This window comes from Setaria italica, chromosome I, assembly GCF_000263155.2.
Source record: "Setaria italica strain Yugu1 chromosome I, Setaria_italica_v2.0, whole genome shotgun sequence".
Classification (NCBI taxonomy): Eukaryota; Viridiplantae; Streptophyta; class Magnoliopsida; order Poales; family Poaceae; genus Setaria; species Setaria italica.
The window spans coordinates 28,020,506-28,089,660 of record NC_028450.1 but is presented as its reverse complement, the minus strand read 5'-3'; the positions used below and the strand labels follow the sequence as shown (position 1 = coordinate 28,089,660).

The window sequence follows — 69,155 nt, the reverse complement described above, 5'->3', positions numbered from 1 at the left end:
CTGAACATGCTACCGGCACGGGGTTCAAGCACCAGATATGTAGGCATGGTTACTGCCATGGCAAGCCACCGTTCACTCCGCGGCTGTGGAAACTCGTGCCCGCTGCCCACGCCTATATGATTGATTGACGAGATGATTCCAAGTGCTATCGATCAATCCTGCACACATCCTGGTCCAAGGCGTTGGCTATAGCACACTTGTGCGGGCTACGTAGGGTACAGTACAACGGAACGTGTAGCGACCTGTCGAGGAGTAGTACACCGGTTTGTGCCCATGACCACGAGCATTCCAACTTGGTCTGCATGGATGCAATGCAGCCATGCAGGGACGAGCAACGACTCTGACATCGCATCGCAATCCTGTCCCGCGAAGACTTTGGTCTCTGCAGCTATACTGTTTTGACTCCAATCATGCAGCAAGTTGGCTTTATCGGGCCTGTCTGTCTTTCTGGTACCGCAGGCGCCATCGCATATAAATGCCTGAATGCCACGTGACAGCGTCGTTTCACCAAAGCATACTACTACGAAATATAAGCTAGCAGCTTGCGTGATTTCGCGGCAAGCACACTATATGTCTATATCCAATTCAATTCGTTTCATTTCCGTTCCAAATTGCAGGTAGTTTTAATTTTTCTAGATTTTTATTTTTTTTTGAACGATTCATGGATGTTATTTAGATATTATTATGTACCTAGATATCCTAGGTGCATAATAATATCTATAAATTAAAAAATTAAAACGACTTACAATTTAGAATGAAGGGAACAGAAAGGGACACTTGGACGCACAGCCAACAACTCGCTCTCGAAAGCAAGCTCATGTACCTCGGCATATGGGAACTTCCCTCTTTATTTACTAAGGCCAGGACTGATCAGGACTCAGGAGATAGACAGTACCCAGACCGTGCAACAACACCAGTCCGCACAGTAGCAGTGCAGACAGGGTTGTGATGATCATATAGTCTCAACACACTAGTCAAGTTCACAAACATGTACAGATGTACTGCAGGTGACACGATCATATATATGATGGAATCGTCAAATGTTCAGAAATGGGTCTGAGACTGCAATCAGGAATCGATCCGTTAATTCTTTCTATAACCGAATTATTACAGAAGAATTCATCGGGTCATTGACGCTTTTGGAACATGGCGCTATGGAATAGTTTTCTGGTTCTACGTACCTGAAGCCGCCAAATAAAAACTTGCGGCTTCTGCCGGAACAGCTACCGGTCAATGGGACGCCAATCGAAGTCTGAGGAACTCCATTCCTTTTCCTCATTGAGCCCTTAAGTTCTCTCGCATCCCTTTCTGCTTTCTCAGCCTATGTGGACTAAGGAATAAGATGTTCAGCACGAAATCCAAGTGTTGGAAAAGGGCAACATCAAGCTCAGGCATATGGCATAATATGAAATAATGTACACAATGAACATTGCATCTGGTACATAACTAACTGTATAGAATAGATAATGAGGACCAAGGAAAGGACATCTTCTATCCTTACATTTGTCGTAAACTTAACAAAAAAGGTCATATACAGGCACTCAAAGCGCTAATAAATGTAGAATTTTCTCTTTGGGTAACAGATTAAGAAGCACATTTCAGAACGGTGATTAAAAACATTGTTTCTTAAGAAAAAAAGATGATTAAACAACCTATTATCAAGGATAGATGTTATTTGGTGCAAAGAAGAATTAGTAATTGAGAAAAATCAACTCAGCCTATAGCCCTTCCAGTGTACAGCTAGCTCAAAGGAATTGTAATAGATAACATCACAGGTCTACAGTGAGAAGATAAGACCAACCCAGCACAATTAATGCGTCAAAGGTCATTTCTATCAGATTGCCAATCTATCAACTAACTTCCTATGCCGTGATTTCCTTTTTTCCAAACCATCAATGGACGATTAAGGGCATGTTTGGCTGCCAGGGCTAAACTTTAACCCCAGTCACATCGGATGTTTGATACTAATTAGAAGTATTAATTATAGGTTAATTATAAAATTAATTGCACAGATGGAAGCTAATTCGCGAGACAAATCTATTACGCCTAATTAGTCCATGATTTGACAATGTTGTGCTACAGTAACCATTTGCTAATGATGGATTGATTAGGCTTAATAGATTCGTTTCGCGAATTAGACCAAGACTGCAATTAGTTTTATAATTAGCTCATATTTTTCCTCAGCATTCGAACATTCGATATGACAAGTGTTAAACTTTAGCCCCTAGTATCCAAACAGCTCCTAATAAATTGCTATACCTAATTAATATGCATCCTAAGTATACCACAATGGTAGCATCATAATTCGACAGCTTTTAACATCCTTGTAGATCAACCACTAAGCCAGTAAGTGAAATACTGAAGATAAACCAGTGAGAACCATACAGAGCATGGAACATTAGAAAGAGGGAAATAACTGGACAGAGCAAGTGATTAGCAAAAACATTGAAGAGAACAATAATAGGGAACATTTATATCTTTCAAGAACAAGCGTAACGATAGAAGCACTTGCCTTTCTTATTTCTGCCTCTGAAACACGCGACTTGAGCAGAGAGTTCATCCTTTTTGCAGTCTTGCTCGATTCCATACCAAAATCAAGCCATGGACACTGATATATTAATCCTGTCAGTGTTATCTACTTTGTCAAAGTGATGATCTCATTTTTCAGGCTCTTGTAGTACTGTTGCTGTAGCCCAGACATGACACTAATGTCCAATTGTCCATAGATATAATTCTCTCTTCATCAAACATTCTCTTCAAAACAAATTCTTTGCTCTTCATCTCAAGAATTTTCGACTCAGTTGCAACCCTCTTTTGTTCTAGTTCATATAATCATCTCTCTTTTGTTCTAGTTCATATGATTGTTTAAATCTCTCATCTTTCTTGAGCTCTTTAATCACATCCGCCTCTTTCTTCTCTGCCCACAAATCATCTAATGCATCCAAGAAATTCTTCGTTCTTTTTTGGTTTCGCCTCATGGTGGAGGAGTAACTTCAATTGGCGAATATTGCTCCTCAGGTGAGCTTGTCAGTACGTTGTCATCAATTCGGCATCCCGATTTAAAAATTGGCTTAGTGGATTGTTTCCCTCTGCCAACAAATTAATTTAAAAATCTGTTTCCGTCCGTAAGCCAAGTGCACAAGGGAAAATCTATCCTACATTAAGACTTTTACCGGCACATATTCAGAATACCAAAGTATAAATTGACAAAGGAATGGAGATAGCAAGAGTTTCAAGTAAGTCAAATCATATTTTAAACCTTCAGTTGTGTCCATTTTGAAGAGCATATTTACAGTTTATAATTTTACAAGTACTGAAACCCAACAAACTATCGTGTCTTGACTGATATAGCAGGGAGGATATGCATTCGTCACACAGATTGCGAAAATAATGAACCCACCACATTGCACGATGGTACTGTCGAAGGGAATCACCTGCAAGGCGTGTGGGAGTGTCGGGGCTTCAGCGGCTGGGGTTGACCTCACCTTGCGCGTCAGTAGGGGCCGGGGCGGCGACCTTCGGATGGCCTTGGGCAGGCGGATGCGCGGGAATGTGGGCTCGATTTGGGTCCCCAAAGAAAGTAGCGAGGACGTGGCCTTGTTTTGGAGCTTGGTAAATTTTGTGATAAAAGTTTTTGTTTCAATTCAATTTTCAGTTCAATTCAGTTTTTGTTCAATTCAAGTTTTTGGATAAATAACGATATGAAACACTGGAAACTCCATTCGCTGCTCTGAAATTGAATTGAAGCATTACTGGATAAATTCATTTCTTTTTGACAAATTTTGAGCCCGATTTTGCACGTTTCCAAATACAATTTCAAGCATTGCTGGATAAAAAACGATATGAACAAGGCATCCAAGTATTGCACGTTTCCAAATGCTAGTCTGCCTGTTTTTGCGTTGAAGTGGTTATTTGCACTGTAAATTACTTGTGACTTTAACTAGTTCTCCTGTCAGGCTGTCACATAGGATCAGTACCGCTGCTGCACATAGGATCACTTGCTTGAACGGCCGAAATCGTGCAGCAAAATTCCATCAAGAAATTAAACAGAATCGACAAAAAAAATTATCGGGCTGCACTCACTAAGCTTCTTGGATGTTGCAAGTTACAACGTTGTGCGTGCACGCAAACACAGATACTACTATGGATAATTACATTAGAACGAATTCCTGATCCTTAAGAGTCTGCTGTTCGACAAATTGGCAATTCCCTTCTCCCAATTTCATGGACCCTATGCATCTAAAGTTGAATTCTCTCAGATTGATAGGGCAATCCATTTGTGACAGTTTCTGGTAAACCAGTATCAATTCTAAGATCTATTTGTGTCCAGTACAGTCAAATATATGTTTCATCTTAACACAACAATTACTTGTGGAGAGTAATGGTTAAGTAAAAGTTTTAGCTTGGTAACCCTCAACCATCCTAGTCTTCAGTATATGAAGCTACCAAGTCAAGAATTATAATGTGGAGTCCAGAGTAGCCTCATCTGACTCAAGTTGTTATCAACTAAGAGTTCAAAGGAGACATATCAAGTTTCAATTTACTGCCTTGACTGATACTAGTTAGTGTCTAAAGCTCATCATGTTCCACAGTTTCTGCAGGGACAAGCATCAAGGTCAGAAATTTTATGGTGTGATATTCAGATTTATGAAACAAGGAGTAAAGAAACCAACCTAAACCATCTCCAAAGAAAAATGAAATCTCTCTGGCTGCAGATTCCGGTGAATCTGAACCATGCACGCAGTTCTTCTCTGAATCCAACCCACACATTGCTCTAATGCTGAAATGAAAAGGAATGCCGTTGGTGACTGGAAAAAATAAAAAGTGAACATAGTAATGCAACAAAAAATGACAGAAAAATTTCCAAGCGCATCACTCTCATAAAAGATGGAGTATTGATTAGTGGAAAAGTGCATCCTTGATAACAACTGCTAATAATTGTTACCATATCCATCAATGACCATATAGGTTATATGAGCAGTGTTTTCAACTAGAAAAAGAAAGAAAGAAAGAAGTGTAGGGTTGAACCTGTTTGGATGAGAAGTTTTAGCCTTTCTTGCATCAGTTGGCCCAATCAAAGCTCGCCATTGTGCAATGGCATCAGGCCTTTCCAGAACCATAGCAAGAACTGGACCACTGAAGATTGCCAACACAAAAGATCATGTTACAAACTGTTAGCATTGATATTAGCATCAGAGGGCAAAAAGCAAATGTGCAAGTAAATTGAACAAAATTTGCAATGTGTGAATAAAAAAGTCCATGCTGATTCAGATGTAACGTGCTTGCTAGTCCATCAAGGACAAGTTTAAAACATCCCACTTCCCTGTTAAAGGCTCAAAACCTGAAGACTGCACCTTCACTGCGTAAGTACTCATGGCCATGGGGCTTCCAAATAGAACAACAAGCAGCTGAATGTGTTCATCTTTCAGAAATGGCTACTTGATTTTTTTTAATAAAGTAGGGCTACTAAAGACCTATTTAGCTCAGGGTTTAGGGTCAGGAGTAGTGGTAGAAGTTAGTATTTTGCCTCAAGTGATATCATCACACTGAATGAAGAACAAATTAGACGACACAAACAATAGAGTAGATGTTCTAGACGACTGGAGGCTGCATCATGCCAGCATAATCAAGAATTATGCAAGAAACAAACAAGACACAAGTCTTCAAACAACATTAATACCTCGTTATATACTTGATTAGGCTGCCAAAGAAGCTTCTCCCAGAATGCTCCGCATAGAAGAGAGATGCCCTCTCATCATCAAGCTGGACCTCGGTCTCTTTGACAATATGAAATCCATAATCCAAGATGGCCACCTTGATCTTTTCCGTGTAGTTGCCTGACAAACCATCCGGCTTGATCATCGCAAGGGTTCTCTCAGTCTCGACAGCACAACAGCTGCAGCACCTAAATTGATAATAAACCAAAATCCCACATCAGTAGCAAGCATACATCAAAGATGCAGCAGAGTTTCAGCTACACAAACACAAGCTTTTTTAACATTATACATCCACTTCCTTTCTACAGACTAAAATCCGCAGACAAAAGAGCAGTAAAATAAAGGCTACTTCGATTGATCTGGATTGGTTCTATCCTCAATCCAAGACTCACGATGCATAGTTGGGTTCACGAACATGTAGGCATTGTTTGGCATCGATATGACCAAAGGGTCCAAATTAAGGCTGGCCACAGCTTGATTAGGCCGAAACTTTCCCGGATCTCTCGAAGCAAGCATGTTATTGTATCAAATCTAACATTTTTAGGGCAAGGAAAGGTTGAGCAGCTACTTTCTGCAGCCTCGACTGGATGCTTGGAGCAATATTAAACCACCCAAAGGCTCAGCACTCAGCAGAGGAGAAGTGGTACAAGCAAGCTTACCCAAAGATGAAGATGAGGAGGAGTTGAGGCAGCCAGCGGTTGACGAGGGCGCGCGCTGCCGGCGAGGTGCCCCCCGCCATCTGCGGCGGCGCGGAAGAGCGGAGGCAGGGAGCCGGCGGTGGCGCTCCCTCGGTCTGAAGCCTTGCTCGATGGTTCAGCCGACACAGAGATGTTCTGGGCCGAGCCCGGAGTTGATCGAAGTGACGAAGGCCCGTATCAACATCTCCGTCCGGCCCGGTCCATTACGGCCCAACAAGGAAGGCACCAGCCAGCCAGCCATCCTGCTCCGTCCAGGCGAGTAGGCGACGACTCGCTCCCATCGCCGCCGGACGCGACGGCCACAACACCGGAGCAAATAATCGGAACAATTCCGCGTTCCCCCATCCCGGAAATATCCCCAAACCCTGGCCTCCCTGCCCCCGCCGCCGCCGGCCGCCAGATCTCCGGCCATGGACGACGACGGCGCGGCTTCCCCGTCGCCCTCGCCCTCGCCCTCCCCGTCGCGCTCCCCGTCCCCGCTCCCCGTCGCCGACCCCGTCACGGTGGCCGCCGCGCCGCCCGGCCACGTCGCCGTCGCCATCCCGCTCCGCAAGCCCTCGCCCTCCTCCGGCGGCGGCGGCGGGGGCGGGCGGGAGGACGCGTGGAGCGACGGCGCCACCTCCACGCTGATCGACGCCTGGGGGGAGCGCTTCGTGGCGCTGGGCCGGGGCAGCCTCCGCCACCCGCAGTGGCAGGAGGTCGCCGAGGTCGTCTCCTCCCGCGACGGCTACTCCAAGCCGCCCAAGTCCGACGTCCAGTGCAAGAACCGCATCGATACGCTCAAGAAGAAGTACAAGATCGAGAAGTCCAAGCGCGGCTCCTCCTGGCCCTACTTCGACCGCCTCGACGACCTGCTCGCCCCCGTGCATAAGCCCAATTCTTCCTCCTCCTCGGCGGCCGCGGCCGCCCGGAGCGCCCCGCCCATGGTGCCGCCGCGCATCAACTTCCCGCAGCGCACCCGGACGCCGCTCCAGCCCTCGGCGGGGTCCAAGCGGAGGATGCCGTCGCCGCCGCCCCAGGCGTCCGCGTCGTCCGAATCCTCCGACGGCTTCCCGCCGGAGACGCGGTCCGCGTTGCCGAACGGGAAGAGGCAGCGCGTGGAGGAGCACACCCCAGCCGCGGCCGCGAACGGCGCGGAGAGCAGCGACAGCCGCGCGCAGGGCCTGCGCGACCTGGCGCAGGCGATCCGGCGGCTCGGGGAGGTGTACGAGCGCGTGGAGAACGCCAAGAGGGAGCAGGAGTTCCGGATGGAGCGGGAGCGCCTGGACGCCGCGCGGGAGCTGGAGGACCAGCGCGCGCAGTTCTTCCTCAAGATGCAGATGGAGCTCACCAAGGCCACCGGCGGCGGCGCCAGTGCCGCTGCCGCACCTGTGGCCGTCCCCATCCCTGCCGATGGCAACGGCACGCGGAGAACGGGTATGGCCGCAGAGGTCGCCACCAGCAGCAATCATCGCGTCCGGTACCGCATCAAAGGTAGTATCCACCAGCACGCTGCGCAGCAGCCACATTACCAGAACAATGCCACTGGCAATGGCAGTGACTCGGACAACAAGGAAGCCGAGGAGGATGCAGAAGACGAAGAGGAAGAGAGCCAGTAATGGCTCTCCTCTCTATTCCTCTCTAGCAACGGTAATTCAACAACAATTTGCATTGTTAGTAAATGTTACATTGCTCTGGTAGAATTTGCTCCCAGTCCCAGATAGGCTGATCTGGGTCGGGAGCCAAGAAAGGGATAGTGAGCTCAACTAGGTGGTAGTGGCGGTGTTAGCAACAAGCAAGGATTAGCAATTTGAGTTGTGGTAAGTACCTGATAGTGTGGGGGTGAGTGTGTAACTAGTACCTGCCTGTTGTGCTCGTGATTTTCATCTGTCGTTAACAAATTACCATGTCATTAAATGTAACATGCTTATTTTCGTTGCAAGAATAGCTGTAACTGTGCTTATTCTTTGGAATGGGTATATCGGTGTCCTGTGGAGAATATGTTCGGTGTTCACTTGCTTGAGCTGTGCTTTGTTGCCATCATGTGATGGAGGTTATCAGGCATTATTGAGTGCATTATTGAGCTCGTTGTCTGCGATTTCTGTAGCCCTCGGTGTAAGATCCAGGACCCAAGCGTCTGTTGGTAGAGCTCCATCTAATTCTGATTTTTCTGTGGGAGTTGATTCTCTAAGAGAAATGATTTTGTGGCTGAAAATGATCTCTTTGATTCTTTAACATAAATTCTTAAAATTAGGATGGAGAATCAATTCACAGGATCAGGAGAAACTATTTTTTTCCAGCTCCCAATCTCTTAGTTCATTTCAGAGAATCACTTCGTAGAATCAGCATAGAATCACTTATCTCTGAAAAACTGTTTGGCAGAGCTCTTGCTTGATTTAGCAAAGAATCAGCTCTAAGAGCTCTGTGAAACGCACCCTAAGCTGAGGTTCCTGTAACGGTAGACTGGGGTGTACTTCTTTCAGCTGATGACAAACGAAACAATTGTGCACATGACGAAATGAAAATGAATGACGAAACACTAGCTACTGTATGCAGTGACGGTCACTACTACTATCGAAACACCACTTCCGCCACTTTCCAGCCAGTGTAATATTGAATGGAAAGTTTCCATCTCCTCAACTGCATCTGAAGAAGTGACCTTACTTGGTACACGGTAAGCTGCAGCTGCTGCAGGCATCGATTTCCTTCAGCAAAGCGCGCGACTTCTCAACGAAATTTGCCATGCCATTCGTGGCAATGGCTGGCAGAACCGAGCCACTTCACAGATTCACAGCTGAGAGCAGGGCCCAGAATCTCCCAGCCCGTTGTCAAACAAAAGTTAAGCTCGGGAACCACGGCCCATGATTGCCGAGTGGCGCGTCAGCCACTCAGCCGGCACGGTCGGCGTCGGCCACGGCGCCGGCCGTGAGCCGTGCTCAAGGAATTAGGACACCGACAGGGCTCGACGCCTCGACCGGACGGGAAGGTCGGCAACCGATTTTTTCGTCAACTATACTCTGCCGGCAAACTAGCTATTCCAGTATTCCTGCTAGCCCACCAGAGCTACTCTGCCGTATGCACACACGTTGTTGCACAAATTCATGATCCAAACAAATCTTGGCTCACGAATCACAGCACCAGATTACAGACATCTAAACAAGATCAAAAACTTGGAAACTGACTACTAGTACCATAGATCATTCTTGACAACAAACTGAGCTTCCGTCGTTATTAGAATTAAACTAACATTACTGTACTGAACTAACTAATCCACATGATACACTTAGCCTAAGCATGACCGCTACATCAGTAAAACTAGTAAGGTGACCCGCACAAATAGCGTGGGTAACTAGCTTTTTTATACAAATATTTGGATGTTTTGTTTCAAAATAAATGAATGCAAATACTTGTGTTTAGTCATGTCATTGTAACATATCAGGATACCATATATGTATTTTTCTTGTGGCATATCTTCGAATTCATGAGAAAATGAAATAGCTTATACAAATATATTTTTTTGGTATTTACTGAAGCAATACAAAGGTTTATACATTTTTATCAAGAATATCTTTTGTATTTTTATTGGCAAAGTATTTTTTGTGAGGTTTTGTTACCTTGATAAATTATCCTTAAATTGTAGTAAAATGTCTAGTTTAGTGGCTCAATGTACAATGACAAAATTAATAATTAGAATTTAGTATTTGAGTTTGAATCGAAATACTAATGAGTAGTTTCCTCATTATTTTATTTGTTCTCCAATCACCGGCTGCTACAACCCCGTACATGCATGATCCCTTGTTGACTTAAGGTTGTTGCTCTTTTTTTAATCGTGAACCCTGCTGGGATGGGATCAATAAATTTGTTGATGCAGCTACAATGGATCCCCTCCACCCCCATGGTCATGAAAGATGCACCATTGACCACCAGTCCTCATCCTCGGGGGCTGGGTGCCTATTTCAAGTCGGCATGCCTCCGCGACCCCGCCAGTCCTCACGCTCGGGTTCTGGGCACCTCTTTCAGGTTGGCGTGCCTCTGTGGCTCCGCCAGTCCTCGTCCTTGGGGGTTGGGTGCCTAGTTTAGGTCAGCGTGCCTCCTCGACTCCGCCAGTGCTCGTCGTCGAGGGCTGGGTGCTTATTTCAGTTCGGTGCGCCTTCGTGGCTCCGCTAGTCCTCGCGTTCACGCTTGGGGGCTAGACGCCTATTTTAGGTCAGCGTGCCTCCGCGACTCCGCCAGTCGTCGTCCTCAGGGGCTGGGTGCCTATTTCATGTCGGCGTGCCTTCGCGGCTCCGCCAGACCTCATCCCCGGGGGCTAGGCGCCTACTTGTGGTCCGCGGATCCGCCAGTCCTCGTTCTCAGGGGTTGGGTGCCTAAATTTGATCAGCATGGCTTTGCGGCTTTGCCTATCCTTGTGCTCAGACACTTGGACCTGCTATTGGGAATAACTTTTTCTTCTTTTTTGACCATTGGACTGATTATACTAATCCCTTCAATGCTCGGGGGCTACTCCTATGAAGTGCATCTTGCGACACCCTCCATGTCCTTCGCTTCGACCTGCTGGATGTCCAACATCCATCAACTCGACACTTGACTTCGCTCTGCGCTTGCTCGGATTTTCTTCTTTTTTGAGCACTATGTAGCCTCTCCATCATCATGACACCATCGCAGCTTCAGCCGACCACATTCCAAGCTTCGCTGTGATGTCCTCAGGTTCCTGTTCGCCTACACATCGCTCGGGGGCTTGAGAGATATGAGTACCCTAGGGTCCCCACCGTCCAGGATACTGGTTGATCCTGACAAGTGAGCCCGCCCGACCAGAACATGCGGGCCAAGGACACAAAGATACTTGGAGTACAATTCAAGGAGGCTGGGCGATTCAAATCAGCCCGGATATTGCGGGATACATATTGCAATCCAATTCAGATTACCTTCCATGTAACAACCGAGCAGATTAGATTTAGAACGACTTGTAACCCTAGGTTGTCAGTCTATATAAGGCGGCCAAGGGCACCTCCCGAGGGCAATCCAATCCCAAAAAATCCATGCATACACGCAAAGCAATACAATCCAGTATACAGGATGTAGGGTATTACTTTCTCGAGGTCCGAACCTGTCTAAAACTCTCGTGTCCCTTATGTTCTCACGATCACCTTCGAGTTCTTGGTTTTGCATTCGGTTCCACCTACAAATCAACCACTTGGGTAACCCCCTAGTGGACTACCGGGCTTATAAATCCGATAGTTATAAATGAATCGATTCGCCACCGCTCTCAGTTAAGAGAACCTTGATCACCATGTCACATCATAGTAAGAAGTGGAATGGAAGGAAATGTGAAATGATGATGATATTGTTATCTAATAAATTATTTTTCCATAGTGAAAAGTTTTGAAAATGTTGCTCATGTAGAATGGTTAGCTCAACTTTAATTTGGATGCTAAAACTTGAAAGTAAGGATCCACTCTTAGTTACTTTTTAGCAAAACAAATCCCTCAGCCAAAAGTCTTTCATACTAGGAGTCAGCTAAGTATATACCATAGTCAGGTAAATCTTGCTGAGTATAAGTATACTCAGCCTTGCTTTGCTGTTTACTTTTAGGTCTTATTGAAGAAATGATGGAGTTGGTTGCTGGTCAACCTTAGGATGGCTGTTCTTTACCTGAAAGGTGGTCGGTTGAGTGGTCTCAGGCCTCGCATCGAGGTGGTTTCGTGTTGGATGACATGTTGGTGGGCTACTCTTGTTGTCATGTATCTTTGTTCGTGCTTTACCATTTAGACTTTCGTTGTGTTTTATTTAAGAACTCTGGCTTATAATCTTTTATAAATTTCGTACTTGGTTTGTAAATTAAGCTGGGAACTCTATGCTTGTAAACTGAAATGCCATGTTGAATCATTTGTGCTCACCTTCGTATGAGACTTGTTGCATATTGTTTCGATCGAGATATTCAGTGGTTGAATCGGGCTTGACCCGACGGACTATCGGATTACACCGTTTTAAGTGGATGTGACCAGATTAACCATTAAGATGATAGTTAGCACACTTAAGCTGGTTTAATTTGGGTGGTTTCGCCACAACAATCCTTCTCATTTTTGCAAATTCGGCATGTACAACAAATGAAACCATACAACGGTTTGTTGTACTTTGCCAGATCGAGAAAACCCCAAAAGCCATTAATGTACTCCATGGAGCATTTGTCCGCGTTGTACATCCATTGCCATTCATCTACAAAGTATTACCGAACCAAAGATATTCTGATCATCCATAGAATTATACAGGGAACATAACAAGCATGATACAAATTTCATTAAACTCAAATATTGTTCAAAATTTAGATAGAAATACACAAATTTAAATTTTAAACCTAAACAACATGATACACTACGACAAACTCAAATGTTGCTGAAAATTTAGATAGAAATACACAAATTTAATTTTCAGACCTAAACAACATGGTACACTACGACAAACCATCCACTGAGTACTATCTAGGAGGATTTTAAGCATCCTTGGGCGGCGAAGATGAAGGTTTCGCTAACCCAGCCTCATCCTGTGGTTTATTTGTACCTCCTACGATGGTAGTACTCAGTGGACCTGAAACCGTCAGGACTGACAGTGGAGCATAATGATCACCAAAAGGAGATACCTGACCTGCCGCAACAGCATCTTCATGACATCTTTCCAAATCACGAAGCATTGCCCTCTACCACGTACTTATTTTCTTCGGCTTATCACGACGACCAACTATGGTTTCCCCTTGTCGCGAGAGGAACAACGATCGCTCCCACCATCGTCACTACCTCCAGCAGCAGTAGCCATCCCTATGTACCATAATTTATTTAGCTCATATTCGCAAATGACTAAACTATGAACAAACTATATTTTTTCCCCACAATTTATTTAGCTCAAACATAACATATAAATAAAATTTTTATTTATTGTAGGTTATTCTAAAAATGACTAATTACATACCTCTATTTTATCTTATTATCTCTATGTACCACAATTTATCTCGCTCATATTTTCAAATGACTAAAATATGGATAAATTATATTTTTTCCCATAATTTATTTAGCTCATATTTATTAAAGACTAAACTATGAAATTATTCCTCTAACCTCCTATCAATTTTTTTGACTAATACAAATAGCATCCAAAAAAATTGTAACTTATTCTAAAAATCACAAATATGAGCTCTAAACAACACATGCATATAAATGAAAAATTTCTCCATTGTACCTTATTCTAAAAATCATAAATTACTCTACCTCTAAAGTATAAAACTTAGTAAACTAACCATGTATCAAGGAAGGGATGAAGTTTCTAACCTTTAAAACACTTAAAAGAGTGAAATCCCTATGAAATGGTAAAAAATCTGGCAGCACCTCCCCTATTTCGCCATGAATGGATGAAGTCCGAGTTGGAGGAAATGGTCGGGCAGGAGAAAGAAGACGCCTGATTTATATAAGGGAAGTTAGTACTGGTTGGGAGCTCAAATCGGTATTAAAGTTCACCCATTAGTACCGAGTGGAGCCTCTACCCGGTACGCCCTCAGGCACATTAGTACCGGGTGGAGGCTCCATCCGATACTAATAGGTGACCTTTAGTTGCTTCTGGATTAAAAATCGATACTAAGGACTATAACCAATGTCAATTTTTCAGCAGTGAGTCGACGAACATGTAGGCCGTGGGCCTGCTCACGCGACCCGGCTTAGGTTGATCGACGGTAAAAACTGAGGTACCGTACACGCGTCACGTATGCATACGTTGGGAGAGTTACTCTGGTGCCTCCGAATTTTCTTCTAGTCTACCATGAGTGTACATATTACTCCCTCCATTTATTTTTATAAGGTGTGATATTACATGGCACGATCTTTCAAATTACATTTTGATCATTAATTTATCTTATATTATATTATTTATGGTTATAAATTTATAATCGTTGGGAATACATTTGATTACAAATCCAACCAATTCAATTTACATTATAAAAATAAAATTTATTGGTTAAATTATTGGTAAAAATAACAAAGTTTGAATCTTAATACGCACGTACGTCTTATAAAGATAACGGAGGGAGTATTACGTCTACACGGTAACCTTGCTAACGCAGGCTTAATCTACTATGTCGTTGTCTGAACTCTGAAAGTCTGAATCCTGGATCAGACTCCTGATATGGTGATACGCCAAATATTGCTGTCAGTATTCGATCATTATGTTCCAAGTCGCATGTACCAAAAAAACATGCATCATTCCACACTTGAAGAATTGTTTCGTTAATAAAACTCCTGGAATTACTTTTCATATTAGAAAATTGGCCACCGTTTAGGCCCTTTAATGACTAATGTACAGTATTAGTACAGTGTACGGTGCACACATTTAGCAAATCGACCATTTCAAAATAATTGGCAAGGTGACAAGGCATCATCATTTACAAATTACAACAACACAAAACTGAGTTCCAACAATCCATCTAGTACGAACATTACAAATCGACACAAAAAAAATGAAAGTGAGGTTGAGGAATTCACTGCCTTAAAATCCAGATGTACATATGGACATTACAACTCCTAAGCTGCCGTACTTAGCCAGGGTCTTCTAAAACCTTTGTACAGTACTCCTACTATTTTGCAGCAGCAGCACATATGTTCCACAGGTCAATGCATGGCGGTCAGCATGGTCGATGGAGGCAAGTAGTATCTGAGCTGAGTAGTGAGCTCCCAGTCCTCCATCATCTGGGCGCAACCTGGCCACACCTGCAGGTTCTCGTGCATGCCGTAGATCGCCTCCATGCATTCTCTCAGGTCCTCCAGCGCGTACCCAGCCACCAAGCACGGCGCCTCCAGCGAGTAGTAGCCCAGGACCAGCCTGGCCAGCACGATCGCCGACGCCGCCACGGCCGACGGCAGGGACGCGACGCACCGGTAGTCCAGCAGCGCCATGTCGGCCAGGTGGTGCGCCAGGGCCCTGGTGATCACCACCTCCTCCTCCTGGGAGTCCTGGCCGCTGTGCCTCATCAAGTGGTCGACGAACGTGTAGGCCGTGGGCCCGCTCAGGCGGTACCCGAGCGCCGCCACCAGCTCGCGCTCCGCGGCGAGGACCTCGCGCCGTGAGCACCCGGCGTACGCGGCGACGGCGTCGGCGTCGATCCTCTGCACGGTGTTCCTGTCCTCGTACTTTGCCGCGGCGAAGACGGCCACGGCTCCAAGGAGGAGGAGCTGATGCTTCTGGTCGCCGCCGGTGATCTTCTTGATCGACAGGAAGCGGTCGACGTAGGAGACGGCACGGTGCAGGGCGCCCGAGGCAAGGTCGTAGTACCTGGAGAAGCGGTGCATCTTCTCGATGAGCTCGGCGCGGTCGGTCATCATCATGCCCCCCGCCTGCGTGTCGCTGAGGTAGTCCTCCGAGGGCCGCTCCGCCGGGTCGGTCTCCATCACCCGGAACGTAGCGTCGATGTCGGCGTCGTACTCGCCGCCGCACTGCTGCCGCGGCTGCTTCTTGTTGGGCGGTGGCGTCTTCATGTTGGTGACCGTGTCGTCGCCGTAGCTGCGCGGCGCTTGCAGCACCGCTACGGGCGTCGTCGGGGCGTCGTCGTGATGAGCGTCCATGGGGAGGGAAGCCATCAGGCCGGCGGCCGGAACGCGGACGCTCTGGATACCGCGGAGCATGGCGTTGAAGCCGGCGTCGTGGTTGCCGTGCCGGCGAGACAGCGCGAGAAAGTCCTTGGATGGCATCGGAAGGTCGGCGGGCTTGGGAGGGCGCACGACGGCGTCGATGCCCCGGAGCAACGCGCCGATGTCGGCGCCATCGTCGTAGTAGCCGTACCCGCCCCACGCGGCAGGAGGGCCCTCCGCGTACGTCGTGGCCATCGTCGGCCGCACGTCGGCGCGAGGAGCGGCGCGGGCTAGTCCGGGAAGAAGGAAGGGAGCGACGGAGCACATGGCTCGCTGGCCGCCCAAGAAGCAAGGAGCCCCTGTCGGAGGAGCGATCGATCAAGTCGATCGCCGGCGCCGCAGGGGGGGAAGAGAAGTTGTGGACCGGTGGATCGAGCGTGGAATTCAGCCAGAAACTCCGACGACGGGTAATGATGGCGACCTCCCAATTTATCGCCCGCGCTTAATCCTAGTTGATCACCGAGCGAGGTTAATTAGTTGCGCAGTATGTACGCTAGCTGCTGTGATGGACTGATCGAGTCGGAGTCGGAGAAGAACGATCGCCGCCTTGAATTGGTGTGTCTGATTGGTTTTCATATAGGTACTCTAGAATGCGCACGCGATCGAGTAACCATGCAACGGAAATTATCTACCGATTGGACGGCACTTCGTAAAATACAAAGAGCTGTGGAAGCCTTGTTCATTCGGACTGAGAAATCAGTTCAAGCTCGGCTTCTGACATTCTTTTTTTGAGAGAAAAAAGGTATTCTGGCCTATGACAGCATCTAAATGTGTACACAACCGTTAAACTCATGGACATGTAGATTAAATGGACACCAAGTTTAAACTAGTACACGTATCGCAAGGTAGCGATAAAAGATCCATGTACCCATTCGTCTCAAGTTCGCTTGGCACGAGCAACCAGCACTGTTATGGTTGGTTGGTGGCAGATCCTTGCTTATTGTTGTGAAACACTTTAATTAGTGATTAATTAATATTAGAGTTAATTATAGAGGATCTTTCATGAAAAGGTGTGGAACTTTGGGCCAACTCCATCCAAGGAATATGATGCCCTTTGGGCATGTCCTTTCCCCTTTATAAATATGTAATCACACCATTCATTCAATTAATAGAGAGACTCCTTAGATTCATTCTTTCAATCTCTCTTTCTACTCTCAACACTTATATTTTAGAAAGATGAAAATAAAGGTGGAACATTCATGTAGCGCCACAACAACAATATATGAAAAAGTGAAGCAAGTGTCCCTCTTGATAAAAAATTTCATCTCCGTGAACAAAAAGGTGAAGAACTCCTAAAATACGGCTATCTAGATTTGGAAAGAAAACATCCAAAGGCCACACCCTCATATGCAACGACACCGGAGTAAGGTGGAAGTGAGAGTTGCTGCAAAGGCGAAGAGGTAGGATGAACTTCTTACACATCGACGCCACCGATTAAAAAACAAAATCTAGACAACACAGAACCTAATAGAGAACCGTGTTTTTTTTTTGCCACCCAAGGGCAGAACAAACCGTGCATGGACATGGAGGCAAGGGGCTTGCAGCAGGCACTCCGACAAATGCAAAAGGTAACACAGTTAATTGAGCATGTGCGTATCTCGTTATATGGCACAAGCACAACTGCACAAGAGGATATAGTAGTGATGGTTAAAATGATTATTTGGTTCAGAATAAGTTTAGTTTGACAAAATTAGGGAAAAAACAATGATACCTTTTTGAACATCATGTTGCAACTTGCAAACGTACGGAACAGAGAATAACTTTTTTCGAACGAACGGGCACGAGACTGTGCACCATGTCTATTAGTAAAGAACGAGTTTACCAGGCGACCCGAACGGGCCGCCGACCGGGGAAGAGCTTACAAGAAAAAAATTACACTCCAGTTACAAGTTGCGCTAAAAACTTCGCACCAGCCAAATCCAGGCACGGACCTCCTATTTAATCTTACCTAGCAATCCTAAAGTGGTTAACTCCTTTCCTTGAAAGATTCTCGCATTTCGCTCTTTCTAGATTTCCGAGACGACAAGCAAAATTAGGGAATGAAGGCCCTTCCTCGGTACGCCAGGACGTGCCCCTAGCATTTTCCACCACTTTGCTACACTATCGCTTGGCTCCCACTTTGTTCGGGTTCAGTTGGGGGCACTGGATCCATGCAGCGATTAGTTACCAAATCCATCTAGAGTAACGGCAACCGGCCAGCAGGTGCAGCGCTGTCTCTTGGATCCGGTGGCACAATGGACAGGACTCACATCTCGGCCATCCTCGTGTCGCCAAACAGTCCGATGTCCACACCCTGTTCCGGATGGTGAGCCACGCGAAAAACTTGCATTTTGGTGGTGCCCATGGCTTCCATATTAGCGGTATTGGGTTAGCTCCTGCATTTCCAATTAATTGGGCACGGTACGCCAATGAAGCAGTGTACTTCCCTGATTGTGTGAACTTTCGGGAGATTTTATCCTCCTCTCCTTGTGTGAGATTGACCACCAGAACATAGCCTCAAAGTTCCACAATTTGTTGGAGGTGTGTTACTGTAAGGTTTGTGGCGATGTTGAGATCATGCACCTAGGTGTTATTTGTTCTAGCCTCGCGTAGCTTCCTGTTATTTTCCTGGAAATTCGAAAGATCGCAGCGGCGATGTCCTTAGGTCTGCATCCTTGCACCCAAGCTGAATGCCAGAAGGAAGTTTTTGTTCCGTCACCTATCTAGATCGTTGTGGCAGCTGTGAGGAGCAGTTTGTCGTTCTTGTTGCAAAGTGTTCCCAAACCCACCCGCGGTTTTTCTAGCTCCGCCCACTCCTACCATAGCCAACAAATGCGCAACGCCCTCGCAAACCTTTCCAGATCGAGCACCCCAAGTCCCCCGTATCCTTGGATCTATTGACCGTTGGCCAATTGACTTTACACTTTCCTCCCATGAGCGCCTCATCTCCCACCGAGAGGAAACGTTTCTTGAATCTATCCAGCTCGTCGAGCACCTCTTGTGTGGGATTAAGGGATGTGAGAAGATACACCGACTGTGATGAGAGGACCGATTTGACCAGGGTAACACAACCTGCTTGAGTGAGATTGCGCCTCCACCACCCCGTTAGGGACGCAGTCGCCTTGTCGGCGAGGGGTTGAAAATCTACCCTTCGAAGGCGCGTCATTGCTAGTGGCAGCCTGAGATATTTGATTGAGAAGCTAGCCCGTTTTGCTAGTAAATCACTAAGGATGTCATCAAGATCCAAGTTCTCACATTAGATTGGCACAACCGATGATTTTTGCAGGTTTGTTTTGAGGCCAGTCACCTCACCGAAAAGTTGGAGTAGTCTTTTTAAGGCTGCGACCTCTTCTTTGATTGGCTTGATGAAGATAACTGCATCATCTGCATACATGGACGTATGCAGCCTGGAGCAATTTGTTCCCACTTTACTGAGGATGCCAGCCTCCGTTGCGAGATGTAGTAAGCGAGTCAATAGCCACAATGAAGAGCAAGGGGGACAATGGAACCCCTGCCGCAGTCCTCTGCCGTGCGCGATCGGTTAGCTCGAAATGCTGTTTAGTAGGACTTGTGAAGAGGAAGTAGAGAGAATCGCTATCACCCAATCTCTCCACCTTGCTGGAAAACCTAAGTGTTGAAGCAGGGCAAGCAGATAATCCCAACGAAGTGAGTTGAAGGCCTTGGATTATATCGAGTTTGATTAGAAGCATAGGCGTTTGTTACGGTAAAATCGTCTTGTCGAACTACGAACATATTGGAAGTTATCGTGGATACTACAGCCTCAGATAAACACGCTTTGGCTGTTCGAAATTATCTCCTGCATAGTCGGTGCTAGCCTTAGTGCCAGCAGCTTTGAAAGGAGCTTTGCGACACTATGAATGAGACTAATTGGTCGATAGTCAGTGATATGAATGAGGCTAATCAGTCGATATGGAATTTTTTTCTTTCCTAAAAGAGTTTCGGAGGTGGTGATTTTGTCCGCTCCATCCTTCTTCGGCAACAGGATTATGTTCGCTGAGTTTAGAAGGTCTAGGTTAATGCATGGCTGAAAATAACTTGTAGAATGGAAAGAAGATTTAAAGCAGTATAAATACAAAGTGAGCCAGTAGTTTTGCCATCAAAGACAAAACCGTCGTACGCCTTGTGCTTCAAAGAGAATTCTAAAAAATATACGTGCTTGAAACAGAAATGAACTAGATATCGGAAAGGATTATCTGAAAGCAAAAAAAAATTAACAAAATGGAGACGCGGGGAATCGAACCCCGTGCCTCTCGCATGCGAAGCGAGCGCTCTACCATATGAGCTACGTCCCCATTCGTTTTCCTACTTAGATCATAAGCATCAAGTATCATAAAACATGATTATGCTGCGAGCCTATGTTGCAAGCCGTTTCAGATGTGTCACTGGTTGACATGCTCTTGGGCTCTCGGTGCGGAGTTTAGCTTATCATCAGCTTCTCTTCTGACTTTAGCCCATACCTTGCAATGCTCCTCCTACGTCGTCCGAGCACAGCATGCTGGCCCCTCTCACCTCTTCTTTGGTAATCTTGTTTGTGTCTGTTTTTTTTTATAAGGTGTTTAATTTGTGTTGATTTGGTCGCTCTCGCCTCTTCTGTACCAACAGAATTGATGAAGTGATCTTCACTTACATGGATAGATGCATGCCGATCAATCCCTCGTCCAAGCACTACATACGTATACGTGCATCTTGTCGAGCAAATTGGATGGTGGGGGTCAGTAACGTACTAAAGTTCAGTTCGCCTTAGACAATGTCAGTCGATCAGAGTCATAGCAATGGCCATCATCGACAAGCACTCCTTCCATCCCAAATTACTATTCGTTTTGGCTTTTCTAATTACATATCTTTTGCTATGCATCTAGATATAGTATATGTCTAGATACGTAGCAAAAGGTACGTATCTACAAAAGTCAAAACGAATATTAATTTGGAATGGATGGAGTATGTTCTAAAATCTGAATGCTGCATCTCAATGATCAGCCCTACCTAGCAGGCTGCAGGCCATTCGTTGGTATGTGCCATCAGGTTTGTCTCTTAACTCCTAGTAAGCCACTCTTATTATAACTTTGACTAGTAATCTATACTACAAGTATATATTATCCATAAACGACGAAAAGTGCTATAGAGTGTGAAAGCTAGCATTTCCCATACCAAAATAATGCCAATGTTGTGATGTCAATCTATATAGAATTTTGGACAGTAATGGTCAAACTTAAAATGGTAATTTGACTTCGAACAAATAAACCTATATGGATTTTGTTTGTGATCGGAGAAAGTAGACCGGACACGGGAAGGCTGGTCATTGATCTGTTCATCAGTTGAGAGCTATTTGCCTAGTTAAACCAGAAGGGAGAAGGGATCAAGTCGCCGTCGCAGGGAGGGGGAGAAGCGGTGGTGGTGGTGGATCGTGTGCACGGAAGCAAGCACTTGCGCGCTCCTATTTACCGCCCGACAATGGTCGCCTCTGAACGAATCCGACCTTCACCAGAACACCAGGGTGTGTGCAGCGTGCGCTGCTCCGATCATCGTTGCTAGTTGCATACGATGCACGCGATCTAGCAAGGCGCTACGCGTAATCCACGGCGACGTACGAAACCAACCAGGCTTAATAGTTCAGTCGGAATTGGAAAATCTGTTATGCAAGTCGACGTTTCGAACAGGGGATGCAAGAAAAAAAAACACCATGAACACGCGACAATAGCAATACATCATCATGCAAACTTTGAAACTTGAGCTCGCGAATTACCTAGTTAAACCATATATCAAAGATCACCTCGGTTTTGAAAGGCAACAGAGATCTTTAATTCAAAACAACAAACAGAGTTTCCAATCATCCAGACACAATTTAGTGATATATAGACATTACAAATCGACACACTGATTGCTGCTACCTAGGCTCTACCAAAGTTTCTTGCTGCGTTCTTTAGTTTTCTTCGTGTCCATGCTGTTGAATTGTTGATCAGTGAGGCAGCAAGCCGTAGCTGCGCATGTAGTCCTCCGTCATCTGGGCGCAACCTGGCCACGCGCCCTGTAGCCCATGCGTCTCCTCGATCTCGTCCATGCACGTCGCTAGGTCCTCGAGCGTGTACCCCGTCACCCTGATCTCGTCGTCGCTCCACGACGCCGCGGGGTTCATGCTCAGCGTCGCCAGGGCGATCGCGGACGCCGCCACGGTGGACGGCAGGAACCGGATGCACCGGTAGTCCAGCAGAGCCACGTCGGCCAGGTGGTGCGCCAGGGACCTCACCGTCGTCGAGCCCTCGTCGGCGCCGCCGCCATCGTTGCCGTGCCTGGTGAAGTGCTCGACGAAGGTGTAAGCGGTGGGCCCGCTCAGGCGGCACCCCAACGCGGCGCACAGGGCGCGCTCCGCGTCGACGACGTCGCGGCGGGAGCACCCGACGTGCCAGCAGGCGATGCCGTCGGCGTTGAGCGCCAGGGTGGCGCGCCGGTCCTCGTACTTGGCCGCGGTGAACACGGCCACTGAGCCGAGGAGGAGGAGATGGCCGGAGACGTTGTAGCCGTTGACCTTCCTTGATGACAGGAAGCGGTCGACGTAGGAGACTGCGCGGTGGAGCGTGCCCGGGGCGAGGCCGTAGTAGCCGACGAAGTTGTACATCCACGCCACGACGTTAGCGCGGTCGGCCAGGGTGATGACCCCCTCCTGGACCGTCCAAAGGTAGAGCGCCGACGGCCGCTCCGCTGGGTCCTGCTCCATGGCCCGGAAGGTGGCGTCGATCTCGGCGTCGTAGATTTGGCCGGGATCCTTCTGCTTCTTGGGAGAGGTCTGGGTGGTGGTCGTGCTGGCGGCGGAGTCGGCGGCGTCCTCGGCGGCAGCGTCGCCGTAGCTGAGCGGCGCTGGAAGGCTCGCTAAGGGCGTCGTCGGAGTGCCGACGGCAGAGTCCACGGGGTCGGGACCAGCAAACCCGGCGGCCGGAATGCGGATGCTCCGGATGACGCGGAGGACGGGCTCGAGGTTGAAGTCGGCGTGGTTGACCGGCTGGTCGGCGCCAGCGGCCACGGGCTGGGGCGCGTGGCCGGGAGGCGTGCGCTGGAGCACGGCGGCGTGGATGTCGCGGAGCAGCGCGTCGATGTCGGCGCCAACGTCTTCATAGCCGCCGTACCCGCGCATCGCGGCAGGAGCGCCGCCGTCAGCGTACGTCGCCATCGTGCTCCCCGCGTGGAAGACGGGCACGGCGCGAGGAGCGACGCCGGCGAGGGCAGGAAGAGCGAAGGGGGCGACGGCGCACATGGTTCGCCGGCCGCGCACGATGGGGAGCAAGAAGCTCCTGGAGGAGAAGGGAGAAGCGATCAAGTCGCCGGCGCAGGGAGGGGGAGAAGCGGTGGCGGATCGTGTACGCGGAAGCACTAGTGTGCTCCTATTTGTCGCCGATGATTGCCTCTGAACGAATCCGACCTTCACCTGAAGTGCTAAGTGCGTGGGCTGCTCCGATCGGCTACAGAATTGTAGTGCCTACGATGTACGCGATCCAGTAAAACGCTACGCGTAATTCACAACGACGTGCGACTAACGAAACCAGGCTGCTTGTAATTTGCGAACAGAGTACGCCGGCTGTTCAATCCGATAGGAAAATCAGTTATGCAGTCGACGCTTCCGAACAGGCGATCAAGCGTCAGCAATGGACAGGATTTTAGGGTTGTTGTGCCCATGCGCAGAAATTCTGCATCTCATGCGTAAACTTGCTTGTGCCCATGGGCGAGCCTATTTGTTTGTTGAGCTTCTCTATAGTTCTAGAGGCTTTAGCACAATTTCTAAAGCAACAAAAATCAACCTTTGAAACATGCTTTCGAAAACCCTTCTCAAAAGCCAATTTTTTTCTTAAACAGCTTTTGAGATTAGTTTTCAAAAGCGTGATTACATGGTCATTCTTATTGCTTTAAAATCGGTGTACAAGCTTGATGCAGATCAAACAAACCGTGTCCTCTTTCCCTTTACTTTGGGGCTATGTTTGAAAAACAATGGACTGATTCTTTGATTGGCCGCACTGATGACATCTACAGAGGACGTTTTCCTAAGGCTTCCCTACGAGGAACCACCACCCCATGTGAGGTCCCCCTCCGGTCGCACGTATTTGAGTTTGAGCTGATGGTCGAGAGGTGCTGCTCCAATCGAGGAAGTACGATCGCCGTCTTGAATTGGTGTGTCTGATTGGTTTTCTTATGCATACTCTAGAATGGGCATGCAGTCGAGTAAGACGCTCAAGCATAACCATGCAACGGAAATTATCTACCAATCGGACGGCGCTTTGTAAAACATGTAGAGCCGCAGCAGGAAGCCTCGTTCGGTCGGACTCAAAAATCAGTTCAGACATTTTTCTTTTTAGAGAAGAAAAGTATAACTTCTAACTACAGCAAATTAAACAAGAGATGTACATAACCATTGAACTCTCATACTCATGTATATTAAATGGATGCCAAATTTAAACTAGTGCACGTAAAGCTCCATGTAACCATTCGTCTCAGGTTCAATGGTGTGTAAGCGAACAGGTAAGCTTTCCTGGCACGAGCAATGAGCATTGTGTGTATGTGGCATATGGAGGGAAGTAGTTCCTCTGAAGTAACTGCATTGTGTGCATGTGGCATATGAAGGGAAGTAGTTCCTCTGAAGTAACTGCACGGGCCCACGCATCAGTGGGTGAGTCCTTGTGTAGTAACTGCGGAGGAGGCTTACTGCGTGCAGAGTGGGTTGGGAGGGGTGCGTTGGTAAATGGGTAAGTTCTATTAGATTATAGAAAGAAGAAAACTTAAAAGATATTGACGGACAAAATTGGCATGGTTGGACAAAGAGTTGGTTTTTTCTATAACCGGAATATCCAGTTTTGGGAAAGTTTGAAATCACCAAATTAGACTTCATCATCGCTTAGTTCTCGTTGAGATAATCGAAATGTATATATAGACCATCCATTTAGACTCCCCATGAGGAAGTTCTTGTCATTTTAGAAATCCGTACCATGAAAAACCAATGACAAGATAAGTCATGAGTATATGTAAGCACGTTCTTGGTGCCTCTTACAGCAAATAAACCATATAGCCGCGGTTGGGTTTGTATGATCCACTTGATCAGTAGTTAGTAAAGCATAATGAATTTGTATATACTTCCTAAATGGAAGATACAACATGAATAAACTTTAAACAACGCCTTGAAGAATGCCGGTTACAATGGCGAGAAACGATGTAGGGGTTAGGATTTCAAGGCTCCCTTTTAGTTACCAGGGACTGGTTTTCTGTTTCCAGGGTTAGAAAAGATAAAATTGGGGAAGATATTGGACCGAAGGAGGAGGTGAAGCACCATACATCCTAATAAAGGGTCACATAAATTGCATCTAAATTGTGCCACAAAAGGCATGATAACCTTTGTTGAACGATTGTGAGCCGGGCAATGCCCCATTACTGGTTGGTGGCAGATCCTTACTTATTCTAGAAGATGAAAATGTTGGACATTCAAATGGCACCACAATATATGAAAAAAAAAAGTTAAGCATGTACTGTTGGATATTTTGTGATCTCAACATAACAACTCAGATTACAACTCACGTACGTGTCCCACCTACGTCATATGTGATTAGGACTCAGGTGCTGTGATCGACAAGCACACCTAAACGTAACCAACTAGGACTTGGCTCCTATCCCACAGTGCTATATATATGAATTGGAGGGGTGCCCCGTGCACCAATCTAATTTCATCATTAAGCTAAACACCGATTAATTAGGGCACCGGAGGGATCGGAAGCTCGAGATCCTAACCTCACCAGATCAAGAACCCCTATTCTTGAGAGGGTGAATAGCATCTACATCAAGTTCATCAAGGTTGACGTCCAGAAGGTTGCTGTTTGTCATCAACATCAAGTTCTTCACCAACCAGGAGAAACAAGCTTCTGATCCGGTGAAAATTAAGTTCTGCTTCATTAACAACATCTACCCCTAAAGATGGCATCTACAGGCTCTGGTTAGTTTAACCTTAAGTTTCCGCATTAAGTTAATTTAGTGATCATGATTAGGCTAAGCTAAGATCATGTTTAAGATTAATGCTAGATTAAGTCAAATCTAACATGTATTCCACTTGATCAGAATTTTCATCTCCAAGTTATAAACAACAGCTATCTAGATTTGGAAAAAAAAAATTCTAAATGCCGGCATCATAGCTAAAAACACTGGAGAGAGGAGAGAGGCTTTCTGTAATGGCAAAGAAAGATAAACTTACTACCCATTAATAACATTGCCAACAACACATATAAGACACCACAATCCATACAAATTAGAACCACACCATTGGACAAAGAACATCGTCTTTTTCCACCTAAGGCCTTATTTGGATACCAGTGGATAGAGGGATTGGAGAGGAAATTAGTTCATTTCAGACTCAATGCCCTTCATTCCCTTCCAATCCTCTTCTATCCAAACAAGCCTTAAGGTGTAGAGTCTGCACGATGACCCATGCATGGAGGCAAGGGGCTGGCGGCAGGCGCTACCGCGCTAGGGCACATGCAAAAGGTAATACTTAATTGAGCATATGCGAGTATATATACTGAGTAATTCGAGCCTGTATATCATTATATGGCTCAAATAGCAAAAAAAGGTCCAGGGGATATAATGATTGTTAAAATGTTTTTTTGTTAAGAATATGTTTAATTTGACAAAATAAAAAAAAGCAATGATGTCCTTTTCAAGCATCATTTTGCAACTGGTAAACGTATGGAACAGAGAAGAACTTGTAGAATGGAAAGAAGATTTAAAGCTTGTGTACACAACAAAATTCTAGTTAAAAGTATTAACGTACATGATTATGTTGCAGCCTGCAAGACATTCAGAATTTCAGATCATCAGATGTGTCACTGCCTCACTGGTTGAAACGCTCTTGGCTATGCGGACTTCAACTCATCAGCTTGTCTTTCTTGCTTGCGTGAAATGCAGGCCCATTGCCCATACCATGCATGTAATGCTCCTTGTACGTGCGAGCGCAACATGCTGGCCGTGGCTAGGTCAATGGTCACACAATCACACATGAGTAACCCTGGCTACGTGAGAACAGAACATGCTTGTGTTGCTTGGGTTGCCGTCATATTTTCTGTAGTGATCTTTTTTTGTTGATTAAGGTACGTGCCCGTTGATTCTGAAAAGTAATGTCAGTCGGTCAGAGAATTGGCCATAGGCAAGTACGTCTGAAATCTGAATACTGCATCTAGTCGCTTAAGAAAAAAAAAAGAATATACTGCATCTGGATGATCAGCCCTAGCTAGCAGGCTGCAGGGCCGTTCCTTGGCATGTGCCATCAGTTGTCTTAAGTCAAACTTTTATAACTTTATTTAAGTAGTAATATATTATTGTCATAACATATATTATCATAAATGAAAAGGAGTTATAGAGTATGAAAGTACTTTTCATACCAAAATATATTAATGTCAATATTGTGATGTCAATCTATATTGAATTTTGGATAGTAATGGTCACACTATATGGACTTCGAACAAATAAACCTATATGGACCTGCGTTTGTGATTGGGAAAGGTAGACAGGACACGGAAAGGCTGGTAGCCATTGATATATGTTCATCAGTTGATGAGTTATTTGCTACTGCTGCTAGTCTACAACACTAAACAAGCAATACATCACTATGCAAACTTTGAAACTTCAGCTCGCGAATTACCTAGTTAAACCATATATCAAAGATCACCTCGGTTTTGAAAGGCAACAGAGATCTCTAATTCAAAACAACAAACAGAGTTTCCAATCATCCAGACACAATTTAGTGATATATAGACATTACAAATCGACACACTGATTGCTGCTACCTAGGCTCTACCAAAGTTTCTTGCTGCGTTCTTTAGTTTTCTTCGTGTCCATGCTGTTGAATTGTTGATCAGTGAGGCAGCAAGCCGTAGCTGCGCATGTAGTCCTCCGTCATCTGGGCGCAACCTGGCCACGCGCCCTGTAGCCCATGCGTCTCCTCGATCTCGTCCATGCACGTCGCTAGGTCCTCGAGCGTGTACCCCGTCACCCTGATCTCGTCGTCGCTCCACGACGCCGCGGGGTTCATGCTCAGCGTCGCCAGGGCGATCGCGGACGCCGCCACGGTGGACGGCAGGAACCGGATGCACCGGTAGTCCAGCAGAGCCACGTCGGCCAGGTGGTGCGCCAGGGACCTCACCGTCGTCGAGCCCTCGTCGGCACCGCCGCCATCGTTGCCGTGCCTGGTGAAGTGCTCGACGAAGGTGTAGGCGGTGGGCCCGCTCAGGCGGCACCCCAACGCGGCGCACAGGGCGCGCTCCGCGTCGACGACGTCGCGGCGGGAGCACCCGACGTGCCAGCAGGCGATGCCGTCGGCGTTGAGCGCCAGGGTGGCGCGCCGGTCCTCGTACTTGGCCGCGGTGAACACGGCCACTGAGCCGAGGAGGAGGAGATGGCCGGAGACGTTGTAGCCGTTGACCTTCCTTGATAACAGGAAGCGGTCGACGTAGGAGACTGCGCGGTGGAGCGTGCCCGGGGCGAGGCCGTAGTAGCCGACGAAGTTGTACATCCACGCCACGACGTTAGCGCGGTCGGCCAGGGTGATGACCCCCTCCTGGACCGTCCAAAGGTAGAGCGCCGACGGCCGCTCCGCTGGGTCCTGCTCCATGGCCCGGAAGGTGGCGTCTATCTCGGCGTCGTAGATTTGGCCGGGATCCTGCTGCTTGTTGGGAGAGGTCTGGGTGGTGGTCGTGCTGGCGGCGGAGTCGGCGGCGTCCTCGGCGGCAGCGTCGCCGTAGCTGAACGGCGCTGGAAGGCTCGCTAAGGGCGTCGTCGGAGTGCCGACGGCAGAGTTCACGGGGTCGGGACCAGCAAACCTGGCGGCCGGAATGCGGATGCTCCGGATGTCGCGGAGGACGGGCTCGAGGTCGAAGTCGTCGTGGTTGACCGGCTGGTCGGCGCCAGCGGCCACGGGCTGGGGCGCGTGGCCGGGAGGTGTGCGCTGGAGCACGGCGGCGTGGATGTCGCGGAGCAGCGCGTCGATGTCGGCGCCAACGTCTTCATAGCCGCCGTACCCGCGCATCACGGCAGGAGCGCCGCCGTCAGCGTACGTCGCCACCGTGCTCCCCGCGTGGAAGACGGGCACGGCGCGAGGAGCGACGCCGGCGAGGGCAGGAAGAGCTAAGGGGGCGACGGCGCACATGGTTCACCGGCCGCGCACGATGGGGAGCAAGAAGGTCCTGGCGGAGAAGGGAGAAGCGATCAAGTCGCCGTCGCAGGGAGGGGGAGAAGCGGTGGTGGTGGTGGATCGTGTGCACGGAAGCAAGCACTTGCGCGCTCCTATTTACCGCCCGACAATGGTCGCCTCTGAACGAATCCGACCTTCACCAGAACACCAGGGTGTGTGCAGCGTGCGCTGCTCCGATCATCGTTGCTAGTTGCATACGATGCACGCGATCTAGCAAGGCGCTACGCGTAATCCACGGCGACGTACGAAACCAACCAGGCTTAATAGTTCAGTCGGAATTGGAAAATCTGTTATGCAAGTCGACGTTTCGAACAGGCGATGCAAGGAAAAAAAAACACGCGCCATTTTACGAACAGGAAAATAATTCGCCTGCTCACCCTTGCCTCTCTTGCTACCGCTGACGATGGGTGTAGTTGAAGGATCGGGATGAGCAACTAGAGGGGGTGAATGGGGTGAATGGAAGTCTTTAAAAAATTCTCTCTGAGAACAAGGTCTATATCTCGATTGTCACCACAAACAAATCTCACTTCTAATCATCAAGATGACACAAGTCAACTCGTGACAAGCTTATCCTAGGATCAATTAGAAACGCTCAAAGCGTAGCGGAAGCAAATTGGAAAGAGCTCAAAGCATAGCGAAAGCAAATTGAAAAGAGCTGCTCACTAATTACCAACTAAAACAAGAGCTCCAGCTAAGCATGCGAGACATTAGTTGAGCAAAGCTATTGAGCTACACAGCAAGCTACTATTGAACAAATGCTACTGCCAAACACGTAAGCATATATATTTTTGGGGTAACAAAAAGACAGAGCAAAGATTACTAATTTAAAAAGGAAGCTAGTTACTGTTGACACAAGAAAAGGAAGCTGCCACTCAGAGACAAAGCAATTAACTTTCCAAAGCAATGATTTCTCCACTATTCACAGACAATGACACTTCAAGTATTCAGTCCGTGCACCTGATCTTTACCTGAGTTCCTTGGCTTGGTCTGCTGCATTCAGAAGGTACAAGCTGCGCTGCTATTGTTGCTGTTACAGAAGCTTGCAGGCTTGCAGACAGAACGAGAGCGGCTGCTGTCCCTGCACGCTGCCTCCCTTGGGCCAATCGCTCTGTCCCTGGCCTGCCTTGCGCTGGGCCTCGCCCCGAGCCGGGCTCCACCCGCGTCGGCCTGCTTCGCACAGCTGCCAGACGGGCCTGCTGCACGCGCAGGAAGCCAGGCGGGCCTTGCAGCTGCTGCCGGCGTCGGCCTGCCGAGAGCGCGTGCGTGCGCAGCGCGTGAGCACCTTCCTCCTGCTCGCTGCTCGCTCCTTCCTCCTGCACTCGAATAGAGAGCACAACACACAACAACACGAAGAACAAGCTCCCAACTTCAAACGAAAAGTCCTCTCACAAAACACCACGGATCAAAACAGAAGCACCTCCTCAAGGGCTAGTAGATCCAGAAAAAACGATATCGAAAAGCTCAAGTATTCACCACGGATTTTGAAGAAAACCAAACACCCTACAAAGAACACGGTCTAGGAAAAACTTCAAATTCACGCCGAATCCATGAGGAATTTCATGGGGGGTCGTACTAAAGTGGCTCACAAGGATCCTAGCAACAAAACCCACTAACAAATTTCACTAGATTTGGAGCCAAACGCAAAGAACCAAAAATCCTCAAAAATACCTCCGAAAAACCCGTAAAAGATAAATTTTATATTCAAAGAGGATGGAACAAAACAGCACGAAATTGATCTTTGGATTACTCCACCATGTTCGGTTACGAGCCACTCCTAAGCACAATCAAAGCTAAGATGACAAAAAGATTAAATCAAAGATCTCCCAACTCTCTCCCTTTCTCACCTCGCAAACACTTCCACCAACAAAATGAGAAGCCGACCACCAAAGAGCACCAAGAGACGTGGCTGCCCAACAGCCCACTCCTGATATATATAGTCATTTGGCGAATGTCCCAAATCCGTTACATGAAGCATACAACTTAAATACCCCATACAGGTAAAACCGTCTAACTTTCTATCGGTACATTGAACAGACCCAGCGCCTTCATAACTTCGCTTCGTCCCAACGCAAGCTTCACGTTGGTGCCATGCGTCCTTCGACTCGATGCCATCCGGTCGCACCGGACTCACCCCGTCCTTCGACTCGATGCCATCCGGTCGCACCGGACTCACCCCCCAGTTTTGAGGCCAAACCGGTCAAACCCTCTTGTACACCCCGCAGACGTGACTCACCCCCGATTTTGAGATCAAATTAGTCAAACCCTCTTGCACGCCGCACATGACGTGACTCACCGATGTCAACACGTGTTCGGCCTCCTGGAAAGATCGTGTGATGCCTGGAGGAGGGTGAATAGGCTCGATCTGAACACCTGAAAATTCTTCGCAGCGGAATTAAATACGTCGGAACTTCCAAACATGGGCGAAACTTCCGACAGAGTAAAATGTACTCTACGAAATTCAAATTTAAACAGGTTTCAGCAGAATTTATTTAAATCAAAAGTTCAGCAATGAAGTATAGAGACTATCTTGTCCTTTGACCTTGTCATGAATTTTTTCACAACGTTTACCTTGGTAGTTGCTTCGACAATTGGCTTGACTTGAGTTGGATTGGTCTTTGTCACACCATATATCATGTCCATCAAGTCATCAAGGTTTGCACCCTTGTTGAACATACGGACCTCCTTACCATTTATCACCTTGCGGTCATTCACCTTAATACCCTTGTAGTGTCCAAGCCCATCCATATGGCTAGAATGCCTCCCGACCTTGTACTTGATCTTGGACTCAGGCTTGGCACTACCTTCATAACCTTGTGCCACTAGCATGTTCAATCTTTTGATTTGAACATCCCTAGCTTGAATTCACTCTTCTAGCTTAGCAATGTTAGCAACACAAGCATTTACATCAATTTTATAACATCTTAAGCAATCTTCACTTGTGGAGACATTAGAGTTAAGAGTTGCCTTGGAATTGGTTTTGGTGCTTTCCCAAAGAGCACTATACTTAACTTCAAGGTCCTTGTATTTGAATGTTAAGCATGAGAAGCTTTCTTGAAGTTCACTATGAGTAGCCTTTAGAGAGCTAGAGATTCATTTGCTAAAGTGTACTCCTTTGACATCCTCTCATTTGAATCATTAGCTAGAGATAAGTCAATAGCCAATTTTTCAACATTCACCTTTTCTTTGCCAAGATCCTTCTCTAAAGCAAGATTTCTCTCCTTTTCAAGGATGAGCAAATCTTCTTACCTATCGAGAGACTCCTTCTTTTTTTCTAATTTCTCCATAAGCTTTTTAATCTCTTTGTAACCTTTATTTCCAAATTATTTTATCATGTTGGCTTTATGTTTTTCTTCCTCATCATCCAACTCATTCTGCACATTACTAGATATAGAGGAGGAGAGGGATGAGGAGGATGTAGCATCTAGTACCTTGGTCCCTTTTGCCATGAGACAAAAAGGAGTGTCATCTTCATTGTTGGAGGTGTTGTTGAAGAGTCTAGTTGGTGCAGGAGGCTTGAGTATGGCTAAAGTTGCCATATATTCTTTGTTGGATTCTTCATCACTAGAATCCCATTCTTGACCAACACGAGCTTGACATTTATATTTCTTCTTGTAGTCCTTACTCTTCTCCTTGTACCTCTTCTCCTCCTTGTCCTTGTTTTTCTTGTATGGACAATCAGCAATATAATGATCCAATTCCTTGCACTCATAGCATCTTCTTTATGATATATTCTTCCTATCATCACCACCTTTCTTGAAACTCTTCTTCTTCATGAACTTCTTGAAATTTCTCAAGACCAAAGTTGTTTCTTCATCGGTGCTTCCCTCATCACTTTAGTCTTCTTTCTTTGACTTGAGAGCTTTGGAGCTTGACTCAACCATGATACTTGAGCTACCGTTGAGAGCAACACTCTTGTTCATTTTTAGACTAAGTGACTTGGCCACATCTCTTTCAACCAACTATTGATGTAAGATTTCACCAAGAAATTGATTAAGTGTCTTTATTTTGAAGTTTGGATCCCTTCTAATCATAGTGGCAAGAGTAGGGTTCCTTGGTGTGAAAACCCTAAGCATCTTCTTTGTGACCTTATGATCATCCCAATCTGAAGCGTCCTGACATAAGTAGAGACTAAATGTGATACCAATATCAGTCCTAGGAGGCTAATAACACATTTTTTCAACAGACGGTTCATAAACCGTACAACTCCCGAGGGAGTGGGCGCGAAAGCCACGTCGAAACGATAAGTAAATAAATAACAGCAGTGAGCCAAGCTATTGTCAAGAGACAGCACTCGGGACTACACGGCAGCGGAAGCATTCTGCAAAGGCCAACACCACAGGCAGCGTTGGGTGCGGAAGTGACCTCCTACTCGAAATCCTCGGCGACGAAGTTCGGGTCTTCCTCTAAAGTAACAAAACAAGGGTGAGTACAAAAGTACTCAACAAGTCCAACCCCAACCACAGAGGGGGATACAATCAAGAATATGCACAGAATAAATCAAGGATAAGGCTAAGGTTTACTTGCAATAAAGTTAAGTTTTCAACACATGTAAGGGTTTATTTTCCAAAAGAGTCTTCGCAAAGCACTTCTTTTGGTAATCGAATCATTAAGTGGGGTTGATCCTACATAAAGGATCCAAGTTTTAATGCTACCGGACTTCCCGTCCGCAGTAGCTCACGGCACAACTGCCGGACAGTTAAAAAATCCAACACACGCCATGAAAACCATCCATCTCCAAGCACTAGTTATGTGACCAAGTCATAACTCATACAATGCCGTGGACACGGCTACCCGGATAGGTTTTTAACTCTGCAGAGGTTGTACACTTTTCCCACCAGTAGGGTACCGCAGCACGATCACCTTAGTGCCGGTGCAGATCCTATCAAAGCCATTACCCACCTTAGCTAAGACTGACTAGTCAACATAGAAGCAACCAAGGGGTTAATGACCTACTAATGAGGTCTTTACCAAGATCTAAGTTCACACAGTTCTTACTCCTTCTCCATGGTCTCCCGTTGCTCACCAGCTCTCCTAATGACTAACAGACTAGCTAGTGGAATTTATGCTCAACCGTTGCCGCATACAACGGTCGAGTGGTTGCACGATGGTTAGGTTAGGCAAGATGACACATCAACTCGATCCTTAATTTGTGACAAGATAGATATCTCCCAACCTTACTCAACCACAAAGGTACGAGCCCAACTTATTGGCATTTCACACAAGAAACAACCATCCATCTCATCTAAGCATTCCTTTCCTTCATTTCCGGAAACCCATTTTCCCTTTTAAAAACACTCACGCATTTATTCTTTAATGAAACACATTGTAGTCATGATTGAATTGGGTAACAAGATCCTAAGCATTCTAGCAATAATTATCATCCAAACAGAGCAAATCATATTTAGAGATAATTATAGGATAATCAAGGGATAATCATAACAATCAAGGGGTGGCTATCCAACCGTGTTTCAGTAGTAAAACAATGTGCAGTTTAATAAAACAGGCCAATAGGTTGTGTTTGAAAAACTGGGATAAATATGCATCAAAGGGTGAGATTGGACTTGTCGTCCTCAAAGCCTTCCGGGAGTTCCTGCTCGTGGTGTTGGTCTTCGGGCTCTGGCTCGTGATACTGGTCGTCAAGATCCTCCTCAGGCTCCCCCTCGGGCACTCCGAGATCTACGGCACACACAATTAGGCACACAATAAATAAAAGAAAAATAAAGCTTTACCCGTTGAGCTTGAACAGAGAACGTGAACGGAAATTAGAAGGAATGAGTATTTTCATGGAATTTGGAGATGACTCGGTGGGAATATATTGGAGGATGCCATGGTCAAATTTGGGATTAATTGGAGGAAGTTTGGCGCATGAAATGACGAGATAGCAGTGTATTTAGGGGTTAAAACAGGGTTTAGGACCAATCTGCGAGAACCAGGGACTTGTTTGTAATTATTTTTGGGAGGTGGAGGGGCTGATCTGCGAAGAAAGTTTGAGAGAGGTGGGAGGGTCTGGATACGAAAAGGAATAAATGGAGGGGCAAAAAGGCAGAGCTGCCCTTTCTTCTTACTCAAGACAGAACCAGGCATGGGAAAAAAAACAGGAGGGGGCGGCATGGTTAGGGAAAGGTGGCGTCGGGGCACGACGACAGCTGGGAAAAGGGGGAAAACGGAGAGGAGGCTGAGGGGGTTCCATTCCTCTCCTTACCTCGGGCTGAGGCAGCTTGTGGAGTCGGCTCCGCGGCGGCAGGCGGGAGATGGCGGAAGCAGCACTAGAAGCACGGGAGCGAGGGGGAGTTGGCCGGGAAGCTCGGTGGTGGAGTGCAGAGCGGAGTGGAGGCCCTTTTATAGGCTGGAGGCGAGGTGGAGCGGGCTACCAATGGGCGGCGCACAGGAATGGCGGAGTTAATGGCGGACGGGATGCCCGGGCATAGGACAAAGCACAGGAACGGTGCCATGGCGAGGTGGAGCTCTGCGTGCGCAGCGTGGCGAGGCCGGGCTCACATGGCGAGGCGAACAGGGACACGGTGGAGTGCTCGAGCAGCAACACGCGTGGCTGGCATGGTCGGGCGCTGGCGGCGAGCTGTTGGCACGGCACGGCGGCGTCGAGGTGCGTCGGGCGCGGTGACAGCGGCCAGACGGTGCGACGCGCAGGCACACGGTGACTACGGCGACAAGCCGCGAGCGGCATTGCGTGCGTACACGTGGCTGGGGATGCACGCTGGCATGGTGGAGACGAGCAGTGTGTCGATGTGGCATTGCGAGGCCAGGGCGTCGGGACTCGGGTGAGGCATTGGCGTGCGGCGCTAGAGTGGGATGTGTGGGCACTAGTGCGGGCGAGGGAGCGGCAGGGGCCAGCGCGGGAGCAGCTGTGCGGCCAGGCGTGGGGGACAAGCGGCAGGCTTAGGGCCCTGGTACGTGTGCGCACTGGGGGCGTTGTGCAGGTGTGGGCCCGGAGGGGCCAGGCATGCGCTCTAGGGAGTCAGCATTAGGCGCTGCGCGCAGGAGGGAAAAAAGAAAGCGGTGCGGTAGGTGTAGGCCCAAGGGGCCTAGCGCAAGAGAAAAAGGAGCCATGGAGTGGCAGCATTGCTAGTGGGCGTGCGTGCGGCTAGAAAAAAAATGAGAGAGAGAAAAAAAGAAAAAGAAGAAGACAGGCGCTGGCCGCATGGCCAGAAAAGAGAAAGAAAGAAAGAAACAAGAAGACTGGCGGTCGGCCAGGAGGGAAGAAAGGAAAAGAAAAAAAAGAAAGAGGAAGGGAGAGAAGAAAAGAAAGAAAATAAGGAAGAGAAGAAAAAGGAAGAAAAAAGAAGGGAAAAAGGGAAGGAAAAAAAGAAGAGAAAGGAAGGACGACGGCGATTGCGGGAACGGTCGCGGGCACGCGCGGTGGTCTTCCGTCCAGCACGCAGCGTGACTCGCGGAGAGAAAAAAGGGGAACACGAATGGACGGCGGTCGGTTTCGGTGCCGGGAAGACTGGATTTTAGAGAGCTCAAGCGGTGAAAGATTTTGAAAGCGATTTTTAGCGAGTGATTTTGGTTGGTGAATTTTACGGGTGTTACACAATCTGTGCTTCCAAGAGATCTAATGTCTGACACAAGGAGCATTAGTCTATCAAACATTTGTCTTATGGTTTCTTCGTCAAGCATGATAAAGTGCTATAGCTCTTCATATATCAAATTCATCTTGCCTTCTCTAACTTGATCGGTCCTCTCATGTGCCTCCTTTAGTGTCCCAAATCACCTTGGCAATCTCAACGGAGTGGACCTTGTTGAACTCTTGAGCATATAGAGAGCTTGTGACGACCCTTACGGCTTGTGCATTGCGAAAATAATCTTGAGCTTGCTCGGCTGTCGGTACACCATTCTTGGGTGGAGTCACACCTACAACCACAACTTCCCAAATAGAAGGGTGAAATCCGTAGAGATGCATTTGCATATCATATGACTACTTGAGATAATTCGTCTCATCAAAGTAAGGAGCTTTTCCCAAGTGGATCGGTTGAAATTGTGAAGGAGGATATTGAGATGATACATTTGCATAATTATGAGGAACTTGATGTAACCCGTAGAAAGGAAGCTTGTCCCTTTCTTCCTTAATCCTTTTTTTCATCAACTTCTCTGCCTTCTTCTCAATCTTGGCTTTCATCCTCTCTTTTCTTCTTCTCTTTGCTTCCAAGTCCTCAACCTCAAGTTCATCCCTTAAGCTAGAATCGTCATCAGAGCTTGCTTCATGAATAGAGGGTGGGTGACTCCTTGGTAGCTGGCCTTGAGGATCCACGGGACCTCATCCAAGACCTGCAATAGCAGCAACTCGAGTAGCGGCTTCTTCGACGGCAGCGGCACCATCCCCAACTAAAGGCATCTTGCATCTCTTAGCGGTTAAGCCTTAATCAAGAGATTAAGCTCTGATACCAATTGAAAGGATCGTGTGATGCCTATATGGGAGTAAATAGGCTCGATCTAAACACCTGAAAATTCTTCACAGTGAAATTAAATACGTCGGAACTTCCGACACTATGCCGGAACTTCCGATAGGGTCGGAACTTCCGATACAGGAGCGGAACTTCCAACAGAGTAAAAGGTACTCTACAAAATTCAAATTTAAACAGGTTTCAGCAGAATCTATTTGAATCAAAAGTTCAGCAATGAAGTATAGAGACTACTGCGGGTGATATTTATGAGAGAAACTTCACAAGAATATAGATTGGCACAAATCAAGCTCTAGGTCAACAAGAACTTGAAGAACACAACAAGCACACGAGATAAAGAATTTATTTATCGAAGTTCACTCCCACAAAGGTAGCTACGTCTCCATCGAGGAGCTCACAAAGAGCTGGGTCCTCACTAACCCTTTACCTCTCTCAATAATCCACAAAGGACGATTGAGTCACTTATTATGAATCCTCCAAGAGGATGGGAAATACAAACTTTCTAGGTGCACCACAACAAGAGGACGCTCAAACGGGCGACGCCGAACCGTCTAGAAGTAAGCTTCAAGGGTAACAAACATGAATCGATGACCGAAGATGCTCAAGTGCTCTTGAGATGAACTTGGTTGACCTCACACTCAAAGCTAGAGTCACACACCTCAAATCCTTCTCTCACCCAAACCCTACCTTAAAACTCTCAAAGATTGAGCTCAAGGAGGGAGTGGGGAGGAGTATTGAATACTTTCGGAGGTGTTTGTCTCGAGTTAGGTCAACAGCAAATGAAGAGGGGGCTGAGGGGGTATAAATACATGAGCCCCAAAAACTAGCCGTTGTTGTGCTATTAAGTGATTGTCGGAACTTACGACATCGGGTTGGAACTTCCGACCCTGATTGATTAAATTCGCTGAGCAACCTCTGTCGGAAGTTACTGGGAACTTCCGGCAGTTGTCGGAACTTCCGACAAATGCAAAATCTGTGAGAAATTGCATGTGCATGTGTGTGATTAAGGTGTCTCTCATAGGTGGTTAGTATCTCAAATGAGCATTTTGACATCTTCAAGTCAACAAGCCGCGGGTATTCCTATAATCAAATTCAAAATTAGAAAATAATAAACGATCTTCTCTTAAGCTCCAACACCGTTCTTCAACAAATTTGGGGTAATTTCTTACATCTTTTTATTTCTTTTGCTTTGAGCCTATCAATTTCTCAATAAAATCATTAGTTCCTTAATTATGCATGCCATCAACACCGAAACCCACTTAGAGGGCCAAGATGCACTTTAACCTCTGCCAAGCTTTCGACGCCTCCAAGTCTTTCGCTCCCGCTCCCGGGCCACCTAGTCGACTCGTCTTCGTCCCGCTTGACTCGACCGACGCTGTATCCATCCCGTCCGTGTCCTCTTGCTCTTCCGTGCATCATGTGGATCGCTTATGACTCCATTACATCCTACACCTACACATCACAAGACAAAAGATACAACACACAAGATATGTTTTACACACACCACACCACAACACAACGCACACAGCACCTCCGGTTAGCCATTAGCATAATCATGCACATATAAAATATTGACTCAACCGGTAAAACCTCAAATCATCCAGTCAATTACTTATCACAAATAGAGCAACGCATATATCAACTTGGTCTCTCAGTAGTCCCTATCCCCCCTTGCCGCACTAAGAACCCAGCATGCATATGCATCCATTGTTGATGCGGTCGCAAACCTGCCTCCTCCGTGCTATGGAAACTTGGTGAGGTTCCCCTCACGGCTTCATTCTGGAGCTTGGACGACTACCCAGCTGCCTGTGAGGACACCAAGTGTGTATCATCATCAGGACTTGCAACTTTTGCTGGCAGGAAATGGTAGCACTTTAATTAGGTGCATGTGAGAGTGTCAATAACATATCAAGTAGGCCGAGCCTGTGTGCGGTTATATATATGGTGCAAAATGGCAAAGAAAAAAGGGCTCAGGTTTGTTTTTTTTTATAAAAAAGTAGTGTTACAAGTGCAGTTTACGTTTTCCGTTCAAGCAAACATTGATAGCATTGTGCTGCGAGGGTGTGTAGAATAGAAAAGGAAGGGAAAGAAGATTTGAAGCAGAAGACAAGCTTGCCACTAGTTTGCCGTCAGACACAAACCGTCGCGTGCCAACTGCTTCAAGCAGAACTGAATCAGAGCCCGAAGGGGGATTAAGCGAAACGATAAAAATAACACAGCTGGAGACGCGGGGAATCGAACCCCGTGCCTCTCGCATGCGAAGCGAGCGCTCTACCATATGAGCTACGTCCCCTGGTTGCGATTGATCACATGTGACAATAAATCATTGCTTGACGTGCTCTTCTGGCTTGCCTGGAACGCAGGCCCTATACTGTGTAGTGGTGCTCGTTCCTCTCCGTCCGGCATGTCACACTGGTCATGGAACGAGAAACCTAGCCACGATGGCTAGATCATCATACTAACTTCAGATATGCCAGGCAAACCATTGCATTGATAACCTGTAGGACGAGTGCAAAGTTGAAAACGAAACGTAGTTTCAGAGTACAAAAAAACTAAATCCTAGTCTACGGCGATCTTGTTTGTGGTAATTGGGCCGCTCTCACCGTCTCACCTCTTCTTGACTGATCTTATTTGTGTTGATGATTGGGTACATGACCATTGATTATGAAAAGTAATTATCGGTATTATCGATTTTAGTTTGGTAACTTTTAAATTGGTTAGATCTCTCCTCTACTGATCAACTTAGCCTAGCAGAGATGCGATCAATTATATGAATGCCTCTCAAGCCACCTTTTTCTGTATCTACAGAGTTGAAGTGATCTTCACTTACATGGCCAGCTGCATGCCGATAAATTCCTCCCAGGTCCAAGACTCCAAGCACTACGCACGTGCACCTTCTCGAGCAAATTGGATGAGCAACCGGCAGCATATGGTACGTGCTGGTGGGATCCACCTAGCTCGCAGTCCAATTCATGGTGGGGGTTAACTAAAAGTTCAGTTCACCCTGGACTCCTGGAGGCCTGGACAAGCAATGTCAGGCGGTCAGAGCATTGGCCATAGGCAAGCACGTTCTGAAATATGAATACTGCATCTCGATGATCATCCCTACCTAGAAAGCTGCAGGCAATTCCTTGGCATGTGCCGTCAAGTTTGTTTTAAGTCAAACTTTTATAACTTTGATGTTGACTACTAACACATAACTCATAAAAGAAAAACCTTATATAACTTTTATAACTTCACCATCTCGTGCATTTTGCCGTCTCTCTGTGCTAGCTCACCGGCGGTGGCGTGCATAGACTGCTGGTATTCAAGCTAGTATGCGTAACAGCAATTCATTTGCTTTCTACGCTAGTTATACACCTTTTCTTTGCAACTAGCTAGTTTATATTAGCTTACTTGAGTTGTGTAGCTATTGAGAATTTGGGATATTGATGAAATTGGCCCCTCTTGACTTCAATCCTAGCTCTGCCACTGCTCACTTGTAAAATACTGGTAGTTTTTCCGTTCAAACAATTGCAAGTTGTAATCTGGTAAAATTTCGAGCCAAAAGGGGTAACCTTTTCAAGCAGAGAGTGGAAACAAGATTTAAAAGAAGAAGAAAAAAATGAAGGTGGCAAGTGGTTTGCAACACTACTAGAATCCTAATAACCGAGCGCACTTAAACTGTTGGCTATTATCTAAGGCACTCGGAAATTCTAGTGGCCGACCGTATACCGTCGGCAACTTCCCCTCGCCGACTCTTGGTGGTCACTTTGTTAGTGACGGTGAATGCCTGACCGTTCACCATCGGTCACATGCTGACCACGCTACTGAAGCAGATCCTCATCAAAATAGTTTGCCGACTGGTGATTACCCTTGGCCAATAATCGCTATTTTTATTTAAAATGTTTTTCACTTTCTTCTTTATTTTAATATATTTGGTTACGAAAATATTTTAATTCTGGTATGTCCATGTTCTGACATTGTTTTGCGTCAGTTCTGCAAACGTTACAAACCAACTGCATTATATTCTATGTTTTTATTTATTTCATATTAGCACAAAGTTTAATACAGAATTAAGAAGGAAGATGTGTAAAGACTCATATTAATTTGATTCCTCGTTAGGCTGTATATATTGAATAAAACAAGAATTACATGGGTTACAAGTAAAATAAGCATACATTATTCTCAGGCTACCTATGTATTTTACAGAAAACGTATGAAAATGTGAATCCATCGTATTTTGTCTTCTTGTCTTGGTCGATCCTTCACTCATTTTCAGTAATCCTCGATGGCACAAAATTTTGATCCCATTTGAGGCAGCAGATCTATAAATCCAAAAAATATGCAAACAGATTAGAATCCGGGATCAAAAATTGTTTGTAGAATAACGTACGTAATAACAAAAGCTTTCAAATTAAGAATAGATCAGGGCAATGATCTCTCTGGAAAAATGAAGAATCATGGAAAAGAACAAGCCTAAAAATGGATTAGTAGTGCATAATGTCTTCAGGCATAATGATAGTCTATTTCTGTACCGTACCTGTAAAGATGGCTGTCAATGGTGAATTGGTGATGGTAGGTCTCGATCTACAAACCTTTGTCCCCTTGCGAGTTGCGACACACCGCGGCATGGTGATTTGGTGACTAGCAGCAGGGCACCATCTTGCCGTGGGAACGGAGATGGCTCATCTTCTGACGGCTGCAGGGGGGCGGCAACCTACTCCGCCATGCATCTTGATGGGCGTCATATTTGGCAAGGGTTGCAACATCAGGACCTGCGAAGAACCTTCAGAATAAGTTACGAATCCTATATCTGAGTTGGAACTGGATCACGAACATACCATGGAGCAGAATAAGCCACGATCTTGGATGAGGATGAGAGAAGAAGAGAAGTATCTGAGACGGCATCCAATCACGAATGACTGCGATGTGGCCGGGGAGCAACTCCAAGAGGCTGCTAATCTTACCCCCCAATACTTTTTTAAGGAAAAAAGAGAGAAAAAATAAACTCCAACAATCCACCTAAACCTTCCTCAATTTTTTAGCGACGCTAAAAAACAGCCTGCCACCACGTATATTTTAGCGTTGACGTTCCTCCCCCAATCCTGATTCCCGCACGCCCGCCAGTCCCTTCCGATGGGCCCAATATGATGACGTGACCTGTGTTTGAAATATTGGGGGCTATTTATTAGCGATCTGCTGTGAACTGATATGTTTTTGGGGAAAAATTTTTTGGAAGAATCCCCAATACATAATTTTGGGGAAGAATTTTTTAGGATACTCTTGGAGTTGCTCTTACATGATCTGACGATCTGAGAAGAGGAGTGGGACCGATTCGAAAAAAGCGTGGGACTAAAAATCAGGAAAAAGTAAGGACTGGCGGTTATAGCAAATATGCTGCGATCAATCCCGTAAATTTCTCTTGCTGCAAATGTTGCGCCGATGGTGGTTTGTAGACCCGTCGGCCATTCCGTAGCTTGCCGACTTGTGCCAAGAAACCTATCGGTCACTTCTGTAGGTTGGTGACTGTGACAACAAAACTATCAGACACTTAAATCACCGTTGGCCATTTGTACAATAGCCGAAGGTGATTAGCTGAACTGTAGGGAATATAAAGGTGCTCGGCAATTGTCGGCTTTACCAACGGGGCGGTCGGTCAGATATAATAACTCTCGGGTAAAGATAGGATTCTATTAGTGGACTAGAGACGACATTAGTGTAGCAAGTGCATGAAACAGCGAGCGCTCTACCATATGAGCTACGTCCCCATTTTGTTATTGAACAACCTTACAAATACCTTTAATATAAAAGCTGATATACTCTTGCCGACGTGAAGTTTGCGGATGGTTTTTCTTGTCTTGTTTGGGTACGCTTCTGCTAGCTACGCTTGATTATAATCTAAACGAAGATTTTCTCGCTTTTCGCTTCTTGTTATTGAAATCTCTAAAGCAGCTTACCACATAAGTGAGAATCGGTGGAAATAAGTAAAACGTTTGGTGGGATTCTCACTTATTTCTACCGATAAGCTGCTTATAAGAGTAAACAAACGGGGTCTTAGCACGCCGCACTGCCCTGTGAAAACCAGGAGCCTAGCCACTGTGGCAAGGCCATTACAAGTGGTAATAGCTTCGCTAGGGATGGCAGTCGGACCCATGCGTGCGGGCGCCCGTGGGTTTCACACCTGATGGGTGCGGGCGTGGGTGCAAAATTCCACCCATGGGTCTAGACCCGACCCGACTCGCATTAAGATGGGTTGGGTGTGGGTGTGAATTTTCACCCGTGGGTGTCCAATGGGGCCCATCATAACAACGTATATTCTAGTTCACCTCATGACACATGACTCTTTGTACCATGAATTCGATCCAGCCCAACTGAAACCCTAGACTACACAATCATTCACTCAGTCATTGATCCATGATTTGCCTATGGAACTATGGATGGTTGGAGCTGGAAACTGTTACTTGGTGGTTTTATGTTTGCTGAATGGCCAGTGTGCTAGTCTTGTGATGTCTCTAATTAATTCTTTATTTACGTATCAGCAGGGCGGGCTAGGATTTGGGGTACGGGTATATAAAAATTTCAAAGAGTGACTTTTTTACAGCCTAAAGAAAAGATCCATGACACATAATTGCAAGAGTGGAAGAATTTCTTCTTTGCAGCAGACGTTTCTAAGAAAGATCTCAAATCAGTAGTAGCACTACCACCCTACTTTCTCTCATTTTTCAGACAAAAGAAATTACAAATTCACAAGTTTTAGAACCTCAGCCCTCAATTTTGGAAACATTAAGACTCACAAACATTCACAAATTGCATTTCGTAGATTGCTCACCTTAGTCTTCAGATGCTCCTTTCAGAATCCAAATCGGAGAGGAGATAGAGCTAGACTATGAAATGTAGGAGAAGAAGGGGTTCCGGCTGTCCAGGGAAGGACAGCGCCGCAGCCGCAGGACTCCGGGCTCCAGGACGCCGCCAGCTGCTGCCAGGCACCCACGACGCAGCGCCGGCCGTTTGGCACTCAGCACTGCATGCACCCGCCACCCGCCGCATGGGCGCACGTCACTCGGCGCGACGGGGCCAGCCGCCGCCTGCCGGTGTGGCCCTAGGGTTTGGATCTTTGGAGAGGAATGTGAGTGGAGTACGGCGATACGTGGGCAAGGTCGCGAGCGGGGGCAGGAGACAGCCGCAGGGGTCCCAGGTCAATACCTCAGTAGGCTATTGGGCCTTGTGGGCCGTCAGGATGGAAGTTCAAGGTGGGCTGCTATGCCTCACCCACCCATTGCCATCCCTAAGCTTCGCCCGGCGGGTTCAAAGTCTAGTTCTCTGCCGCCGGTCCGATCGGTGGTTTGTGAAGAAAGATTGCCAAGGGAATTTCTGCTCAAGATTTCAGTAGAAAGATGATCACCCTGCAGGATATGACTTGAAACGAGTTCTGCGTGTTTGCAATAAGTATGCTATACGAATTGTATATCAAGGCATGAGAATTAGCATCGAAGGACCACCCGTTCGCCGCCCCACTACTTTTGAACAACTGCATATGTTTCACATAAGATGAGAGCTAACATTTCAAAATCTCAAATCAAGCGGTTTAGATAGACCATGCATGTGCCCAATGGACACGTGCAGTGAGAAGGCCTTTCCCAATTATATTTAGCAGCAAGTCTCATGTTGCTCGGACTAATTTTTCATCATCATATCCCAGGCTCACACAAACAAAACCCCATTATTTCAATTATTAGGGGGTGTTTGGATACGAGGTGTTAAACTTTAACAGTGTCACATCGGATGTTCGGATGCTAATTAGGAGAACTAAACATGAGCAATTATAAAACTAATTGCAGAACCCTGTGCTAATTCGCGAGACGAATCTATTAAGCCTAATTAATCCATCATTAGCAATTGGTTACTGTAGCACCACATTGTCAAATCATGGACTAATTAGGCTTAATAGATTCGTCTCGTGAATTACACTCCATTTGTGCAATTAGTTTTGTAATTAGCCTATATTTAATACTCCTAATTAGCATCCAAACATCCGATGTGACAGGTGTTAAACTTTAACACATGGTTGCCAAACAGGCCCTTAGTTGACTATATCTCGCCCTCTCAGTGTCAGTCTCCGGTTTCTGCGGCCGTTACTCGCCGCTACCGTTCCTGCTGTTGCGGAGCATCTCCTCCCGTCGCACGCCACGCCGTTGCGGCGTAAAGCGGGTGGTCGTGCCACGCGAGCGCGAGCCTGCCGGCGCACTCCAGGATAAGCAAGAGAGTAGGCCTTGCACTTATCCAAAATCCCATGAAGAAATGCTGCTGGAAAAGACCGAAAGAGTAGATAAGCTCGGGGCCGGCTTGCTCCACTACAATCGTTCACACAAGCTGGGTCGTCAAATAATACCTCAGCATCATTTCTTTGCTAATTTAATTAGCATTAGAACATGCTGGCAAATTAGAACAAAAGTAGACGTCTCTCTTCCTCGGCACGCACCGTACGGAACGCTCGTCCTAGAAGATAAAAGCGCGGCTCTCGCTTCGTGTGCAGACAGGGATCCGTCCATCCATGCATGCATCTAAAAAAAGGCGCGGCGAATGAGGTCCGCGTGAGCCCGCACCAAACGCCCCCGTGCTCTCAGCTCGTTTATTCTTCCAAAGCTCAGGAGAGTCAGGACGGCCGAGACATACGGGAGAGGTGGCGTGGAGAGAATCCTGCCGGAGCTGCCCCACTACTCAACAATCCTTCATCACCGTCGGCTCCAAATCCATCATCACTGCTGGTTTCGGATCCATCGTATAGAGAGGCAGCGGTGATGGAAATGGGCATCACCGCCGGAACTAAAACCGGCAGTGATGCCTATTAAAAAAAGAAAAAAAATCCCGACCCCGCATCCCGCCGCCGGTGCCCGGCCAGCCGCCGCACCTCTTCACTGGATCTCTGAGGTGCCTCAGAGATCCGGCGAGGAGGAGTGGCGGCCGACCGGGACGAGGAGTGGCTGGCGGGTCGCGAGGGGGGGAGGGGCGAGGCTGGCGTGGACGAGGCGCGGCGGCGAGGCGGCCGAGCGCTGCCGGCGAGATGCGTCCGGGAGAGGGGCAACAAAGGGAAGGGGAGAGGAAGAGGAGGAGGAGAAGGAGAAGGAGAGGTGCACCCGGGAGGCCGCGCGCCGTCGTAGCCCCAGCCGCTGCCTTGCTGCCGGATCTTGTCACCCTCGACAAATCCAGCTGGCCGCCGCCGCCGCACCTTGCCCCGCCACCGCTCCTCGCCTCAGGCATGAGGTGAGGGGCGAGCGGAGGGGGGAGGAGAGGGGAGGCCGGGGAGGGAGAGGGAGGGGCCGGGGTCGTCGGCGGTGGAGGGAGAGAGAGGAGGGAGGGAGTAAGAGGAAAGGGGCGGTGAGGGAGGAGGGATGGAGGAGAGGGGAGAGGAAGAGGCGAGCGGAGGCGGGAGAGAGAGAGGGGAGGCTGAGAGCTGAGGGAGGCGGTGTAGGGGGAGAGACGAACCGCGAGTGGATAGGGACACATGGGGGTTGGGGGTTGCGGGGGAGAGGGGGTGCCGGACGCAAAGTGAGAGTAAAATTGGAGTTGATAATAAATTCGGATCCGCGAACTCTCCATCACCGCCGATTTGTATTACGAGTCGGTGGTGATAGGATAATATCATCACCGGTTTGAGTTTTCATTGCCGGCTCATGTAAAAATCGGTGGTGATGAGTTATCACCGCCAGATTGTCGAAAACCGATGGTGATGGGGCGTCTAGGATGGCTCTTTCTCTAGTAGTGCCGGCCTGCTGATGCATGCGACTAATAATTGGGCTAGAGCTTATGGCAATCACGCAACTCGTAAAGCTAGCGATCCAGAGACGGATCGGAGTAGAAGGTGGCGAACGGAGCTAACTGCTAACCCCGGAGAGGTCGATCGGAGTGAGAGTGAACTCCCCGCATGCACCGGGGGTCGTTATTCACGCCTCTCTTTTACATTTTTCATACCGTTTCCATACTCTGGTAACTGCCCCCGCATTGACCGGGCCAAACGCATCAACGGTTACTAACTAGGGGGCAGTTAGGTCATTTCCCCACCCGGTGCGCAACCGAGATCGTTTGGTGTCGTGTCTCGCTTTTCTTTTGCAGCGTGCGAGCGACAAGGCCGCGCAACGCAAGCAATGCAAAGGCAAAGCCGACCGCCGGCGACAACGACTCGGCCGGGACTAAAAAAATTGGCGCAAGCCGTTGCAGTGGATCCGCTCGCTCTCCCATCTCCTCATCCATCCCGAGGCTGCTCCACAGCCAGAATAATATCATTTTCGGGATCAGGACGCCTGCAGGCTGCAGCGAGCCTGCTCCTGCAAATAAAGCATCCTTTTTTAACTGCTGATGGTAACTACATATTCCCTGGCGATTAGTTTAATCATCGCATCCTAATAAACTATCTGGAATCTACCGACTAGGCGAGAACTTTCTGCTAATTCCATTGCTCCTGGACCGAATGAAACTTCACCGTACCTAGCTAGTAATCTAGTGCGGTAACACGAGGGTTAATTACTGTGGTAGTGATCGTTGTCAGTTAGTCACTGGATGATAGAGTCACTCGATCAACTGCCCTGTGCCCCTCCCTGCCTGTGACTGAGAGTACCAATCCGCCTTTTTCCTGTCTTGTATGATTCTGTACTTTATGTCCAGAAGATGTGAAAGAATCACCTGCTTATCAAATCGGTCCGTATAGAATCTATATCTCCTTTTAGCGACAGCGGGTGCTGCGGAAAAATCTCGTAAAAAGCCTCTTGGAAAAGGGACGTGGGGTTTAGCTATTTGATGAAAAGGAACATTCCCACAGGAAAAAAAAATCAAGAGAAAAATATCATTAGGTTGCCTTTTTCTTTGTAGAGAGGGAGTACCTTGTATTTGTTCACAAAATACATCAAGTAGTGGTGGCTATTCTATCATTAAGCATTTAAAAGCATATGCAATTATTTTGTTGACGATATATGTCAAGATTTTGTTTGCTGCATATCCACAGGGTCTATTGGTTTGTGAGACACCATTTATCCTTTTTAAGAAAATAGGAGGGGCACATGCACCCCCTGCTGGTTATAAATGTAATGGTAAAAATTGACAAAACAAGAAAAACAAGCCAGTTGATAATTGCATAAAAGTAGCATGTTTGTAGTCCTTGACAGAGGCCAGGACTTGCTTGAAGATCCAAGCTCGTTGTGTATGGAGAGAGTGTGTGTACACATCCTAATTTGTGTGTCGACACATTGAAGTTGCGCACTAACTCTAACCAAAGTTGTAGAATCTCAATCTAGATCATAAAGTCTTACAAATCCCGCAAGGATGAAATTATCATGAATCTATTATGAATCTCAATTCTGTTGGATCACATGATTTTAGTTATCTCCCGCGTGATAGATAGGATTGCACATAGGACCCTGATCTTAACAACAAACTTTGACCACATCTAAAACTAGATAATATCTATGTGAAATTGAGTTTAATGAATTTATAGGTTTGCAGTGAATAAATGCACTCACATTTGCATATACAATAAAATTGTATCAAAACAAATATTATAAGTTTATATTTATATAATACTCCTTCTGTCCTAAATTGTAAGTTGTTTTGGCATTTCTAGATTCATAGATTTTGCTATTATCTATATATACACTATGTATAGATATATAGTAAAAGTTATGAGTCTAAGTATGCCAAAATGGTCGACAATTTGGGACGGAGGAGTATATTTTTGGAAATATATGTATTTTCATCCGTCAGATTGTACGATCCAATACCATCAAGAAAAAGAAAAGCAACCAAAGGATTTTATCAATAATCCCAAGCACATAAAAGAAGAGCAACCTACTAATCAGCTTTATGTTAACTCAACCATATAATGAGTAGCTACTAATTAGATCGACTTAACTTGATGTGAATAGGTTAAGAAACTGATATCGAACCGTAACTACTCGTACATAACTCATCTCTACCATCAATGGCCGTGGGCCAATGATTGTAGAACTCCCGTATCGCTGGCGCAAATACTTCGCTTGGGGAAAAGAAATTGCACAAGTGACGGCTGACGGAGTAGGCTTGCGTGGCCGGGGCGAGCGAGTATATAACCACCTGCCCGCTGCCCGCCTGTGCTGCCCACACTTGTCACGCGCAGCGGAGGCACCCACTGACGCACAAACAAACGCGCAGGCGAGGCGAGGCGGAGGAGGCCGCACCGCAGGCACACACGCAAGAAACAAACGGCGCCTCCTCCTCTTCTCCAGGTCGTCCAGGCTCAAAAAGGTCCAGGCGAAAGCGGAGGAGGAGCGGGAGCTGAAGCGGTTACGCCCTCCGACTCCGTCAACTGGTGAGCTCACCTCCTCCATCTCCATCTCCTCCCCCCGGCTCCACGCCCTTCGATCTCGCGCTCGCCCTCTCTCTGTCTCCCCCCGGTCGCCGGTTCCGTCGGGTCGGGCGACGACTGAGGCCATCCTCCACGCACCGCAGGCGGCGGCGGCGAATGGTTTCTTGCAGAATTGCGCCCCACTTTCCGTTTCCGGTTTGGTGTGGATCGAGTGGTTTCAGTGCGCGTGTGCTGTTCTTACGTGTTTCGTCGGCAGGCGATGCGCAGATGTGTTTGGCTTGAGTGCACGCGCGCGGATGTTGGGGGTGCCTTCTCTACTCTTTCTTCTTTTTCCGAAAGGACGGCGAAAGTTTTACCTTTTGCCTTCTCAAACTCTGTTTTTTTTTTTGTTTGTATCGACTCTGTTTCTCTTTGCGACTGATAGAGCGAGTGATTCCTTTTCGTTTCCTCTTGCGCGGATGTTTCTTGGTAGGATTACTAATTCGATTTCCTCTAGTGCAAATGTCATTCTTTGGTATGGTAGGCTTCATTACTGTTCTTCGTAATAGTAGTGCCGATATAGATCTTAATCACAATGTCTTTAATTAAAGTAATAGGCGGCTTTGGTGAAACGGAGGACGTGCTCCCCGAGTGATGGCTTTCTATATTCCTGCTCATCCCGATATTTTGTTCTGAATATACTAAAACTTGGGCCGAACGGCAGAAAAAAAATGGAACTAGAGGCATCAGGTCTCCTTGTGACTCCTTGTGAATTTATCTGTTTCTTTATACAGCAATTTGTTCAGATGCAAACCGTTTGAGTTAACGGTTAATAAGGGGGAATCTTGGAGATTCTTCTCAGGGAGGGGAGGGAGACCATACGTTTCTAAATGCAGTTGTCAGATAACTAAGGGGAAAAAAGGGGAGAGTTTTCAACTTTCTTTAGTTCCAACGGCCTGGTTGACCATATTAGGCCATACATATTGTAGCAATTTATTACAAACAATTAAGTTTTTTTATTGTTTCATGTTCTGGATCTCAGGCTTCAAACATATGTTGTCAACCCTGCTTTATCCATTTAGAGATCTTGAAGCAGCTGCTACCTGCATGACTGCCCTTCTCCTTTCCTCTAGTCACTGACAAGGGCCACCACTGCATCCTTCTGAATTTCTGAACCGTCCAACTCTGTTCCACGATCATACCTTTTTCAGGCATCACACGAGCGAGCAAGATGGGTGGCTTCGTGGACCCCTTCGTTCCAGCGCCGGCGTGGCCTCAGGACATGGTGTTCACTGGCACATCCTGGTCAGGCAGCGCTTCCTCTCTTGCTGACTCAGCAGGGACATACTTGGCAGCTGCACCAGATGAAGACACAGAGTTTCACCTCCAGAACAGGTCCAAGCCTGTGTTCTTGAACGGCAACGCGAAAGAGATCTTGTCGTCTGTGGAGCTGCACGAGCAGTTCTTGCAAGCGCAGTTGCAGGACGACGTGACGCAGGGCCTGAACTTTGAAATGGACGGTGCTCTCATGGCCAGCACGCTGGGCTCGGTCCTGAGCACGCCCTCTGCCATATCACTTGCCGACAGCGCTCCTGTGGTGTGCAGCTCCAATGACAGCAGCGGTAGCGAGCAGTCCGGCCTGCCGCAGTTCCTCCTGGGAGAGCAGTCTGTGCCATCTGCTGCGTGGCCGTCAACTTTCATGCAGATTCCTTCGTTGGTTGGGGAAGAAACATCGAAGAGCTTCGGCTTCGGTGCGGTTTGCAATGATGATCTTCTGCGTGAGGCCTGCGCTGCAGATGGGAAGAACTATCCACAGCTAGGCAACATGCCCTCTGTACCACTGCAGCTACATGTAGGTGGCCAGAAACATAAACCTTGAAATTTTCGGCTTAATTGCAGCATGTCCTTATATGTTATGGTATTTGGTTTTGTATGCTTGCAGAATGATGTTGAGTTCAACACTGGAAAGATGCTCTCTTTCGCTCCGGGTCCTGGGCAGCAAGTGAATACAAACTTTGAGGATCTGCAGATCAGTCAAAAGGTCAGAGTGATATGCCTGCTTTCTTTTGTTTTTTTTTCTCGGACATGTTTCATTTGTAAGAGAAGAATAATGTATTAGACTATTAATTAATAGTACCATCTAGAGGCATCAAAATAAAGATGCACAGTAAGCTGATGGTGTTGGCACAGACTGAGAGTGTACCATGACGCATTTGTTTACCTAACCTGATTGCGACGTTTCAGGAATTCAGCAGTCTGCATCACCTGAACCTCTCCTCGCTGGTTTCTGGGCAGCTTTCATCGTTTAATGCTACAGGAGTAGCGCATAATCCTAAACAGGTTTCTGTCTTCCTGGTCCCTGTTTTTTGCTACTTGTACTTTTTGTAGCCAAAGTTTATTTAACTGATCAGATGAATCATGCTCCTTGTTGCAGTCCAATGAAGTCAGCAGTGGAAAGAATGGATTGAATGCGCCGCCGTTCATGGCTCGATCAGAAGTGCCGAATGGCAGTGGGATTGCTGCGAATGGAGCTCCCAAGCCACGCGTCAGAGCTCGCCGAGGCCAGGCCACTGATCCACACAGCATTGCAGAGAGGGTGTGCTTATTCATGATTTTTTTCTACTGTCTGAATTTGATAGGTTCATTATGATCATGAGGTTTGAACGTATTGTGGTTATGTTCGTTGCAGCTCCGAAGGGAGAAGATCTCTGACAGGATGAAGAATTTACAGGAGCTCGTCCCAAACTCCAACAGGGTACTCGATTGCTAAACTAATCCTTGTTTCCAAACAACACTTCTCTGTGCAACTATTTCTGAACCTGTATTTCTTCCGTGCAGACTGACAAGGCATCCATGCTCGACGAAATCATCGACTACGTCAAATTTCTCCAGCTGCAAGTCAAGGTCTGCAGTCTGCTCACTACCGCCATCTCCCTGTTGCCTGCTGTCTGGGTTACCATAACTTGTTGGCTGATCTCATTGCTGTGGTTGAAGGTTCTTAGCATGAGTAGGCTGGGCGCAACGGAAGCCGTCGTCCCGCTCTTGACAGAGTCTCAGACTGAGGTAAATCACGCAGAGCCTGAATTCAGACTTTCAAAGTACATAGCGCTTGTTATACCATTTCTTGTTGTGACGTGTACTGCGAATGCAGAGCTCCTCCGGTGGTCTCCTTCTGTCCCCGAGATCAGGCAGGCAGCAGGCGGGCAGGAGCAGCCTGCTCGGGCAGTCCGAGCTCCGGGACGGTGCGTCTTTCGAGCAGGAGGTGATGCAGCTGATGGAGAACAACATGACGACGGCGATGCAGTACCTGCAGAGCAAGGGCCTGTGCCTCATGCCGATCGCGCTGGCGTCAGCGATATCTGACCAGAAGGGGACATCCTCGGAGGCTGTCCGGCCGGTAAACAGTGGTGCCACGGACGAAGAAGATGGCGCCGGCGGTGAGAATCATGATGCGAAGGAGATGCTGCGCGGGCTGAATGCGTTTGGCAGTGCGAGGGAGATGAAGTCCAGGGCCTAAGCGGCTAACAATCAAGCCATCCTAAGCTTAGATGCCTGACAGTTCGTGCCGTGTTCTACTGGTTCTTTCTTGCGACTTGTAGCCTGGAGCCTGAACCAAGCTTACATGTGCTATATCTTTCTTCTTCTTCTCATCATCACAAGAACGTATGATTAATCCGTCCCTAATTTGGATTATCTTGATCGGTCGACGCAGCTCTGTTTCGACTGTGACTTGTTTCTGCGGTGCATCACAAAAAGGCAACTTAACTTTGTTCAACATGTCCTTTCTTTCATGAATCATGAAGGATAACAATTAACAACACAAATCTTGGATACATAATAAATTAGAATTCCAGATATCATAGGAAGAGCAATTTAAGTGCATTTCCCATAACAGAGTGCTGATTTCATTGGCCGGCCAGCCAATGCATTTCAATTGACTGACAATTCACTGTTCCGATTATTGTCATTTGGTTTCGAGAATCGCGCGGCCAAACTCGAATTCGAATTGGAAGAACAGAATTCTAGCAAATGGAGGTTATTGGTCGTCTTCAAGTTTAATTTCTAAGTAGGCCTAGTCTAAATGGTTCATCAACCGAAATACCCAATGGACTAGGACACCAGGTCTTCTCCTCCCTAGTCCTTCCTGGCGAGGAGGCGCGCGCGGAGCTCGGCCGCGTCGACGTCGGCGAAGCGGTCCTCGGGGGCCCAGCACCCCGTCTGGGGGTCCCTCATCCAGAAGACCTCCCTGGATGACGACGCCGTGCTACTGCCACCCGCCGAGGCCGACACCCTCGCCGCCATTGCCGCCGCCGGCGCCGCGCGCTGGTGCACCTCCGCTCCGGCCGCCGCCGCGGCGTAGCCCCTCCGGCTGCGACACACAACGAACCCATGAAAAGCAGAGCATCAGCAAAAGAAGAGAAGCAGAAACGAACAGGGTACTCCGGTGGGATCGGAGACCGGCGGTGGGCACCTGAGCGAGAGCAGAGTGGCGACGGGAGCGCGCGGCATTGCTCTGTGTTCCGAGGGAACCACCGGGGAGAGTGGCGACGGCGTGCTCTGCTTCCGGGCGGCGGCTGTGCTGGGCTCTGCTCTGCGTCCGGCGTGCCCGGCGCTGCGGCAAGCGTGGTTATATAGGAGGCGGCGCTAGGGTTTTTGCTCGGGTCCGGAGCCGCCGCCAGCCGCGCGGCGGCGCCAGTGCGCCGCGCATCTGACAGCTGGGCCTGGGTCGCGTCCGATTCGAGCAGCCCAGCTGGTAAGTGGCACCGTCACGCCTTCCAGGCAACACCAGGCGCTGGTCGGTGAGCCGCTTGGCGACGTCCCTCGCCGAGGACTCCGAGGCGATCACCCAAGCCTGGGACAGAAGCGCGCACGAGGCCAGCAGCAGCACGGCGTAGACGAGCGCGTACGTGGAGCGGGTCGGCGGCGAGCCTCGCCGGCCCGGTGACTTGGTAGGCTAGGCCGCCGACCGGGACTACGGCGGCGTGGCTGGCCTCCTTCCAGACGCCGAGCTGGCTGTAGTGGTGTAGCTGCTGCGACACCATGTAGAGCGCCGAGACCGCGGCGGAGTGGAGCACGTACGATGGGCATGGTTGACGTGTAGAGAAGCTTCATCGGGAAGGAAAAAACGGAACCGGTCTCGGCCAAAGCATGTAAAGTTGTAAACGTGTCGGTGCACCGATACATAGTCCGTACTGGAAACCTCCATTATACACATCATATATATGTCCGGTGGTGGTGAAGCCGGCCGAAAAAGAGCAAGAGATCCATCGACTTCCCATCCATGGACAAGACGGAGCAGCAGGAACAGGAACGCAAGGCACGGCCGATCACGGCTTCCACGTGGCCGAAGCGGCTCGCCTTCAAGATCGGCAAGCGAGGGCTGTTCGGTTCCCGCCCCGGCGCGACCCTGCTCATCATTAACTGCCTCGGCGTGTGGTCCCTCCGCCGCGACCGCTACGTCAAGAAGACGCGCTTCTTCCACTTCTGCGAGCTCAGAACCAAGGCCGGCGCGGTCGAGAAGTGGCACGCCTCGCTGCGGAGCCTCGGCATGCGCTCGTGGCCGGAGTACGACGAGAAGGTCGCCTTCTTGAGGGGAAAGCTGGCGGACGCGTACTGGGGCGCCGCGCCGGCGCCGTACAGGGAGCGTGCCGCCGGCTACCTCCGCGCTGCGAGGCAAGACAGGCTCCAGCGGCGCCGCGCCTTCTGCACTCCCGCGGCCTTGCTCGCCGGGCTCTGCCTCGAAATAGCGATGGTGTCGACGGTGGTGCCCGCGAGGATAATGTTCTGGTTCATCGTGGTCTCTGTCTGCGTGCTGTGTAAACCTGTAGTGGACCTGTGGCGTGCAACGTTCGATGAGCCGGATGTCATTGTTGGGATGTTGGAAGAAGTAGAAGTAGTTTGAGGTCCTTGATTATCCGATGTTTATACGGGATTTGGTATATATGGTGTACGGCGACGAGTTCATGATTTCTTACTTTCTTTTTCAGTCTACATGTTTAGACGGCTGATCTTCGTCCAGCGATCAGAAGATTGTATTCTACCTCCGCGGTCGTTTCTTCTCATTGTTTGGCCTGGCACCATGTCAACCTCTCCGTTTTCAGCTCCCAGATCACCGCTTTTTCCTGGCACCCGGACTCCCCTAATGTCGCTGAGGTCTCGTTTGGATCCTGGAATTTAATCATAATTCAGACATAAATTAATTAAGTTAATATAATTTACTGGTACGTGGAATATATTTGTATATTATTGTTGGCCATATGGGAGAAATACTTATGTGCTACACTTCTGCTACATGGAAGCGAGTTGAAGAGCGTGCTATAAGAATTGAATTCCATTCTAATAATCATAATCTATAGAATCAATTTCCATCTCCCATCCTATGAATTTAAGATATGCTTATATCTAAACTTTGGAAAGTTGTGGAATGCCACATTCCAAGATAAATTAGCCTACCCTATTAAGTAGATTTCAATTCCTTCAAAATGAAGGGATCCAAATGGGACTAAAAAATTTTAAATCCTAACTAAAAGGCACTTTTTGTTTGACAAGGCAATTTACAGAAAATATTTTGTTAAATGGCCGTGCGTGCCGCTCGATCGATTACGGAATTGATAGATGAGGAATTCCAGTTGGAATCGGAGAGGAATGTAATTAATGTCGGGGATCCACAAACCGTCCAAAGTTAGGATGACAAGTTTTGTGGACAAAATTTAAATCTTATAGTGACATGTTTTTTTTAGAATGAAGTAGGTATTAGGCAAGCCAGATAAATAATCAATCACAAATAAAACATTTTTTTCTACCATTAACTAATTGATTTTTGTGTTCATGTCGATCCATTCCAATCCTAAATTTCCACATTGGGGGTTGAAGCTATTTATGGTGGATCCTTATTATATTTTTCCCATCTTACTATATTTAATATTTATCCACAATCCCATAATTTACATATTAAAGGCCGATGTTCCGGATTAATAATTCCTCTAATCAAAGGTTGGATTCTTTGAGTCTCAAGTATCAACTCGTCATTCCGCCTGGGAGGGAAGTTTGAGTAAATAAGTATTAAAGGCTCATGGAAAACTTAGGACCCAAGCTAATAATACAAATTTTCTTACCTTATTATTTTCTCTCATTTGTTAAATATTCTAACATAATAGTAATATATATGTACTTGTCTATAGATTTGGAGGTTATTTTAGAATATTTTTATAATGGAAGAGCTATTTTTCCAAGATGTCTCGTGAGAATTAACGTGGAGACTCCAAAAGGAGTATTCGATTACTAATATAAGATAATGATTATGTTTATTATTTAAATGAAGTATCTATGTCCGTGCATGTTAAACCCATATACATTTTCCGGCGCTGCTAGTTCTAGCGCCCGGACCAGGACGTCCTTTTGTCCCATGATGCACCCTTTCTAGCGCTCGAACGACGTCCTATTGTCCCATGATGCACCCTTTCTAGCGCCCGAATGTCCGATGGGAAATTTTTCATCGAACGCTCCGTTGCAACATCAAAATACAACATCTGCAACATCAAAAATATATAGTTGCAATATAAAAAAAAATATGACATTTGTTCCTGGAATAGAAAATTCCCGTCGCAACATGAACACTATGTTTCATGCATCATTCACTGTGAAATATGGAAAAACAATAGTTGCAATATCGATGCTTAACTATCGCAACATATGTCGTAGCGTCCGATTTTTCTTCCTCGTCCGGACGGCTGTGTCTTTGCATTACCGTTTTCTATTTAGCCATGTACCAATCGCTTCGGTTACGGTGTACCAGGACCAGGTGAGACCGTGAGATGCTTATGAAACGATCAATCAAAATCATTCAATAGCACATAGAAAGGGATTAAATTTGAATATACAGTGCAATTTACATCAACATTGCAAGGGCCGTCAACTCTGCTCTCAAGATTCAAGAAGAAACTAATTTTACATTGCACCAACATTTACATAGCATATACAAAATTACAGATTTACATGCTCTGCTTCGAAGAACTGCATACAAATTACAAAGACAAAAAGGAGTTTACGTTACACAGCATGCATCCTCCGTCTCTTGGTCTGCAAGGACATCGGCGATGCAAACTCTTCTTTCTTTGGCAGCTCCAGCACGTCGATCTTGTCGAACCATGGGTGTTTGAGCGCCGCGGCTGCCGTGAGCCTCTTCTCCGGGTTGCACGTGAGGAGGCCGCTGAGGACATCGAATCCTTCCTTGGACAGCTTCGACTCGGGAATCAGCTCGCGTAGGTTGTTTTCCCGCTGCATGTCCAGCTCCGGCATCACCACGGTGGCGAACGCCGTGGATGAGAACCACGGCCATGTACTGTCATCAGGCGTGCCCAGCACGTCGAAGATGGCGCAGAGCTGTCCTTCACCGTAGAAGCCTTGGAACAAAGGACTCCCGTTGTTGATGAGCTCTGCCATGACGCAGCCGAGGGACCAGATGTCGACGCGCTCGTCGTAGTCGGGCTTCTCCAGCAGCATCTCCGGCGCCATGTACCACAGCGTGCCGGCCGGCTTGTACGGAGGCCGCTCGTCCGTGGACATGGCGAGGCCAAAGTCGCAGAGCTTGACGATGCGGTGATCGTCGCCGACGAGGATGTTGGCGGGCTTGATGTCGCGGTGCACGATGTGGCCGCCGTGCATCTTCTTGGCGCCCGTGAGCAGCTGCCACATGGCGGCGCGCACCATGGACTCGGGCAGCGGCGGGCTCCCGCGGGGGCGCTGGCGGAGGAGGTTGTGGAGGCTTGGGCCCACGCACTCCATGACGAGGCTGAGGTCAAAGGCATCCGGGCGGCGGACGACGCCGTGGAAGCCGACGACGAACGGGTTGGCGCCGCCGCCGCTCGTCTCCTCGAGGAAGCGCGCCTCGCGCAGCAGCGCGGCGTGCCCGCCGTGGGCCTTGCCGACGCGCTTGATGGCGACGATCCGGCCCGTGGCGCGGTGGCGAGCCTTGACGACCGCGCCGAAGGCCCCCTCGCCGAGGCGGCTGATGTCCTCGTATTGCTCCGCGCTGCCGACAGCGATGCGCCTCCTCTTGAGGCCGGCCGGCCCCGCGGCGGCGTGGTTGCGGACGGCGACGGCGGGCTCTACGCAGGCGGCCATTGCGAGCGGAAGAAGGCGAGGCGGCGGATGGATTGCTCGTCCTAGGCTGTGGAGGGAGAGGCGACGTGAGCAGGTCGAGCGGACGAGGCAAGTCGAGTATTTACGATAGGACTGAATCCGACTGGAGTTGACAAACATCGTTGCAACCGCCGGATGCGATCCGCTGATGTTCGAGCCTAACTAGGAAAGCTTCGCATCGGATGATGGCGTGCCCGTGACGCATATCTCTCGGCGCGCTTGATGCCTTGATCTGCGAAACCAGGAGCGGGCACATGGCCGAATCGAATTAGAAGGTTCAGTTTGCAGATTCGGGAAGCTTTAACATTCAGTTTGCAGGTCGCTCTTCCTCTCGGCCTCAGTGATCATTGTTTGAAATTTCTTTGCAATGTCTGAAATTCTGAACTGTAATATAGTCTCTGAATATTATGGGGACCGATTAGACAATGTGCTTCTGCAGCAGATACATTACTACAAAATTTGAAGTTGACCTGATCCTACAGCAGATACTGGCAGGAATTTGCTCCTGAAATTTCTTACTCCACTAGAAACTGAAGACTGAAACTCTAGGAGTGAAGCCACAAGGGGAGAAAGTTCAGTTTAACGCAGAGATGAGTGCCCACATTCCCAGTTTCTCTGCGTCACTTCTCTCTTTGCTAGTTTACAGGACGCCTTGTTCCAGATTTCTTACGCCAACGTCACCGGCTCAGGCAAAAACATAATTTGCATCTGAATTCTGTTTAAAATTGATCTGCCTTATGAACATACAAAAGATTTAAAATTGGTACAGTGACCAAACTGATCTCTGTTAACAACAGTACTGATCACTTTGAAAATGGTGGTTTCAAATTTGCAATATTTTCAGGAGTTCTCTGAACCTCATAGAGGCACTCCTATGATTACTAACTGGCAAAAGGTACAGACTCGCTAGCATTTTACAGACTCAATTTTACAGGAAAGACATTTTCAGTGCTTGATCCCTCATGCGAAACCATTTGCTGCACTTGGACTGCAACTTTGTCTGAAAGAGCTTTCGCTTCCAATGTGGCATGCACATCATATACGTACTGACTGACAAGAACACAAACAAAATTCAGGGCAATGTCATGCACTTCAGTTGTTTAACAAAATTGCAGAGCTACTTGCAGTTCCCTTTCCCTCCACATTTTCTCATCCGGTTTGGGATCGGCAAAGGCAGTATTAAACTGCAAATCGACTTCAAAACCCAAGGGCACTTGCGTCAGGTGCATTGGAACATTATATTCCATTGGCTGGGAGCCTAATTCTAGTCATCATCTCACTAGGAAAGAAACTAGTTCTGCAGTTGATTGCATTATCAGCAATTAGCTGAGTTGGTGGTCACATTTCTGGGACTCATCCACGCAGGTGAAAGATAACAGTGTTCTGGTGATCTAACTCCCATGTGCACCACAGCCAGGAAACATCAATTAAAAAGTCTAATTCTGGACTAGACGCCCATTTCAAGCAATGAGAAACGAAATATTGCAACTCGTGCATCATGCTTAGAACTGCATCCAGTTAACACGAGGAAAAAACAACAACGTTAATTCCTGCATCGTTTCCACAATTGCACCTGATGAAACTAGTAATCCGGTTGGAACCGAACAACTCACATAGATCAACAGTAAAGGCATGATTACATCAACGAAGAATCAATCATTGAATCAGCAGAAAAACCTAGTACTACGCAAGATCCCCATGAACAGTCAAGAATACAGGCAAACGACCGATCAACTAACAGCCAAAGCAAACAGAGCCCTACAGGCTGCTGACTCCGCGCCGCTAAAAAACCAGGTCTAGCTCCGGGAACATGAAGCAGAGGGCGGTGTAGGCGTACGCAGCGGCCACCCCGGCGAGATTCTCCGCGATCACGAGGTAACTAACCGTGGGCCGCGTCGACGAGGCCGTCCACGCCCGGGTGATCCAGCAGGATGTAGGCCGCCAGCAGGGCGCAGAACACCACCAATATGAATGCCAGGATGACGACGTTGAACCACAGGTCGCCGCTCCTCCACCTCCACCTCGGGGCTTCCGCGACCACCACACCGCCGGGAGCGGCAGCCAGCGCCGGAACCACGACCGGCCGACCACGCGGAGAGACCGGCGCCGCAACCACCACCTCCTCCTCGACCAAACCACTGATGGGATCGAACTGATTGGACACGCCCGTCCTCGCGGGGATCGGGTCGCCCAAGAGCTGCCCGTCGACGCGGTACGCCGGGAGCGTCCCTACGGCGGGGACAACGAACTTCGCCGGCGCCATGAGAGCGGGCGACGGGAACCGGAGAAGAGGGGCAGAGGTCCAAGGTGGTGGGCTGTTTGCTCTTGTGGCGGTGGTGGTGTTTGTGCAGAAGAGGGACGGCGACGGGGACGGGGGTTATATAGGGAACGGTGGGCGGTGGATTTTACAGCGTCTCGTCCGACGAGCAGCAAGAGTTTACCGTCTAATCTCCACTGACTAACAAAGTGACCCCATCATTTCATTTCAACCACGAGTCATTTCAGTTTCACCCTCCGGTGCGAGGTGAATAGTTCGTTACGTACGGCTGCCGCCAGGCTGGCTATTTCAGAGCACGCCGCTGCGACACGACGCCTAACAGAAACAACCACCAGCCCGTCGGTCGAACACCCACCGAGACTAGAGAAGTAGAGAGATGGCTGCGCCGCGCGCCATGGACGGTGCGAGTCCGGGAGCGGGCGCTCGAGGCGGGGGGCCGTTGCGACCACGCCCGTGGGCTGCTCCGCGGGGCGGTGGCGCTCCTCGCATTGCCGATGCACATCGCCGACGCTCCGGCCGGGCGCGCGCGGGACGAGCTTGTGATCGCCGCGCTCCTCGACGCGGGCAGCGGCCTCGCCTTCGCCGCGGCCATGACGGCGGTGGCCGAGCTCCTCGCGCTCCGCGGCGCCGCGGCCGACCCGAAGTACGACTACGGCGTGCATGACGTGCACGCACCTCTATCCTCTGCAACTGCCTCACCGGCGCGCCGGACAGCGTCGCTCTGGCACAACGCGTCATCCCCAAGCAGCAGGCCGTGGCGCGGCGCGCGGAGGGCGAGTGGCCGGCGGCGGCGTGGGCGCAGCTAGCGATCTCGCGGCGAGAGGCCTCCATCGATGACCTTGAGATGCGGCTCGCTCTCACACCAAGCTCCCGGCCGCCAGAGCGTTCGAGCCGTGTACGCGATCAACGCCATGAGGTGGCGCACTGGCGCGGGCACATCGGCCGCGGCAAAGCGCCGCTGGTTCATCCGGGGCATCCCAGCGCTGGAAACTGCGCAAGAATGGACCCTTGTTGGATCTTGCCGTGCCAGAGCCCAGATGTACGCGCAAGAACGCCATGAGGGCTCCGACGCAGAGGCCTCCGAGAGCGGCGGCGGTGGGGATGCATCGGCTGAGCCTGACTCTGAAAAGGCGCGCCGCGCTGCGCCGCGGCGGGTGCGGGGTGCGGACTAGCCGTGCGCTAGGGAGACTGGGAGACCAGTTCATTCAGACGTGCGGTTGTTCTTGGTTTGCCGTTTGAACGCCGTCAAATTAGCGCCAAAACCTGATGAGCATCAGCATCGGAGCGCTGGAGTCATTGCATATTTGCATCAAGGCTCGGGGCGAGCATAGGCAGAGATGGAGAACTGGGATGGAACAATTCCATCTCAATATATCCCTTCAACCAAATACTACTTACAAATTTTGTACGCGAGTTGTTACGGTCATGATCTTATGATTCGCCGTCTAAGCGTTTAGAGTCATCAGATTTGATGACGAGGGGGCTAATGAGATATTTAAAACCATTTATTTGAGTAAGCACAAGTTCTACGTGCACAAATTAAGGTGGGCTAGTAAAGATCGTTATGTGGGAAACACAAATTCGTGTGGCCGTAGAAAAGAAAATTGACCGTACGGTTCAGCCAGTTGACCAACTTGGTCAACATGTGTAGCATTATTGCTCCAAATAAGATCAAAGAGTATTGACTTATATTGAGTTTTAAGAACAATGATGATGAGAAAGAGAAAAGGTTCACACATCAATCTAGCATAAACCAAATTTGTCAAACCTACCAAATATTTTTAAAGACAAAACCTACACTCATAAGCATAAAATCAACCCATGAATAGACGTGGTGTGCGTGTAAAAAATCTATCTAAACTGAACTACACCTCGAATGTTTTTTTTATTTGAGACAAAGAACTCGAAATTCTAGTCAAAATTCTAGGCAATGTTTCACACTAGTACAATGCTCGTTAGCACGCTACGGTGCACCAAATACAACATAACTTTTAAAAATTCAGCACATGAGGAGATAGTTTAAGGTTAACATGAAAAGGGATAAATGAAGAGTCATTTAAATATATGTGAACTAAAAACCATTTCTGAACTGAAGTTCTAAATACACCAAAATCTCAAAGCCCAATCATGATGTTCGCTTGAAGCAGATGGAAGTATATGTGTTCACTAAAATTCTTAAATTAAGGAAGTAGCAGTTCCAAGAAAAAAATCAAAGTTAAATAATCATCAATACCCCTAACAAAGAAAACGTTACGACTCTCTTCAAATACATAGTGAAAATACTGAATTAACTACACTCTTGATATCATTAGTGGACAACTATCGTGGAACATATCCTCCCTATACCAGAAACTTGATAGCCAATAAGGAGTTATGTTTCACAATCAGACAAAAATATTAAATAATAGAAATATCACTATTAGGTTTAAAACTAACGTCTGTGAGCATTTTCTAGTTAATGTCACAATCTGTGCACAGTGGAACTTAAAATGAAAAATCAAGGGACTAACTAGAGTATGACAGGTTTTCTATCAGGAGTCCTGAAAAACCTGAACTTAAATTGAGACTTGGAAGTGGTTGCAGCCTTGCAGCAATGCCAATTCTAATGGGATTCATTTGTTAAGAGAAGCTATGCAAATGAACATTCTTAAAGGGAAAGAAAAAAGCTACCTTGATTCCTCTGTGGCAAGGTGGCTCCAGTACCTCCGATCATCAATACCGGTAATAGTCATCGCCTTTGATGATATACTGATGCAAAGACCTCCCTTGTTCTTCAGAATCCAGAATTCCTACAATCGACAACATGAATGCCTTTTAAGCAAAACAAACAATTTAAGCAAACAGAAGGCCAAGAACAGAACCGATAGTCCACTTCATATGAATATGGCACGATAGCAGATCGGTCCTAACAAAATACTGACTACATGAATAGTTACAAAGTGACAGTTGATGGTTCTCTTGAAAGAATTGAGTTGAATAGTCAAAACTATTAGCATAACTTGTTCTCTATTCCTGTCAGTTGTGAGGACATCTCCTGCAATTAACTGATACTATGCAACAAGGTTGTATATCAGGGGCCACATGAGGTTTCTTGCATTTTAGAACACCAAATGAGGAAAGGGTACCTGCACATTTTTCTTTCCACTATGTGATATATCCGGCCTGGTGCATAAAGCCTCCTTGGATCCTTTAGCATTGCGTCCTCAGGTATACATGTATCCCTCAAACATCTCAAACATAGGAGGCACGGCAAGCTGTTCAAGAAGAGAAGCTTAATTTCAGACTTGCTTGAGCCCAGTAAGCAGTAAACATACTGATACATAGCTACAATATAGCTAGCACAAACATTAACTGAAAAAAAAAAATTAGATAAACCACCCCCAGGTACAATAGAATTCTTTGATAGGACTGACTGTCAATGCAATCATGATGTTCATTAGAATACCGCACCTATACAGGGTTATAAAGTTTTAAAGTATTTTATAATCATGTCTAAAACATCTTCCTCATGAACTAAACTGGTGTGGCTGAGTCTTCATAGTTGAACTACTAACGGTAGTAGACCAAAACAACATTACGATACTTTTGTTTAGAATGACAATAAGATACTATGTTAGTATGTTAAGGCCTATTAACATTTTTTTTCCTAGCAAAGCATGTCAACATAGGTTGTAGCCTTCTTATTAGGACGGAGAAAATATAGCTTCTAATTTAGCCATTGGACATTTATGTTACTCCTGTCAATGTTCCTGTAATGCTTAGTATCAGCACGCGGTAATTTAGCGAGATGATTATACAGCGAATTTTAGAAACGTTAGGAATTCTCTTCTGCTCATTGTAGCAAACATGCAAAGGAGGAGCGAATTGAAATTTTCATACGGAGACAACGGCGTCGCGCTCGACAGTGTGGTGTGAGTAGTATTGCGGGGAGCTGAGGAGTCGCATCGCGTCGATAGGGGATTGGGGGCTCCTCAAAAACGCGGGCAAGGGGGAGGGCGTGGGTGCGGAGGTGGGCGAAGGGGTAACCAAACAACGTGAGTCGTTGGATCTGAGTGATGAGAGAGAAGACGATGCCAGGAAAGATCTCGATGGTCCATTTTAACTGAGTTGAATCCTTGGGTACACAAAATCGTGTGAACGAAGGAAAGACTATCTCAGTGGGTGAAATTAGCCGTGTGGACATAGCAAAGAGTTAACTGGTGGATTTAGTAGGTAGATAGATGAGCCTACAGACACCAACACTACATGGGTGATGTTGCTGGCGTAAATATGATGTAGTGCAAACCATCCGTGGAATCCTGAAAACTCCCACCATAGACTGTCAGATCAGAGATCTACGATGCAAGCAGCATAGTTCCTCGTAACATTTTTCATATAACCCCTCCCTTATACTGTATGCCACCTACTTCCCCACATTAATATCTAAGTGTAATAAATTCAATCGTGCAGTTGCAACTAGCCAATGATTCAAGTTGCAATTGGTCTATACTCTAAGTTGCAAATATTGTAGACCACATGCTCCCCTGGTCGCATTAAATTGGAATATTCCTAACTCAGTTGGGAGTAGCTAGTCAACAGTATTTGCAACTCCAAGTGTAGATCGATTGCAACTTGGAACATTGATCAGTTGCAACTGCAGGGTCACATTTATTGCACTGAGACAGTAATGTCGGGAGGTAGGTGGTGTACAATATAAGGTGGAGGGTTATATGAAAAATATTAGGAGGAACTATACTTAGCTTGCACTGTAGATCTCCAATCTGATGGTCCATGGTAGGAAGTTCCCAGGATTCCACCTACGATATGATTTGCACTGCATATTCTCCCGATGCCACTTCCCTTCATTTATCTCCCTTCATTCCCTATTATTTCGATATCTCCTCACCACTAAATCTACCGTATTCCTAGATCATTCTACCACCATCACAAACCATAGGCAGGGCCACTATCCGCGTACAACTCGCTCTCTGCCCGCTACAACTACCTCGCTGACAAACCACCGAAGACTTCCTCCAGCCTAAATCCAAAACCCTAGCTCTAACCTTAAACCTAAAACCGTTGGCAGAGAGTGGAGTTGAAGAAAAAAAAAGGAGGAGAAAAAGAAAAGGTAAAGAGCTGGGTGGGGTGGCATAGCACATTGATGATTAGGCCATGTTGGAGCTCTCTTGCGCCTCGTTTCTTGCAAAGCCCATCTAAGCAAAGCCCGGCCCATAATAACACACTCCAAATCAACCCAACTATTGCTATGACCAATGTGCATCGAGTGGGGTAGTTGCTCCTACTGCGAGAAGAGATTTATCTTTGTTCGGAAATCCTCCGACTTCTCGACTGGGCGCGGCGTCGATCCTCCGCCTGCTCCTTGCCGGCGACGTGCGAGGTCCTCCCTTCACTCGCAGCAGGGGGAGGGAACACGAAGAGGGGAGCTGAGCGGAGAAGAGCCGGAGGCCATGGACACGATGCGCGGCGCGCTGGAGCGGGCCAAGATGCTGGTGGGCATGGAGGTCGACGAGGAGTCCGCGCTGCCGCCCCCCGAGGAGCAGTCCTTCTTCGACGACATCAACCGCCAGTGCACCCTCAACACCACCCAGGCAAGCACGCACGCACGAACCCCCTCAGCTTACCCCTCCTCTCTTGGATCCGGCGGCCGGCGGGCCGTGTCTACCCGCAGATCCAGCCGCGGATCTCGCTAGGTGGCCGCTTGTCTCCGCGGGGGTCGGCGAGGAATCGCGGGAAAATCGCTCGAGCAATGTGGTCCCGCTGTCTAACCATGTCTTGCTGACTTCTTGTGCGCAGAGGCTCTATGGTTTCGCGATTTGCTTGGCTGCCGGCCTGACATGCACCTTCTTGGTGAGTTCACCTGGCCTCGCTGCCTTTTGCTCTCAGTTCAGGGCGACGATATTGTTTCTAATTAGTTATATAGCTGAAATTGGCATTGTTCTAAAGCACTCTTACGATTGTTAATAAGTCAGGCAACTAATTGAAAGCTCTAGCATTGTCCCTAAGCTCTTCTTTTTATTTTCAAAAAAAGAAGAAGAAGTTCCAAGTCTCCTCATATGATCATGTTTTTCCTTAAAATAATCTGTGGATATTAACTCAATTATCAGTATGGTGTTAGTAATATTCAAGGAAACATACAACAGCTAGCATAGCAGTCCTCAGGATATATCCATCATGATAATCTAGCATGACTGAAGGGAAATCACAATGCAATTTTTGTTTCGTTCTCATGATTGCACTTGTATTCATATATTTATACCTACCTAGTCTGTTATAATTATCTTATATTTTCCCACATTCAAACCCTTATGGATTATTTTATATTTTTCATGTCCATTGTTCCAGTCAATGCTTGTTTTCTTCAATCCGGTGAAATTTGGGGTAACATTCACCCTTGGCAACTTGATGGCCCTTGGAAGGTCTGTTTCACAAGCTGTCAAAATTCTGCTTAACATATATTTGTTTCTGCTTTGGATCTTGGTTTTCCGCCCAAAACCTTAGGAATTTCTTGATAGTTGCCAAAAAGAGAGGTGAAAGATACCATCCAGTAAAATTGAGTCGATGCACAAACTGTTGGAACTCAAACGAATATGAGTAGCATGGCGTATCTCAAGAATTCTGTGCTTAATTATGCGGAAATTAGGGATCGGAACCTATATTAGGCGATGTCATTCCCTTCTAGTCAGTGTAGGTGTTGATCAGCTGGGAGAACCTCCTGGCATCTGCATTGGCCTTCAAGTCAGCAGAGCACTCTTCATATTGGTTTGGAGGTGGTTTTGGGGGGTAGCTGGCTAATGACATCATCGGATCCCTAGAGCAGCTCCCTCCCTCTTAATATAGCGCTAACTGCCCTGGGACCTAAACGTTTTGTGTTTCGTCCCTCAATCAAAACTAACCCTTGAAATTCTTTATATTTTTGTAATTAGACTGCCATCAGGGGTTAATTAGCAATTGTGCCTTTAGGGGGCTAACACATAACAGTTAGGTCTCAGGCCAGTTTATAACATTTAAATTTAAACTAAACTATTCTTAAGAAGTGTGCGCTATCCATGACCCAATTTTAGATCAAAGAATCCGCTAGCATATCATTAGCTATTCCTCTACCAAATTATATCTATTCTGTCTTGGACACCAGAAATATCAACATAATGTTTAGTTTGAGAACTAACATTGAACTGTTCATATTACACCTGGGTGGAAAATTAGTACAGCCCTTCACTCTTCATATCTGTATCATGACGCTGCATCTGTTTTTCTGGCAGACTCGAAACTTCTTGAACTATCTTGTAACAAAAGTTGCCCTGCTAGATACTATTGAACTTTGCCACAGTAGAATAGCGTATGTTATCTGATAAGTCTATGCACACGCTGTGTAATGTGCTTGCTAACTTTCTCTATTATTTATTTATCTATGAAAGGTTCTTTGTCATGTCAACTAATGGAGGGATCATTTGTTTGGCAGTACAGCATTTCTTATAGGCCCCAAAAGGCAGTTTGATATGATGCTTGATTCAGTGCGAATATATGCCACTGCTCTATACATTGCAAGCATCATAATTGCTCTATTCTGTGCTCTCTTGGTAAGTAAAATGAACTAAGCCCTAGCATAATTGGTGAAGTTTTATAATTTATATGTCAATGCAAATAGTATAATAAAGTAAATCACACCTTTCTGCCCTAAACAGGTTCACAGCAAGCTGTTGACTCTGCTGGCCATCATTTTGGAATTTGGTGCCCTTGTTTGGTAAGTTCAGTTATCCT

The 69,155-nt window shown here is 47.4% G+C and overlaps 8 protein-coding genes, 1 long non-coding RNA gene and 2 other non-coding genes across 12 annotated transcripts in view; 3 read left to right on the top strand and 8 right to left on the bottom strand.

Annotated features, from left to right (window-relative positions):
- Window positions 1–4,058: 4,058 nt before the first annotated feature.
- On the bottom strand, window positions 4,059–6,563 carry LOC101782324 (probable nucleoside diphosphate kinase 5). Of its 2 annotated transcripts, none has more exons than XM_012846201.2 (5): window positions 6,377–6,563; window positions 5,681–5,896; window positions 5,029–5,136; window positions 4,674–4,780; window positions 4,059–4,595 (listed from the first exon to the last, which is right to left on the bottom strand). In XM_012846201.2, exons 1-5 carry the CDS (start codon window positions 6,454–6,456, stop codon window positions 4,570–4,572), a joined length of 537 nt encoding a protein of 178 aa, XP_012701655.1. In that variant the 5' UTR covers window positions 6,457–6,563; the 3' UTR covers window positions 4,059–4,569. The 2 variants fall into 2 exon arrangements, with proteins under 2 accessions (XP_012701655.1, XP_004952730.1); XM_004952673.3 differs by having other exon boundaries at window positions 5,681–5,905; window positions 6,377–6,560.
- A 122-nt stretch (window positions 6,564–6,685) lies between these two features.
- On the top strand, window positions 6,686–8,404 carry LOC101782730 (trihelix transcription factor ASIL2). Its single transcript, XM_004952674.2, has one exon. The coding sequence runs from the start codon at window positions 6,826–6,828 to the stop codon at window positions 8,011–8,013; it is 1,188 nt and encodes a 395-aa protein (XP_004952731.1). The 5' UTR covers window positions 6,686–6,825; the 3' UTR covers window positions 8,014–8,404.
- A 6,638-nt stretch (window positions 8,405–15,042) lies between these two features.
- Window positions 15,043–16,254, bottom strand: LOC101785979 (putative cyclin-F2-1). The gene has a single exon (XM_004954952.1). The coding sequence runs from the start codon at window positions 16,252–16,254 to the stop codon at window positions 15,043–15,045; it is 1,212 nt and encodes a 403-aa protein (XP_004955009.1).
- Window positions 16,255–20,278: 4,024 nt separating this feature from the next.
- On the bottom strand, window positions 20,279–20,351 carry TRNAA-CGC. The gene has a single exon. It is a non-coding gene; the product is annotated as a tRNA-Ala (tRNA).
- A 1,664-nt stretch (window positions 20,352–22,015) lies between these two features.
- LOC101785577 (putative cyclin-F2-1) lies at window positions 22,016–23,305 on the bottom strand. The gene has a single exon (XM_004954951.1). The coding sequence runs from the start codon at window positions 23,303–23,305 to the stop codon at window positions 22,016–22,018; it is 1,290 nt and encodes a 429-aa protein (XP_004955008.1).
- A 4,626-nt stretch (window positions 23,306–27,931) lies between these two features.
- Window positions 27,932–29,221, bottom strand: LOC101785168 (putative cyclin-F2-1). Its single transcript, XM_004954950.1, has one exon. It carries the CDS (start codon window positions 29,219–29,221, stop codon window positions 27,932–27,934), a length of 1,290 nt encoding a protein of 429 aa, XP_004955007.1.
- A 10,685-nt stretch (window positions 29,222–39,906) lies between these two features.
- On the bottom strand, window positions 39,907–39,979 carry TRNAA-CGC. Its single transcript has one exon. It is a non-coding gene; the product is annotated as a tRNA-Ala (tRNA).
- A 1,795-nt stretch (window positions 39,980–41,774) lies between these two features.
- Window positions 41,775–42,545, bottom strand: LOC111257243. Its single transcript, XR_002677657.1, has 2 exons — window positions 42,209–42,545; window positions 41,775–41,993 (listed from the first exon to the last, which is right to left on the bottom strand). It is a non-coding gene; the product is annotated as an uncharacterized LOC111257243 (long non-coding RNA).
- A 7,257-nt stretch (window positions 42,546–49,802) lies between these two features.
- On the top strand, window positions 49,803–53,753 carry LOC101783147. The gene is made up of 9 exons (XM_004952676.4): window positions 49,803–50,002; window positions 51,190–51,830; window positions 51,921–52,019; window positions 52,223–52,318; window positions 52,413–52,574; window positions 52,668–52,733; window positions 52,817–52,882; window positions 52,973–53,041; window positions 53,130–53,753. The coding sequence occupies exons 2-9, from the start codon at window positions 51,210–51,212 to the stop codon at window positions 53,493–53,495; spliced, it is 1,545 nt and encodes a 514-aa protein (XP_004952733.1). The 5' UTR covers window positions 49,803–50,002; window positions 51,190–51,209; the 3' UTR covers window positions 53,496–53,753.
- Window positions 53,754–58,027: 4,274 nt separating this feature from the next.
- On the bottom strand, window positions 58,028–61,382 carry LOC101784773 (putative cyclin-dependent kinase F-2). Its single transcript, XM_022828486.1, has 3 exons — window positions 61,004–61,382; window positions 60,760–60,802; window positions 58,028–58,985 (listed from the first exon to the last, which is right to left on the bottom strand). The coding sequence occupies exons 1-3, from the start codon at window positions 61,380–61,382 to the stop codon at window positions 58,028–58,030; spliced, it is 1,380 nt and encodes a 459-aa protein (XP_022684221.1).
- A 5,277-nt stretch (window positions 61,383–66,659) lies between these two features.
- LOC101783808 (vesicle transport protein SFT2B) overlaps window positions 66,660–69,155 on the top strand; it is a 3,145-nt gene continuing 649 nt past the window's right edge. The window contains exons 1-5 of the mRNA XM_004952677.3: window positions 66,660–66,985; window positions 67,191–67,244; window positions 67,740–67,813; window positions 68,857–68,974; window positions 69,080–69,138. Of these exons, the coding sequence (XP_004952734.1) occupies window positions 66,845–66,985; window positions 67,191–67,244; window positions 67,740–67,813; window positions 68,857–68,974; window positions 69,080–69,138 (446 nt within the window). The 5' untranslated portion in view covers window positions 66,660–66,844. The remainder of the gene's footprint in view (window positions 66,986–67,190; window positions 67,245–67,739; window positions 67,814–68,856; window positions 68,975–69,079; window positions 69,139–69,155) is intronic.

What these genes read in the sequence shown, in the direction of transcription:
- LOC101782324 (XM_004952673.3), bottom strand. Translation starts at nt 6,456, where the DNA reads ATGGCGGGGGGCACCTCGCCGGCAGCGCGCGCCCTCGTCAACCGCTGG. An exon ending in CTAATCAAGTATATAACGAG is followed by an intron (nt 5,137 to 5,680) that starts GTATTAATGTTG and finishes GGCAATCTTCAG; the next exon opens with TGGTCCAGTTCTTGCTATGG. An exon ending in AAAACTTCTCATCCAAACAG is followed by an intron (nt 4,781 to 5,028) that starts GTTCAACCCTAC and finishes TTTTCATTTCAG; the next exon opens with CATTAGAGCAATGTGTGGGT.
- LOC101782730 (XM_004952674.2), top strand. Translation starts at nt 6,826, where the DNA reads ATGGACGACGACGGCGCGGCTTCCCCGTCGCCCTCGCCCTCGCCCTCC.
- LOC101785979 (XM_004954952.1), bottom strand. Translation starts at nt 16,254, where the DNA reads ATGGCCACGACGTACGCGGAGGGCCCTCCTGCCGCGTGGGGCGGGTAC.
- LOC101785577 (XM_004954951.1), bottom strand. Translation starts at nt 23,305, where the DNA reads ATGTGCGCCGTCGCCCCCTTCGCTCTTCCTGCCCTCGCCGGCGTCGCT.
- LOC101785168 (XM_004954950.1), bottom strand. Translation starts at nt 29,221, where the DNA reads ATGTGCGCCGTCGCCCCCTTAGCTCTTCCTGCCCTCGCCGGCGTCGCT.
- LOC101783147 (XM_004952676.4), top strand. Translation starts at nt 51,210, where the DNA reads ATGGGTGGCTTCGTGGACCCCTTCGTTCCAGCGCCGGCGTGGCCTCAG. An exon ending in ATCTGCAGATCAGTCAAAAG is followed by an intron (nt 52,020 to 52,222) that starts GTCAGAGTGATA and finishes GCGACGTTTCAG; the next exon opens with GAATTCAGCAGTCTGCATCA. An exon ending in TAGCGCATAATCCTAAACAG is followed by an intron (nt 52,319 to 52,412) that starts GTTTCTGTCTTC and finishes TCCTTGTTGCAG; the next exon opens with TCCAATGAAGTCAGCAGTGG.
- LOC101784773 (XM_022828486.1), bottom strand. Translation starts at nt 61,382, where the DNA reads ATGGCGCCGGCGAAGTTCGTTGTCCCCGCCGTAGGGACGCTCCCGGCG. An exon ending in CCTCGTCGACGCGGCCCACG is followed by an intron (nt 60,803 to 61,003) that starts GTTAGTTACCTC and finishes GATCTTGCGTAG; the next exon opens with TACTAGGTTTTTCTGCTGAT. An exon ending in ATGATTGATTCTTCGTTGAT is followed by an intron (nt 58,986 to 60,759) that starts GTAATCATGCCT and finishes CGAGGACATCAG; the next exon opens with CCGCCTCGGCGAGGGGGCCT.